General features: G+C 38.4%; 4 protein-coding genes across 5 annotated transcripts; all 4 read left to right on the forward strand.

Moving 5' to 3' along the window:
* The first annotated feature begins 16,659 nt into the window (after nt 1-16,659).
* LOC142167924 (uncharacterized) lies at nt 16,660-17,169 on the forward strand. The gene has a single exon (XM_075228448.1). The coding sequence runs from the start codon at nt 16,660-16,662 to the stop codon at nt 17,167-17,169; it is 510 nt and encodes a 169-aa protein (XP_075084549.1).
* A 12,063-nt stretch (nt 17,170-29,232) lies between these two features.
* Nucleotides 29,233-30,779, forward strand: LOC142167931 (uncharacterized). Its single transcript, XM_075228456.1, has 3 exons — nt 29,233-29,647; nt 29,726-29,915; nt 30,587-30,779. Exons 1-3 carry the CDS (start codon nt 29,233-29,235, stop codon nt 30,777-30,779), a joined length of 798 nt encoding a protein of 265 aa, XP_075084557.1.
* Nucleotides 30,780-33,256: 2,477 nt separating this feature from the next.
* Nucleotides 33,257-34,151, forward strand: LOC142167932 (zinc finger BED domain-containing protein DAYSLEEPER-like). Its single transcript, XM_075228463.1, has 3 exons — nt 33,257-33,806; nt 33,920-34,011; nt 34,107-34,151. The coding sequence occupies exons 1-3, from the start codon at nt 33,257-33,259 to the stop codon at nt 34,149-34,151; spliced, it is 687 nt and encodes a 228-aa protein (XP_075084564.1).
* A 2,207-nt stretch (nt 34,152-36,358) lies between these two features.
* On the forward strand, nt 36,359-48,791 carry LOC107803059 (protein NRT1/ PTR FAMILY 8.3-like). Of its 2 annotated transcripts, XM_075224347.1 has the most exons (6): nt 36,359-36,627; nt 37,484-37,589; nt 37,666-37,883; nt 39,718-40,274; nt 47,162-47,298; nt 47,786-48,791. In XM_075224347.1, the coding sequence occupies exons 1-6, from the start codon at nt 36,577-36,579 to the stop codon at nt 47,806-47,808; spliced, it is 1,092 nt and encodes a 363-aa protein (XP_075080448.1). In that variant the 5' UTR covers nt 36,359-36,576; the 3' UTR covers nt 47,809-48,791.
* The last annotated feature ends 23,298 nt before the right edge of the window (nt 48,792-72,089 follow it).

Raw genomic sequence — 72,089 nt, forward strand, 5'->3', positions numbered from 1 at the left:
ATAACCCACCGTTGTAGATACATGAACAGGCATATCTAAAGAATCATGAGGTATATCCAAATAATGAGCAAAGTATGATGACACGTATGAATAAGTGGAACCAGGGTCAAATAACACTGAAGAATCCCTGTGGCACACGAAAACAATACATATGATCACGGCGTCAGAAGCAACTGCCTCTAGACTCATGGTAAATGCGTAGAAATTGGCCTATCCACTACCTCACTGACCTCCCCCTCTAGGGAGGCCTCGTCCCATATGGAGTACGATAAGACCTCTGGGCGGATGCACTGAACAAAGACTGTACTGAAGCTCCTCGACTGGGAGGTGGCGAATGATAAATTGGTCAGCTAGACTAGCCCCTCACAAACCACCTCGACCTCCATATAAGGCACCACTGAATCCTCCAAAATGACGAGGCCTCTTGTCATAGGTCTTCTCCCTAACCCGATCTCTGATGTGCTCGATACTCCTGGTGATCTCTACAACCCGAGTAAAAGAAACATCATCCTTGATCTCTCTGGCCATCTGTAGCCTGATACCATATGTAAGGCCATCTATAAACTTATGCACCCTCTCCCTCTAAATAGGGATTAGGATAGCTACATGGCATGATAAATCCACAAATCTGGTCTCATACTGAGTAACAATCATGCTACCATGCTGAAGGTGCTCAAACTAACTATGAAAGTCCTCTCTTTGAGGGAAGGGAATGAACTTCTCTAGGAGCAACTGCGAGAATTGGGATCAGGTGAGAGGAGGTGAACTTGCTGGCCTGCCCTAAATATACATCTGCCACTACCTCTTGGCAGCACAATGCATTTGAAAATTTGTGAAATCAACTATGTTGGACTCCACTATACCTATATTGCACAATATCTCATGGAAATGGTCTAAGAAATCCCGGGGGTCCTTAGAAGGTGCACCACCAAAGCGAGGGGAAAACAATTTGGTTAACTTGTCCAACCTCTTCAGCCCCTCAATTGATATTGCAGATCGCTCTCCGGGCTATGTATCAATAACAGGCTGAACCTCCCCAAGAGGTAGAACTGCTGGGATCTGATACCCGTGAGCCATCTGCTCAGGAGTGTGAGTAGTGGGAGTCTGGGCTCCTCCCCTAGCCTGAGAAACGGTCGGTGCTATAGGAAATACACCGGCCCGGGCCACACTCTTCATAAGACCAACCAGGCGAACTAGGGCATCTTGGACCACTGGGTAACAATGAACCCCTTTGGGACCTAAGCGGGTCCTACTGGCTTAGTCGGAATAGGGATATCCTCTTCCTGATCTATTTGAGGCTCAGCATCAGGTGTAGTTGCGCGTGCTCTATGCTAAGATCTACCTATACCTCAGCTCTGGCCTCTCACGACCTGACTGGTTACGCTGGTGCCTACTCGCCCGGTGTAGATGAACGTGTCATCGCCATCTGTGAGAGAATACAAGAGTAAAGGTTCAAGGGAATCAAACCGATCTATGAGGAATCAAGAAGGGAAATGCTCCTAACAGCCCTGTAGCCTCTCGAAGATAAGTACAGACGTCTCCGTACCGATCCGCAAGACTCTACTAAACTTGCTCATGATCATGAGACCTAAGTGAACCTAGTGCTCTGATACCATGTTGTCACGACCCAAAATCTATTAAAGGTCGTGATGGCTCCGGACACCACTGTCAGGCAAGTCAATACCAAGAAGTTAATTAAATTCTCAATAATACAACTTAATAATCTCATCAACGAAATAATCATGAAATATCTGAAATATCAGCAATAACACAAATACAACCATCCCATGATCGGGTGTCAATGAGCACATGAGCACTATAGAATTTAAATACAGAGTCTAATCCTCAAATACAGAACTATTTAAATAATAGAAAAGTGATAACATAAACAAAGTAGAAGAGGACTCCAAGGTCTGCGAACGAAATCAGCAGCTACCTCAAAATCTCTAATGATCTAGTACAGGTGCCTCAGCTATCAATCACCTCTTTTAAAGTACTTGTATATGCACATAAAGTGCAGAGTATAGTATGAGTACAACCGGGCCCATGTACTCAATAAGTAACAAGTCTAATCTCGGGCAAAAAGAAGTGATGAGATAGGCAATTGCCCCACATCCAATGCTAATAACCAATAAAACAATATAGAATAATAATGGTAAAGAGAAGTAACTCAATCAATATTAATTTCAACCTTTGCACAATAACAGGAAAATAGACATGCTTTCCAAGAATAATTATAAAGGCATGAATTCTTTCACAGAGTTTTCTAAGCATGATGTTACAACCTAACAATGATTTCCAGTCGAAAATACCAAATAAGGGCATCTAGTACAATCAAACATAAGGGAGAATCACAGCCTGGCAACTGCATGATGAGTAAACATGTTAGGATCAATAATACCGTGATTAATTCATCAATTATAACATAACATAGCACATGCATAATACCTGGCACAATTTCCCCTGAACCGACACATACAACATCATCACTTAGCACTGTACGGGTGCCTGACATAAGTCCCTCACCCAAGCACATATATATGACCATGTGCCTACGCTCACTATGAATATCAGACTCTGGAGGGGCAAATCCTTTCCCAAGCGTTGATCGAATACAAGATAACAATCAATATCACACATCCCAATCATGGGTCCTTGTGCACGCGTCTCCCCCTAGTCAGTACCACTTAGCCCAATATGGGGCCTGGCGTACGCGTCACCTCAAAATCAATACAAAACCGGCTCTATGGCCCAAGCTCAGTCATCAACCACTCAAGTCTCAATAAACCACATCTCACAGTACTCAGTTCAATAGTGTTAAACATATGAGTCATCAATAACATGTGAAAAATCATAATAAGAATGCACTAAGATAGAGATATCATACACGAATATAGCATCATGACTGAGAGTATGTCTACAATTAAGGCAAGCAGCTCAAAATAGCAAGAATAGCCCTATTATGTCTCAAAAAAATATACACACACCCTAGACATGATTTCTAACATGAATCATAGCTTAAATAATCATATAAGTAGAGAAAATACGAATATAACGAGGCATGATAGCAATCAAGTCATATAGTAACCTAAGGTTTGCCCGATCCATGAATAACCTCGGTGCACGCGCATACTCTTGTCACCTAGCATGTGTGTCACCCCCAATAGATCTCATATACCATATCCAATGGAGAAAATTACCCTCAAACCTAGTTTAGACATGTTACTTACCTCAAAGCGCGTGAATCAATACTCCAAAGAGCCCTTCCCACGTGAATCGACCTTCGAACGACTCGAATCTAATCAAAACAATGTAATATCATCAATAAAAGCCATAGGAAACCACCCCAAACAATAAAGCTATGACCTTGAATCAATTATGCAAAGTCAACCCAAAAAGTCAAATATGGGCTCGCACCCCAAAACCCGTCAAAACTCACAAATCTCGAATACACATTCCAATACGAGTCCAAATATGTGTGTTTCATCCCAATCCAACCTCAAATCGACCCTCAGATCATCAATTTTCACTCTCCAAAACCATATTTAAAAAAAAACCAAATTCTACCTTTATTTCACATAAACTAGGTGTAATAGTCCATGGGTAATCAATATCTAACATCAAAATCAAGTAAAGTGCACTTACCCCTTCAATGGTAATGAAAAGTATCCCAAAAATCGCCCCTAGCCGAGCTCCATAACTTTAAATAATGAGAAATAATCAAAACCCTCGTGTGATATGTCCTGCCCAGCGATTCCGCATTTGAAGACCAATAAACACATATGCGGTGAAAATGCCACATCTACACATTCACTTGAAAGCCTACCAACCACATTTGCGGTCTACCTTCACACATGTGCATCCGCATCTACGCATTCACCTAAAGCCAACCATCGCATCTGCGGACTTCTCCCTACCAGGCCCAATCACGCATTGTTTGCATCCAAGGCTGCATCTGCGACTTCGTATGTGTGAACACATTTCCACAGATGCGAAAACATCAGAACTCAGCACACAACAGCATGGTCAGCACAATCCAACATGATCTAAAATCCATCCAAAACCTCACCCGAGGACCTTGGGACCCATCCAATCATACCAACAAGTCCTAAAATACAACACGAACCTACTCGAGGGTTCAAATCACACGAAATAATATCAAAACCATGAATCGCATCTTAATTCATGCCTATAGAATTAATGAACTTCCAACTTCCCAAACTTCATGCCGAACCACACCAAATCAACTCGGAATGTCCTCAAATTTTGCATAAAAGTCCCAAATAACACAACATACCTATTCCAACGCTCAGAACCACAATCTAAACCCGATATCATCAAAGTCAACTCCTGGTCAAACCTATGAACTTTCTAACTTTCGACAATTCAAGCCAAAACAACCTATGAATCTCCAAATCCAAATCCAGATATATGCCTAAGTCCAAAATCACCATACGAAACTATAGGAACTATTAAAACACCATTCAGGGGTCGTCTATACAAAAGTCAAACTCCGGTCAACTCTACCAACTTAAGCATCCAACCTTGAGACTAGGTAAGTTGCTTTTCTATGGAGGCAAAATAACTCTCATCAAATATGTGCTACAATCCATGCATATTCATTTAATCTCAGTTGTATCTCCTCCTAAGACAACTCTAAAGCAGATTGAAAGAATGGCAGCCAATTTTTTCTGGGAATGGAGAATGACATAAAGAAGTATCACGGGGCCTCATGGGCTAAAATGTCCTACCCTTTACATGAAGGAGGCATAGGAATTAGATCCATCCAAGATGTATGCAAAGCTATGGAGTACAAACAATGGTGGAATTTCAAAACCAAGCAGTCCCTATGGAGTAACTTTCTTATGGCTAAGTATTGCAAAAGGTCTCATCCAGTCTCCAAGAAATGGGACACTGGACAATCTCAAGCATGGATGAAGCTAAACACTAACAGGAAGGAGGTAGAACAACACATCTACTGGAGGTTACACTCAGGTAACACCAGTTTCTGGTGGGGTAATTGGCTGGGCACAGGCTCTCTTGCCGGTTGCATAACATAAGGGGATAGACCTACTAAAATTATGGTGTCTCATTTCTGAGACTCAGGTAAATGTGATCTCCAGAACCTCAATGACAATGTCCCACCTCACATGATCCCGCAGATCCTCCAAACTACCATTCATTACAACCACAAACCCCTGATAAAGCCATCTGATCAATAAACACATCTGATAATTTCACATGTGGCATAGTACGGGAAACAATTAAACACAAGAAGCAGATCACTTTAATCAATAGAAATACTTGGCAGAAAAATATCCCATTTAAATGGTCATTCTGTCTATGGAGAGCCCTGAGAAATAAACTCCCAACTGATGATAGGATTATTGCTTTTGGCAATCTTATTAACAATATATGTGTTTGCTGCAGACAATCCCAATGTGAATCTATAGACCATATCTTCAGTAGGGGTCCTCTAGCCAAAGTTATGTGTAGAAATTTCTCAGGCATCACATGGATAAATACTGATGACTTACCTCTCAATATGCTCCTTATGAAATGGTGGATCCACAAAAGCAACAATGAACTCCAACAGCTACTGCTGGATGTTGTTCCCATCATTGTCTGCTAGAATCTTTAGAAAAATAGATGCAGTGCTAAGTATGGTGGCAAAACCTCTTCTATGGTCCGAGTTACACTAGCAATTAACTCTGATATTCATATCCTTCTCATAGCCAAATATCCACACATAAAATGGCCCATAAGTAGATTGATTTGTACACTATGGTAGAAGGGCTGAAACATATTACCACAACTGGCCTGGTAAGGTGATGAATTACCCACAAATGGACACTTCCCTTGCCAGAACACCACGATCCTTAACCAAAACGCACACCACGAGATCCTAGCATAAAATCACACCGCCCTAAGGCCCATAAGTCATTGTATTCCCTCTTAAGCACCCCAAAAGTGCTACAACCGAGACACCTACTCTACAAATACCTTCTGTGAATTTTAAGTCGTTTCCTCCACCTTTCAGCTACCAAAATGTAAAATCCATAATGATATAGAAATATCACGAGTCTCGACACCATGCAATGTAAATCTCAAGTCCTAGCCATATACAAATCCAGAAAATTCACAATTACAATATGAAAGTCTTGAATCCATTAGAACTTTCTCAAGAGTCATCCATTATGCTCAAATCTCAATTGTGCCGCCCAAATGGGCCAAACGACCTATGCCTCATTAGCACAACAACACCCAAAGAAGTATTCCACACCTTTAAGGAACCGAGAAATTTCCTACTCCACGCGCACTACATCCTTCACGAATAACAACTCAATCATCCCATGATTGCCATATACCCATAAAGTGTAACATATCTCATATCCAGAAATTTCTTTACTCGAGTCATCCTCGATCTCAACCTCTGTAAATTTCTTTACACCTCCGTATATTACTACGCAGGAGATAACCCACCTGCTTAGCCTTAAATTGGCATCTTGCTATACCCTTTCGCAGCCACGATTACTACGCCATCACTTAATCTTCCTGAGTCTCAACTCACAACAAGACATGAAAATCTACTTCGTTCCACAATTAAACAGCATGAAAAATCTTTCAACACACTCATAACTCGAGACTATATGTCACATCAAGACAACAATCTAGCACCTAATAGTTTATTTTTTACATCTCAAGCAAACTATTCTCGTCACAACCATCTGGGCACATCTCGCAGTCACATCATACTCATCATATAGTCATCCAGCCACTCATCGAGTCATAAATTCCACTCATAGGGACACTACCAGACATATAAGTCCAAAAGCTTATGCTCACACAACCGAAATCCACGTGCTCAAGCTACAATCATAACCCGGCCTCAAGTCCTCCAGACTAGCCCATCATCAGCGCACATAAATCACATCTCGCACCTTATCCATGGAATCACAAGCTCGTGATGCACAGCTGATACCGCGCGCTCACATGCGCACACGAATGCATGGAAGGAATTCAAAGAGTTACACTTCAAGCTCAATCAATGTTGCACGATAAGGAAAGGAAGATAGGAAATTTATCCTAAATGCCATGTAGCCTCTAGAAGAAAGGTATGAACGTCATCATACCGATCTACAAGACTCTACTGGACACTTTCTCATGACTTGTAGAGCCTATGAACCTAGAGCTCTGATACCACCTTGTCACGACCCAAAATCCAATTAGCCGTGATGGCACCTAACCCAATCCGTTAGGTAATCCAATTAACAACAAACTAGTTCAAATTATATTTATTAAGAGAAGAAATAATAATACAACTGAACTGTTATACAAAAATTCCCAAGGACTGGTAGTACAAATCATGAGCTTCTAAGATTTAGAGTTTACAAAGCTAGTATGAAATAAATACATCATCTGTCTGAATGTACATAAACAGATTTTCATAAGTCTAGGGCTACCATGAACAAGAGGCAGCTGTAACTGGAACGCTAGTACGTCTTCAATGCTAGCTTCTGTCATACACAGCAACATCAGCGTCCAAAATCTGCACGCAAGGTGCAGAAGTGTAGTATGAGTACAACCGACCCCATGTACTCAATAAGTAACAAACCTAACCTTAGGTTGAAAGTAGTAAAGAGCTGGGATAAGGGTCAGAGTACAACTCCAATAACCAACAACAATTCATAACTATATAATAAAGATGGAACAAGAAATAACTCAGCTCGTTCACAGTTACGGAAAAATAGGCATGCTTTTCCAGTATAACAGTAGATCCCAAATCTTTCACCGAAAACCCCAAAAATATATGAGTAAGTTTGAAAACTGTGATTTTCCCCAAAAACCTTTCAACAATAAATAAGATGTTTCATTTTCAGATAGCATGAGAAAAATACATCTCTATGCCTACATATCAATATACAAGTGAAATCATGAATGTCACCAAAAATCGGGTAGAAGAAGGAAATGCATCTCTATGCATGTATGTCAAGTGTGCATGTCGAATGCAGTACAACATAGGGAATAACTACATGCATACTCTTAGACTATCAATCCACTCAGTCCTCCCATTAACTCGGTACTCACACTCGTACTCAATAAGTACATGCGCTCACTGTGGGTGTGCATACTCCAGAGGGGCTCCTTCAGCCCAAGCGCTATAATGAGCCAATCATGGCATGAATCCGCACGGACAACTCACGTGCTGCATGGATAACTCACGTACCATAGTTTCAATATCTGGATCCGCACGGATAACTCACGTATTGCACGGATAACTCACGTGCCATAATATCAATATCTGGATCCGCACGGACAACTCACGTCCTGCACGGACAACTCACATGTCGTAGTCAGGGGCGGCCCAATGGTAAAGCAAGTCAAGCAATTGTTTGAGGCCCCACATCTGTGGGGGGCCCAAAATTTCTAATATTAAATAGTTGTATGTGATAATTTTTCTTTTACAAATATTTAGTATATCAAAGAAAAAGCATATTTTTTCAGGAAAAAAATAATTTGGGACCGCTAGAGATATTGGGGTGAAAATAGCACGGGCTAGCCAGTTTTCAGACTGATAATTGAAAAATAGTCACTATTTTACTGCAACACGAAAAGTTCCAACATAAACTTTAAATCTGTATTCTTACCTCATTTATACACCATCATCATTATCACATGGCCTACATTAATTTTACCACTTTATTACTCTCTCTTCGAACCATATTTTACTTCAATCTTTTAGATTCCCTTTGGCCTCTCTATACTCACAAGTTCATTGTCTCGTAAATCATTCTCTCAAATAAGATAGCAGAAAGCAATTGCCAACACTCTTTTTTTTCAAGCTTTCTCCACGTTACATCTTTTGTTCTTAATTATATATTTTCTTTTTGTTTATATATATATATATATATCAACAAGAAATATGAATTCGCATATTTAAAACACCAAAAAAAGGGAAGAGTTAAAACTTTAATACTTTCCCAAAAAGGAGTTATTGATAAATTTTTAGCGAACTATAAAAATTTTGAATCAGAAAATATGGAAGAATTTATGGTAGATGAACAAATCACTAACAAAATTGAGCTAGACGATAATGAAATCCAAGAAGAAGAAGAAGTTGGTGAGAAATCTATCATAAATCTTTCAGAAAATCAGAAAATTTTAAGAGAATAGAATAATATCCTAGAACATATATGATCCTAGTAAAAAGATCGATTATAAGTAAAATATTAATAATTTTGTATCTCAAAAGCTAGAAAAATAAATTTTAAATAAAATTTTACTAAATTATTTTTTGTAATACCAAAAATTTAAGGCCCCTCGTTGAAATATGGCTTTAGGCCCTAAATATCATTGGGCCGCCCCTGGTCGTAGTATCAATAACCTCACCATAAGTCCTCGGCCTTACTCAGTCATCAATCTCTCCAGTCTCTCGGGCTCACAATATCATAAAACTAGCCCAAAATGATGATATGATGGATTAGTAAATAACACCAGAGACTGAGATATGATATGCAATGAATGTATATGACTAAGTACGAAATTACAATTTAAACGTATAATTCTACAATAGGAATGACCTCAGTGGGTCCCAATAATACCAGCATTTGCCGAAGCATGATTTCTAACATGAGTCACAACCCAGTTTCTCTAACACATAAAAATAGATAAAAAAAATACAAGTTAATTGACTATACAGCTCTACGGAATCGACTGAGTCTCAGTTTTTACGGTGCACGCCCACACGCCCGTCACCTAGCATGTGCGTCACCAGCAAACAAATCACATAACACGTATAATCAGGATTCATACCCTCAGCTCCAAATTTAGAAGTGTTACTTACCTCTAACAAGCTAAATCCAATACCGAGCAAGCCAAATGATGCTCCAAAAATGCCATCCCGCACGTACCGACCTCTGAACGGCTCGAAACTAGCCAAAAGCAACTCAAATACATCAAATAAAGTCTAAGGAAACAATTCCAATTGATAGAGGTCGAATATTTACTCAAAATCCCAAAATCAACCAAAATTCAAACCCGGTCCCGCATCAATATTCAACAATACTAGTTTCACTCAAATCCGACTCCGAATCGATATTCAAAACTCAAAAACTCACTCTATGAAACTTTAGGCTAAAACGCCTAATTTCTCTTTATAATTCATAATCCAATTACCAAAAACGAAGATAAAATCACAAAATATAATCAAAACTAAGTGTAGAACACTTACCCCAATCCATGTGATGAAAATCTCTTCAAAACTCGCCTCAATCCGAGCCCCCAAATCTCAAAATATGATAAAAGAACCAAAACCTCGATTTATAGGTTTTGCGCGGTGGTCATAGCATTTGCGAACCAACTTTTCGCTTTTGCGGACCCGCACATGCGGCCTAATCTTCGCTTCTGTGAACAAACCAAACTCAGCAGCCATGGCTTCTGCGGAACACTACTTCGCACCTGCACGCCCGCAGGAGCAACTCTGCCATCGCACCTGCGCCATACTTCGCCCTTGCAACCTAAGGCACCGCTTCCGCGCTTCCGAAGGTGCGACCCATTTATCGCATCTGCGGAGCCCTGCTCCCTGTTCCACTTCCGCACCTACGACTCCATTATCGCTTCTACAACCATCACACCTGTGCAAACCAGTTGCAGGTGCGATCATACCAGGTCCTGCAACTAGCAACTTTAGCCAAACATGATCCAAACAATCTGAACCTCGTCCGAAACTCACCCGAGCCCCTCGGGACCCCATCCGATTATACCAACAGGCTCCATAACATAAAATGTACCTACTCGAGGCCTCAAATCACACATAACAACATCGAAATGACGAATCACACCTCAAATCAAATTTAGATGAACTTTCAACTTCCAAAACACGCAACGAAACATAGCAAATAAACTTGGAATGAATTCAAATTTTGCACACAAGTCCCAAATGACATAACGAAATTATTCCAATTCCCGGAACCACAATCCGAACCCAACATCATCAAATTCAACTTCCGATCAAATTTATGAACTTTCCAAGCCTTCAAATTTCTAACTTTTGCCAATTAGTGACGAATCCTTCTAGAAATATCCAAATGCAAATCCGAACATACGCCCGAATCCAAAATCACCATCTAGACCTAACAGAACCATCAAAGCTCCATTTCGGGGTCAAATTCACAAAAGTCAAACTTAATCACCCCTTCCAACTTAAAGCTTCAATCATGTAATTCATTCTTCCAAATCGATTTCGAATAACCTGAAAACCAAAACCAACGATTCACACAAGTAATAATAAATCATACGAGCTACTCATGCTCTCAAACTACCGAGCGAAGTGCAAAAGCTCAAAATGACCGGTCAGGTCATTACACTTAGACTGTGATTAGTTACTCTACATCATTATTACATGACTGCTTCCTGTTGAATATTGTTGTTACTAGTGTATCATCGCAAGTATTGTCTTATATTCGTTATCCTGTTTAGCTTTATATTAAGATTGTTTCTCTGTTAGTTCATCTACACACTTGTTCAGGTTGCTTAGTTAAGTAGGTGTCTTGACTGTCCCTCGTCACTACTTCACCGAGGTTAGACTTGATACTTACTGGGTACCACTGTGGTGTACTCATACTGCACTTCTGCACATTTTTGTGCAGATCCAGGTGCCTCGGTTGTTGTTGATTATTAGTAGGCTGGTCGAGTTGTGAAAACTCAAGGTAAACCTGTCGTCGCATTCGCAAGCCTCGGAGTCACCTTCTAATATTTTCATTGTACTATTTAATTCTGTCACGACCCCAAATCCACTAGTCGTGATGGCACCTAACCCAACCCGCTAGGTAAGCCAACTAGTAACTATCCAATTCCAATGATATTAACAAGACAAATAAACGATAGTAATTTACTGAATTTTATACATTTTTCAAGGACTGGTAGTGCAAATCATGAGCTTCTAAGAATAGAGTTTACAAAGCTGAAATGAAATAAATACATAGTCTATTTGAAAAGTACATAAATAGGGTTTTATAGATCTAATCCTACCACGAACAAGTGACAGCTATAACCGGGACACAGGTACATCTTCAATCCAGCTCCCATCGAACATAGCAATATCAGCAACCAACATCTGCACATAAGGTGCAGAAGTGTAGTATGAGTACAACCGACCCCATGTACTCAATAAGTAACAAACCTAATCTTAGGTTGAAAGTGGTGACGAGCTAACACAAGGTCGGGTATAATACCAATATTCCACAATAGTTCATAACAGCATAATACAGGTAATAAAAGAGGTATCTCAGTGAAAACGCAAATCTTTTACCGAATATGCCAAAATATGAGTAAGTTTGAAAACTGTGATTTTTTCCAAAAATCATTTCAACAATAAGTAAGATGTTTCATTTTCAGATAGCATGAGGAAAGTACGTCTCTATGCCTACATGTCAAGATACTGGTAAAATCATAAAAGTCCCAAAACTGGGTAGCGGAAGGAAATGCATCTCTATGCATGTATCTCAAGTACGCATATCAAATGCAATGCATGTCGATGATGAGCTCGTATACTCACACTCTCATAGTACTCAATCTCATTGATTCGCATCCTCTCTTACTATGCTCAATGCTCAGCACACTCGATCACTCAACGTTGTACAATACCCGTTGCGGCGTGCAACTCGATCCACATATATATAGTCGACTGCGCTCACTGGGGGTGTGTAGACTTCGGAGGTGCTCCTTCAGCCCAAGCGCTATATCGCTACGGTGTGCAGCCCGATCCCATAAAATGTAATCAATATATCGTTGCGGCGTACAGCCCGATCCCATAAACAATATATCATTGCGGTGTGCAGCCCTATCCCATAGAATATAATCAATATAATATGCTATAGCATGCAGCCCGATCCCAAAATGTCACTCTCATTTAGGCCCTCGGTCTCACTCAGTCATCAATCTCTCTAGTCTCACTCACGGGCTCACAATGTCACGAAACTATCCCGACAACAATGATATGACGTATCAATAAATAATATCTGAGACTGAATTATGGTATGAATGCATGGATATGACTGAGTACGAAATATCAATTAAATGAGTGAAATGACAGTAAGAAACGGCCAATATGGGTCCAAACAGTATCAGCATAATGCCTAAACATGATATCTAGTATGATTGACAGCTTAACTACTTTATAACATGGTGGAAACACGGATATCAACAAAGTAGGACCACTATACAGTGCCATATAAGCAACAAAGTCCCAATTCACATGATGCACGCCCACACGCCCGTCACCTAGCATGTGCGTCACCAATACCGATCACGTAACATGTATTATGGGGTTTCATACCCTCGGCACTAAGTTTAGAAGAGTTACTTACCTCGAACAAGCAAATTCCAATACCGAGCAATCCAAGCGATGCTCCAAAAATGCCTTCACACGCGTATTGACCTCCGAACGGCTCAAAACTAGCCAAAAGCAACTCAAATACATCCAATAAGGCCCAAGGAAACAATTCCAAATGATAAAGATCGAATCCTTAATTCAAACCCAAAACCGACCAAAAATCACACCCAGGCCTATGCCTCGGAACCCGACAAAACTTACAAAATCCGAGAACCCATTCAATTACGAGATCAACCATACTAGTTTCACTAAATTCTGACTTCAAGTCGATGTTCAAAACTCAAAAATTCATACTATGAAATTTTAGGCCAAACTCCCCAATTTCCTCTTTAACATTCATCAACCAAATGCTAAATTCGAAGATAGATTCATGAAATATAACCAAAACCGAGTACATAACACTTACCCCAATTCATAAGGTGAAAATTTCTTCAAGAATCGCCTCAATCTGAGCTCCATAGCTCCCAAAATGCAAAAATGGTCGAAACCCTCGAAATAGAGTACTTTATAATCATTGAGCGAATCAATGAATCACGATCACGAAAATACCCTTGCGATATCGAAGAAGAAAATGCACTGCCCCTGAAAATACACTACACGATCGCGTAATAAGCTATGCGATTGCGAAGCACCAACTGCTCGGTCTCGAAAAGAACCTACGCGAACGCAGTCCTAGGCTCACGAACGCGATGAAGAAGCAATGAAGACCTACCCAGCTCAGTTCTACAATGCGAACGCGTGTACACCTACGCGAACGCGATGAAGAAACACTCAGCCTCAATTTTTTCCCTTACGCAATCGCATCCCTCAGTCCGCGATCGCGAAGAACACTGGGTGCACCAGACATCAGCAGAACCAGTAGCGTAGAATGAAGGAAACAAACAGTCTGAAACCCGTCCGAAACTCACCCAAGCCTCTCGGGACCACGTCCAAACATACCAACAAGTCCCATAACATAACACGGACCTACTCGAGTCCTCAAAACACACATAACAACATCGGAATGATGAATCACACCTCAATTCGAATTCAATGAACTTTGAAACTTCAAACTTCCATAACCGATGCCGAAACCTATCACATCACGTCCAATTGACCTCAAATTTTGTACACAAGTCACATTTGATATTACGGACCTACTCCCACTTTCGGAATCAAAATCCAACCCCGATATCAAAAAGTCCACTCCCAGACAAACTTTCCAAAATTCCAACTTTCGCCATTTCAAGCCAAATTCTACTACGGACCTCCAAATCACAATCTGGACGCGCTCCTAAGTCCAAAATAACCCAACGGAGGTAACATAACCATTAAAAATCCAATCTGAAAAATTGTTAGGTTTCACCGTCAGCAGGAAAGGGATAGAATTGGATCCTTCAAAGATTAAAGCCATTCAAGACCTACCACCGCTAAAGAACAAGGACATAATGTGCTTTCTTGGAAGACTAAACTACATCAACAGATTCATAGCCCAGTCTAAGGTAATCTATGAGCCTATTTTTAGGTTGTTAAAAAAGGATGCGGCTACAAAATTGACAGAAGAGTGTCAGAAATCATTCAACAAGATCAAGGAGTATTTATCAAATCCATCGGTGTTGGTTCCCCTCAAACCCGGGAAGCTATTGTTACTATACTTATCTGTTTTGGACAATGCATTTGGATGCGTGTTGAGACAACACAATGAGACTGGGAGTAAGGAGTAGGCCATCTATTACCTGAGCAAGAACTTAACATTATACGAGGCCAAATACACTCAAATAGAGTGGACCTACTGCGCTTTGATTTGGATCGCTCAGAAGTTAAGGCACTACATGTCGGCATACACCACACATCTGATATCCCGACTCGATCCGCTCAAGTACATCTTCCAGAAGCCAATGCCTACAGGAAAACTGGCTAAATGGCAAAATCTTCTCAACGAGTTCGATATTGTGTACGTAACGCAGAAGGATATCAAGGGACAAGTATTAGCCGACCACCTTGCAGAGAACCTAGTGGACAAGAACTACGAGCCACTCAATACATACCTTTCGGATGAAATATTCGCTGGGGCAGACATCACAGAGTCGTACCCATGATGGAGAATATATTTCGACGGATCAGAAAACATCAAAGGAGTAGGGATCGGGGAAGTCCTGATCTCTAAGTCAGGACAGCATTACCTTGCACCAATAATATGGCTGACTATGAAGCATGCATCCTCGGGATTAGGATGGTAGTTGACATGAATATCAAGGAGCTTTTGGTCATAGGAGATTCTGATATACTAATACATCAAGTCCAAGGTGAATGGACCACCAAGAATGTCAAGATCCTTTTATACCTACATTACGTGAAAGAGCGGTGCAAGAAGGTAACCAAGATCGAGTTCAAACACATACCCAAAATCCAAAATGAGTTTTCCAATGCTCTTGCAACCTTGTCATCCATGATCCAGCATCCAAATAAGGATTACATCGACCCTATTGAGATAGAAGTTCAGGATCAGCATGCGCACTATTTCTATGTAGATTAAGAGCCAGATGGTAAGCCGTGGTACTACGGCATCAAAAGGTTCCTTGAAACAAGAGAGTATCCATAAAAGGCCACCTATGGTCAAAAGCGAGCACTTGGAAGGCTAGCAAATCACTTTTTCCTTAACGGGGAAGTCTTGTACAGGAGAACCCCAGACTTGGGTTCGTTGAGGTGTAGATGCCGCCGAAGCAAGCAGATTACTAGAAAAAATACAGGCAGGAACATGCAGACCTCACATGAAGTGTTTCACTTTGGCCAAGATGATTTTGAGAGCCGAATTCTTTTGGATGACCATGGAAAGAGATAGTATCTGTTACGCGCAGAAATATCACGAGTGGCAGATTCACGGGGATTTCATCCGGGTTCCACCTAACGAGTTGAATGTAATGGGTTCTCCTCGGCTCTTCGCCGCCTGGCATAGACGTGATTGGACCTATAGAACCTGCCACATCAAACGGGCATCGTTTCATCCTATAGCCATTGACTACTTCACCAAATAGGTCGAATTTTCTACATACAAGGTCATTACGAACAAACTTGTAGCAGATTTCATCCATAACAACATAGTTTGTTGATTCGGAATACCAGAGTCAATCATCACTGACAATGCAATTAATCTCAATAGCGATATCATGAGAGATATTTGTGAGAAGTTTAGAATCGCCCATCGTAACTCCACAACCTATAGGCAGCAAATGAATGAAGTAGTTGAAGTAGCTAATAAAAACATCAAAAGGATCTTATGAAAGATAATGGACAATCACAGGCAATGGCACGAGAAATTATCCTTCACCTTGTTGGGTTATCGGACCACCATGAGAACACCCACCGGGGAAATGCTACAAATGTTGTTATATGGAACCGAAGTTATGATACCCGTAGAGGTCGAGATACCATCCTTGAGGGTCATTCAAGAAGCTAAGTTAGATGACGCAGAATGGATACGGGGCAGGCAGGAGAAACTCATGCTCATTGACGAAAAGAGAATGGATGCAGTATGCCATGACCAGCTATATCAAAATAGGATGTCCAATGCATTCAACAAGAAGGTGAAACCTTGGCAATTTACACCAGGGCAGTTGGTTTTGAAGAAAATATTCCCTCATCAAGAAGAAGCCAAGGGAAAGTATGCACCGAATTGGCAAGGTCCTTATGTGGTCTATCGGGTATTGTCGGGAGGAGCATTGATATTAGCAGAAATGGACAAAAGAGTCAGCACAAAGCCCATCAATTCAGATGCAATCAAGAGATACTACATTTGAAGACTGTAGAATTAGGGTTTGGCTGTAACAGAACTATGCCCGACCTGACTTCCCACGGTGGGATACGTAGGCAACCCATGTAGGGTCTGGTCTCCCTCCCCTTTTGTAATAGAAAATCCAAATGTCATCTTGTATGTACTCGGAACTATGCCACGACTTGATTTCCTTCAGCAGGAATACGTAGGCAATCCTTATCAGATTCAATCATCTATTGTAATTGAACTACGTTCTGGCCTGATTTCATTTGGATACATAGACAGTCTGAGTCAGACTCGGACAATTCATTTTCAAATTCTTATCACTTTGCATCTATTGTAATCGAACTAAGTTTTGACCTAATTCCATTTGGATACGTAGGTTGCCTGAGTCAGGCTCGGTTATCATCATAATTCATTTATAATTACCCTTGAACTGCATTCATACTTGATTCCGTTCGGGTACGTAGGCAACCTGAAAGGTTCGGTCATAACCCTAGGAAACCCTTTGTAATACATGCGTTTATATTAGGACGCAATCGACATCCATGGGACAAAGTCATCTAGAAACAATGTTCGCATCAGAAGGAACTTCAAAACATGTCATTATCCGGAACGACGACATGTGTCATAAAAAATAAACAATTTTCAAAAAGATTTTCTAGAAAACTATCATTCCACCTACCGAACATCATGGCATAATCACGCCAGACCTGGGGCAAGGCCAGGACTATGATCAACACAAACCAACACCCCCTACTAAGAATTTTTCATTGAATGCAGGACCGACAAGAGACAAAAATGTTGGGGCACACTCGGAGCAATGATGGACCCTGCTATTCTCTCATAAACCCTTATCTCTCTTTCATTATTTAGTTAATTTCCTCATATGACTAAGGACTAACTCCAAATTCTTTGTAGGTATTCTGGAACCAAGCGTTCAACACGATTAGAGCATATTGTAAATAGCAAACCATCTGCTCAACCAAGCAGAGCACCTTGTATATAGAAAGTCATGGGCTTTATCAATCAAAGTCATGTTTATAGTTACCGTCTACTCAACCAATCAGAGTGCCCTGTACAAATTGAGTAGTTACCTTTGCCAATCAAAGCCTTGTATATAGCAAACTGTTCTCTTCGCCAACTGGAGCACTTCACACGGATCACACTGTCACTCCGCCATATCAGAGAATTCAAGTAGATAGTTGCAAACTTTGTCGCTAACTTCGCCAATCAAAGAACGGACCATCTGATCCCGCCATACATTCCGCCGATCGATGGCCGCAAATTTAGTTTTGCATTCAAGAGTATCTCTTGGGAATGCTCCTTATTTCCTTATTTTATCTTGAATCTTTTGACGTTTTGTTCATGCAGCCTACATGCATGTTCATTTTATTTTCAAGTCAGAAACTCCCATCATGCAGAGATACTTTACATTTCAAGCCAACTACTCCCATCGCATGGAGATACTCCCATCATGAGGAGATATTTTACATTTGAAGCCAACTACTCCCATTGTGCGGAGATACTCCCATCGTGAGGAGACTTAAAGCTCCGATGGTTGTGGAACGGTAGACATCCCATCTAACAATCAAGTCAAATTTAAGAATCTCATTGCCCTGATCCCATATAACGGCTAGCCGGTAGCCAGGCATCATCATTCCTGCATCATCTACATCATATCTTAACATATCAGCATTACCATATATGAGTATGTGTGTATTTCATTTTTGCAAGATCAAACATCGCGACGTGGAACTTCTTATAAGCAGTAAACCAAGCTACAACTCTATGAGGGACAACAAACTCATAAGCAGGCCAAGGATCAAAACTCAAACACGGTCAATAGAACTCTAAATAATCAAATCTTTCAAGTCCCATAATCAAGCTATAATCCGAAGACATTCTGGGTACTAATATCTTCTCGTCTTGCAGTATCGTCATAATACGATACTGGGGCAAGTCCTGCAAGCATCGCCTTCTCCACAATCATCATTCCAAAACTATATGAGGCCTGATCCTCGTTAAGCCCGAGGTATGTAGGCGATTCAAAACCAGAATTTGGGCCCAATTTCCCAAACATTCCCCGAAACTTTCCTTAACTCTTTCCTTAATTCTACAAATCATAATTTTCCTCAAATCCATATGTCATTCCTACAATATATGCCTAAAGTCGAAAACAAATTGGTCTTGGGTAAATGTTTTTGCCCGAAAACTCTTTTATCATCTCTGGTCAAAGAGGAGCAGCTGTTGACGACCAATTTTGACCCTTCTTTTTAAAATTAATTTATTTATACTTAATGATTTGTAATAAACGTGTTGAAAATATTTTTTAATCAATAATGCCTATTTTTGTATAAATTAGTAATTTATAATGTTGAAATTAATAATTTAGTATTATATAATTATAAAATATATTACTCTTACTATTTTGAGACTATTAAAGTAACCGTTATATTCATTACATAGGTTCTACAGTTAATTTAACAAATTATTCCTAAATTTTAATTAATTAGCCTACTATTTCAAATAATTCAAAATTAATGTCATAATTGGAAAATAAGTTATTTTAATAAATAACTAATTAATTACATTAATTAGTAGTGTATTTGATGATTATAATTTCTATTACATTTTATTGAAATAAATTAAGTTTAATTAAATTAATTTTAAAGAGGTAAAGGCTAAATGGCTATAATTGCAATTGCAATTAAATACAAAAGTGGTTATGCACTAAATTGGAATTAGCCCAAAACGTTGCCCCAATTACCCCATCTGACCCAGTCCAAACGAACCTCCCCAGTCTATGTTGGAAATCCATGTCACCCTCCCTGAGCCAATCAAACTTCGCCACGTCACCCGTCTTCAACCCTCATATAAGAAACACACACATATCTGAGTCGTTAATCCCTTCTATCAATGGCCCACATTTTATCTCAATTTTTCTTTAATTTTAACGTAGGCAAGATCCAATCTCCATCGTTGTTACACAAAGATCTAACAGCTCACATAATACCTCGAAAAAATATTTTAAAACCCGAATTATGAGGGTCGTTGATCAAATGATCCAACGGCCCAGATCTTTCCCTTCCACTTTAACCTAGAGACTAGCCTGGTCTACCCCCAAAACCTTAAATCATTTCTCCTAAGACCAGCCATCCCTCCTTTCCATTTTCTCCCAAATCCACCAACCGTAATCAATCAAAAACCTTGCACTAATTCGTGCAAGGTCACAAATCACCCATGAAATCATCCTCTTTGCCTCCTGAATCCGCGGATCCCATCGGTTTCATCCCTATTTCATCACACAAATTCAAAAACCCCAAATCTGAATCCTAGCTTAAAAGATGAAACTTTGAATCTGTAGATTTCTCTTGTGCTCTATCAAATCGGAGCATGCATGAACATATCTCACAGCCTCATCATGATTATTCGAGGTCTAGAAGTCAAATGAAATGACCTCTGGATACTGAAGCTTTGTCCGATGGGTCGTTGCCTTCAACGGTTGACCTATCTCCTCTTAAGTAAAATCTTGACTGCTTTCACCTCTGTTCTTAACTAATTTCACCCGCTCTGCCATCGTCACCTAGACATTGAATGCCACTATATATTGGAGCCTTCAATGCTCTCACCTAACACACGACTTAACAACAGAAACAATCACCAACTACACCTAAATATTGTTTGATCTTTGGATCCTAAACGGCTAAACAAAGTCTTTGTTTGACTTGTTGCTCAAAGGAAGGTCAGTATACATCAACCCTTCCTACCTTTTAATTGTTTAAATTGAAATCGTATCTGCTATATGATCCTCTGTTGATTATCTCTCCTTATGATGTGTTGTTATTAGTTTATAATTTATTATCTCTACTTATGAGTTTTTGTTATTAGTTTATAATTGATTGTCTCTGCTTATAATGTTGTTATATTAGTTTATAATCGACCATTATGCTTTGGAATTGAATGTCTCCTAATAACCTGAAGTTAAATCAGTGATAATCAATTATCTTGTGAACCCAATTGTAACGACCCGACCAGTTATTTTGAGTATTACAACCTCATTTCCCCCTTTACTGCTCAAATTGTACTTTATAGCTGTTGTGTGAATTGCCGGGGTAATTGGTTCGGGTCCGGTGAGGTTTTGGAATGAATTAGAATACTTGGTTCCAAGGGTTAAAGCTTAAGTTAAAATAGTGATCGGATGTCGACTTATGTGTAAACGGCCTCGAAATTTAATTCTGATGATTTCAATAGCTCCGTATGGTAATTTTGGACTTAGGAGCGTGTCTGGAAAATTTTTTGGAGGTCCGTAGTGGAATTTGGCGTGAATTGCCGAAAGTTAAATTTTTGGAAAGTTTGACCGGGGAGTTGACTTTTTGATATCGAGGTCAGAATCCGATTCTGGAAATTGGAATATGCCCATAATGTGAAATGTGACTTGTGTACAAAATTTGAGGTCAATCGGACGTGATGTGATAGGTTTCGGCGTCGTTTGTAGAATTTGGAAATTTGAAAATTTATTAGCGTTGAATCCATGTGTAGTTCGTATTTTTGAGGTTGTTACGTAACATTTGAGGTCTCAAGTAGGTCTGTGTTATGTTATGGGACTTGTTGATACAATTGGTTGAGGTCCCGGGGTCCTCGGGTGAGTTTCGGACGGCTTTCAAATTTGGACTTAAGGAAATGCTGGAACTGTTGCCTACTGGTGTGATCGCACCTGCGAAGATTTTGATCACTTGTGCGAAGTCGCATGTGCGTGAAATAAGCCGCAGAAGCGGCCAAGAGTGGGACTGGGCAGTGCTCGCAGGTGCAAGGAATTTGCCGCATTTGCGAGGCCGCAGGTGCGAAGGGGAATGCGCATCTGCAAGACCGCAAATGCGAGAAAAGGGACGCAGATGCGAGGTTTTGGGAGGCTGGTTATTTTCCGCAGGCGCGCATTTTTGTCCGCAAATGCGGATGCACAGGTGCGAGCCCAGGCCCCGCAGGTGCAGAAATGCCTGGGCAATGTTTAAAAGCGAGGGTTCCGAGAAGTTTTCTCATTTTGGAGCTCGATTCGGGCGATTTTGGAGAGGAAATTTTCCATACAACTTGAGGTAAGTGTTCTTAACTCCCTTGTGATTATATTCCATGAATTCATCTTCATTTTTTGTGTAAGATTATTGAATCTTCAAGAGAAATAGAAGGAAATTTCTATAATGTCACAACGAATTTTTCAAGTTTGAATACCGATTTGGAGTCGGATTTGAGTGAAATTAGTATGGTTGAACTTATAATTGGATGGGTTGTCGTATTTTGTGAGTTTCGTCGGATTTCGAGATGTGGGCCCCATGGGTGATTTTTGGGGCGTAATTTCGGATTTTTGTGAAAATATTAGTATTTTGATATGGAATTAATTCCTATAAATTTTGTGGGCTGAATCAAATTAATTGTGACTAGATTCGAGCCGTTTGGAAGTTGATACGCACATAATGGGATTTTTGGAGCATTATTTAGCTTGCTCGACATTGGATTCAGCTTGTTCGAGATAAGTAACGATTGTAAATCTAGTCCTAAGGGTATGAAACCCCGAATTTTGTATCATTCTACTATTTTTAGTGATTCACATGCTAGGTGACGGGCATGTGGGAGTGCACTGTTGGGGATTTGTGACTTGGTCCGTCCCGTAGCATTTGTAAAGTTGCATACTTTGTTGAAACCATTGATACTTATATGTTTTAGAAAGATTTTCTGTAAATTGGGCTGAATGCCATGTTTGGGCCTTGCGCCAATGTTGTTTGGACCCTTAGGGGCTGTTTCTTACTATCCTCTCATTGTTTTCGATTGAAAATCTATACTCGGTCATGTTTATACTTGTTTACCGCATAACTCAGTTGTATGACTCTATTTTGATGCATATAAATGTTTTGGGCCGAATGCCCTATTTTACTGAAATACCCGAGTGGCTTGAGAAATTTATGACTGAGTGAGGTCGAGGGCCTGATTGGTGAGGATGAGTGTGGATCGGGGCTGCCCGCCTGCAGCATACTTATGACTGAGTGAGGTCGAGGGCCTGATTGGTGAGGATGAGTGTGGATCAGGGCTGCCCGCCTGCAACATACTTTATTATTATCGCACGTGAGTTGTCCGTGAAGATTATAGTGCTTGGGCTGAAGGAGCCCCTCCGGAGTCTGTACACACCCCCAGTGAGCGCAGGTACCTACTGAGTGCGAGTGCCGAGTGCTGAGTGACTGGGAGGCAAGAGTGATTGTGAGGTATGCCCGATTGGCAAGAGTGATTGTGAGGTATGCCCGAGTGGCACGAGTGACTGTGAGGTTTTGCCTGAGGGGCTGTATATGAGTGATGTTCTGCCCGGGAGGATGTTTATGATTTTATCATTGAGTTGCATTGCATTGGCATGGACACATGTCATACATGCATAGAGATGTATTTCCTCGTGTTGTACTGTATCACATCATTCATGATTTTTCATACATTGTTGACAGATGGGCATAGTGATGCATTTGTTTTTACACGGGTTATCCGAAAGGAAAATGAAACATCTTATTTATTATTGACAAGATTTTGGGAGAAATTTATTGTTTTTAAACTATTCATATTTTTGGTAACTCCAGCAAACAATTTGGGTTTTCACTGATGTATTTGAAAGAAAGAACTACTATTTTTGAAATCATGATTTGGCTGGGTATTTTATCCCTGAGTTACTTCTGGTATTATTTGCTTTATGTTGTAATGGATTGTTGTGGACTATTGGTTTTGGACCCGACCTTGGTGGAAGCTCGTCACTACTTTCAACCCACGGCTAGGTTTGTTACTTACTCAATACATGGGGTCGGTTGTACTGATACTACACTTCTGCACATTGCGTGCAGATGTTGGCTACTATTGTTGCTGTGCTCGATGGTTGCGGGACTTGATGATGTACCTGCGTTCCTGTTGTAGCTTCCTCTTGTTCAGGGTAGCCTTAGATTTATAAAAGCTCTGTTTATGTATTATTCAAACAGACTATGTATTTATTTCATTTTCGCTTTGTATACTCTATTCTTAGAAGCTCATGATTTGTACTACCAGTTCTTGGGGAATGTATAAGGTTAAGATAATTGTTCACTTAAATTTCTTTAATAATTGTTATTGGGATTGGATAGTTGAAAGTTGGCTTACCTAGCGGGTCGGGTTAGGTGCCATCACGACTAGTTGGATTTTGGGTCGTGACACCAATGAATGTTGCTCTAAGTTGAATAATCTATGTGTTGATTGAATTCCTATAACTAGCTAAAGAACCTTAATGACTCTTTACACTTGTTCAGACTTTAGATTTCATGACGTTTTGCTAAAACTCTCATGTCTGCTCTACTGAGCTTTGCCTTAGTGTTACTTGTTGATCAGATAAACTAAAAAACAAGAGCAGTCATGAACACATAAGGTTTCAGTACAAGGTTTTCATTGTAGTTAAAATATATCAACTTATGTTGTTTGAGCTGTTTTCTTTATTCACATGTATATCTGTGATTTTGACACCTCTTGAGAGATCAGTGTAAAGGTTTTCTGTCAACTTTCATGACTATGTTATCATGTCTGTGAGTTCCACCCAAATAAATATAATTTGAAGTGATAGAACTAAGTTCAAATGAATTTCTCCAGTTACTCTTATATGTACTCTTCTTGTTAGTGTTGACCTAGATCAAGTTATGTTTTTGATTTGTCCTCAAGAATCTGGTTAAGAATTAGAATTTGGTTAAGGGTTATAGTTATTACATTTGTGTATCATCTCTTGAATTGGTTATACTAATATAAACTCCATCATGCTTGGACTGATACATTCACCTGTTTAACTGGACTAATTGTCCAGCTGCTAAAACCATTCCTACTTTATGTGAGGCCTTTAGTGTCCTGGACTTCTGTAATAAACTTGGTGGTCTGATTTTATACTGTTTGATACTCTACCATGTTTTATAATCCTATAATCTTTAAGAATATCTCTTGTATATGTCTGATTCTCTTCTCTTTTGTTTTCTGCACTCCTCTTGCTCTTAAACAAAACTTCCAGTTTGTCCTTCATACTCTTGCCTATGTTCTCATGCTGCACTATCGCATAAGGGAGACTAAACGTTGCTAAGCTTATATAAGTTGAATGTAATTCACCTATAAGACTTAAGAGAAACATCTAATGTTTACCTTCCCTGTTAAAGAGATTGGTGTGAATAAAATATTATGAACTTTAAGAGAAAATGATCATATTATTAGTGGGATTAACTTGTCTGTCAACATAAATACTCTTGTTAATACTCTTGAGAGACTTTAAAGAAGTTGTTAAATTCATACACCTAGTAAGAAATGAGGTTTAATCTATGTGTGTGAACCTTTGCTAAGTTTGAACATAGTTAAGGTATTGTGACTGCAACTAAGGACTCCTGCAAGCTTGAATCTATCAGTAGGATCAGTAAGGCCGATATACATATATCCTCTCTACTCCTAGTATCTAGGCTTCTGAACTAGTTTATTGGTATTTGCCTTTCTTTGTTTGTATCTGTAATTGGTTTCTTTGGTATTATTGAGCATATTGGAAGTGTTGACAGTGTACCACACACTTGTGTTTGGATTGTGATCTCTATGGTGTAATCTGTTATCTCATATCCATGATAGTATTCCATATTGTTTCTATGAGAGGTATACATACTTGAATCTCTGTATTGTTGTTAGTGTTACATTGGAAGTTACAATGAATGCCTCATTGGCACTTAAACATATAGGGAAGAGTAAGTATGAGTGGTTAAATGTATTTAGGAGTAAGATTTAGTTTGTAGTTGAGATACCCTCCCTGACACAAACACTGCTCGAGGAGACACTTGTAAACTCTGAAGTGCCAGGGATCCAAAGGGTGTCTTGGCCATGAATTGGATTTTACCTTAAGCTCTTAATCATTGACATTCATTAATCTCTTTAGGATTATTGCTAAATGAAGGAAAGGCTTCACTATGAATACTATTTGTTTATTTATTGGACTTTACAATAATTCTATTGCATTCTTAATCGCAAGCATTTGTTACAATTTCATTTGGGCCTTACATTGGTCTTATTTGTATTTAAGTGTTATATTGGGTTTTATCACTAATGTCTTCCTTTATGTTTGGCACAAATGATCGAACTGGGCCTACTGAGTTCTCAAGAACTCAGGCCGAAGTGCTAGCCTAGAGCGTGAAGTCATTAAAGTTGTTGCTGCTGATCGTTACCTGTTGGGCCTAACATTCTTCTTGCCCAAAAAATGAGTCCAATTCCCCTTCCTTTATCACTTTACATAAATGCGTTATTGCTTTTATGTGTATATGACCATGACAATATTGAGTGAATGCTTTCTCTTTTATCATCGTTGAATTACTTTAGAAACCTAAGGAAGCTTTAAACCATAGGTAAAATTCAAAAAACTTACTGTCTCTTACATTAGTTAAATAACTTCTACATTTTTTTGCTATACAGTTTTCACTTTCATTCATACTAACCATTTTCATGAAATTTTTGAAGTTCAAAGCATATTCAAAAGTTGACTGTCACGCCCCGACCTTGTGGAGCGCGACTGGCGAACAACCGAGATATCCCAGTCAAGCAAGCTTATTTGATGCCTTCTATCCGACCTTACCCATGGATAAATTGAGGATGCATACCATTTGTAAGGCAATGAAAGGATTTCATGAACAACATCAATTTCATTACCATTAGTTACTTTATCTATAATTCCCAAAAATACGCCACACATTCATAGTTTAGAAGTGGAAACATGTGATACATATGCAACATTTCTAGTTTGACTTTCCAAGATCAAGATACAACCCACACTATGTCTATGGAGCCTCTAATGGATACAAAAGAGTAATGTGATGGTGCCAGCAATAAGGCTCCGACTATACCTCAAAACACTATACATATGGAACAAAAGGTACAAGACCCCGATAAGAAGTGGGGCTCACCAAGTCAGCTGAGAAGATGGTGTATTGCTATCACTGATCGATGCCTCCTGCTGTGGAACCACCTGCTTCCATTAAAGATGCAGCGCACCCGGCAAAAGAGACATTAGTACATATGGAATAGTACTAGTATGTAAGACTAACCACCCTCTCAATGAATCGGGTAAATGTACAAGGAGAAAGAAACATGAAATCAATGAGAGCTTCCAATAATATTAAAGCATCAAATTAAGAGAAAGATAATTGTTCAAGTAAATATCAATATTTTTAAATTGGGAGATCTTTAGTACCGATACACCACCGTGCTTTTAGCACGGAGTACGATCTAAGCCAGATCGGTTAAGCCGTCTCACCCCAAGATCATTGTGATGGTAAAATTCCTTATCATCAATTGATTTATTGTGATCTCATCAGTATAATCAATGTCATAGGTCTAGAACTCTGCACTGACATTAAGTTGAAACATCAGCTCAAAAAAGAGTTATCCTCCTCTAGACGAGAGTTAGGCAGTTTTTGCCAAGACTTTGGATTTACCGCCATTTCTGCCCCTTCTACCCATTCTTCCAAAAGGGACAAAATACAAATCCTATAAGAAAAGTCATCATAGCAAATCACGTAAAGATTCCAAGAGAACCCCCAAAAGAAAATCCAAGTTTTGCAGACCTTCTAAGAATTCTAACACTAATGTTTGTTGGAACTACGGAAAAACTGGTCACCGAGCCAATGAATGCAAATTAGGCAAGAAGAAGAAGAAAATCAATCTTCTAGAAATCAGCGAAGAAGCCAAGAAAGAGCTTTATTACATACTCGAAGAAGTCGATTCAGACTCCTCGGGAGATTCTGGTAGTGACATAGACATCACCTACGAAACAGACTCTAGTCAATCTAGTGGAGAATGCAATTGCAATAAAGCATTTTGTACCTGTGATGATCTTCCTCCCGAAATTCGAGTTTTGTCTGATAACTCTAAAGAAGCCCTCTTTGATGTCATTCAACACATCAACATTGAAGAATCTAGAAATCGCTATCTTTTAGAACTCAAAAATCCTATCCTTAGCCATCATGAGGATAAACCCAAATCTAGGCTGGTCATTGAACCCTTCAGCATGAAGCAAATTATGTCCAGAATCGAAAAAACTTATGAACCTTCCATTTTCGGTCTAAGACATGAAGTCACAGATCTTAAACGAGAAATCTGAGACATAAAAGCCAGACTTGGAAAAGTCGAACTTGATGTCCTTACTACTCAAGTCCTTAAAGGGGCTACTTCATCCGATCATATATCCGAAGAAGAACTTTTCGAAAAGGAAGAAGTCCTTCCCAATCATAATCATCTAGCAAAACCTACTGCTAAACACTGATGTCTCACCAATAAGGCAACTTCTACTTTGACAAATCCCGGGATAACCGTTATTACTTTTGTTAGACCTCAGAGTCATCATATTCCTATTAAAATTGTGGTCAATAAGAATTTCGTGATTAACAAAATTGCCTTACTTGACAGTGGTGCAGATCGAAATTGCATCATCAGGAGTATTGTTCCTACTCAGTATCTAGAAAAAAGTACTTCCAGACTTCACTCTGCTATAGGAGAACAATTACGCATTAATTTAAAGCTTTCAAAAGCCCATATTTGTAAGAATAGCATTTGTTTAACAAATGATTTTGTCATCACTGAAGACATCAATGAAGATATCATTTTAGGAATTCCTTTTATCACTCAGATAAAACCTTATTTTATTGATTTAAATGACATTACTACCACCATTTTGGGAAAAGACTTACATTTCCCTTTTAAAAAAACACTTTCACAAGATAAAAGTAATTTCACTAGAAACAACATTATTTTTAGAATTAATAAACTTTCTCAACATATCACATTTTTAAAGGATGAAATTAAAGTTAAACAAATTGAACAGATTTTAAAAACCCGGAGATGGTTACTAAGATGATAGGCTATCTTGGCTGTTTATAACCAAAATGTTGAGAAAACTGGGATTTTCAGAAAGATTCATTGGGTTGATATTTGATATTGTAGGGAATAACTAGTATTCTATTCTTGTGAATGGACAACCACATGATTTTTTCAAATCATCGAGGGGAGTTAAACAAGGTGATCCTCTTTTACCTACATGTTTATCTTAGCTGTTGAAGCACTATCACGAGGCTTGAATTCTCTGCATTTGAATCTTTATTTTTGTGGATATGGATTGCCAAAATGGAGCCCAAAAATAAACCATCTATCATATGCAGACGACACAATAATATTCTCTTCATCTGATGCAACATCATTAAGACTTGTGATGGAAGTGCTACATGCATATGAGATGGCATCGGGGCAGTTGGTGAACAAAGGCAAATCAGCCATCTACATGCATCATTTGGTAGACATAGAGGTGGTTAAAAAAGTCGAAAGGATCACTGGTATAGAGAGACAGGAATTTCCATTTACTTATCTAGGCTGGCCCATTTTTTATGCAAGGGGGAGAATGGACTACTACCAAGGTTTGATCACAAAGATTATGGACAAGTTGCAGTCATGGAAAGGTAAGTTACTTTCAATAGGAGGCAGGGCAGTGTTGATTGCTAATGATCTGTAGAGTATGCCTATATACTTGCTATCAGCTGTCAATCCACCAAATTACGTCATCAATAAGCTCCACAAAATATTTTCCAAGTTTTTCTGGAGCAGTAATGTGGGAGGAAACACCAGGCATTGGGCTTCATGGAACACCCTTTGTATGCCATATGATGAAAGAGGTATTGGATTCAGATCTTTACATGATGTTTCAAAGGCACTCTTTTGCAAATTATGGTAGAATTTCAGAACCAAGCCTAGCCTATGGAGTTCCTTTATGAGTCAAAAATACTACAAAAAACTAAATGCAGTAATTGTTCCATGGAGGGGGGATCTCACGTGTGGAGAAAGATGTTAGAATGCAGGGATATAATTGAGCATCAAATCACATGGAAACCAAAAATGGGCTCTGTACTGTTTTGGTTTGATAATTGGACTGGAGTAGGAGCATTATATTTCATAGTCCCTCCAGATTTTAGTGTTGATGAAGACATACATAATGTGAATGAGTTGGTGGAAAATGGTTCTTGGAATGTGGATAGACTATTTGAAGTTTTACCAAGAATTGGCACTGCACATTGTTGAGAAAATTAGACCTCCAGTTATGGAAAATGTCCTAGACACTCCATACTGGATGCTTGAAACTAGAGGTCACTTCACAGTAAAGTCAGCTTGGGAGTATATACGAAGGAGGGACAATCCTAGGCTAGCCTAAAAGATGATATGGGTGAAGGGGTTTTCATTCAAGATCTCCTTCTTTATGTGGAAAGTATGGAAATCTAAACTACCCCTCGATGACTTTATGAGAAGATTGGGATATTTCATGCTATCTAGGTGTTGGTGTTGTGTTGATCCTAAGGAGGAAACACTAGTACACTTATTCTTCACATCAAAGGTTGCTTTAACAGTGTGGAAATACTTCTTAACGAGGGCAGGAATTGCAATGGAGGGACTGTCTTTACACCAAGCCATAACCAAGTGTTGGACTGCTCAAGTGTTGCCCAGAATCAAACCAATAATGCAGGCTCTACCTTCATGTATTGTATGGGAACTGTGGAAGAGAAGGAACAGTCTGAAATATGGGGAGGCAGTCTCAGTTAGCAGAGTTATTTACCAAGTATCAACAACTCTCTAAGCATTAGTGCAAGTAAGAAAACCAGGTTTTTGTGTGCCTCACAAGTGGCAGGATCTATTGAATATGCTGCAGAATTATACTCCAAAATTGAAGCTTGAGAAAGTAATATGGGAATTTCCTTTAGAAGGATGGATCAAAGTCAATAATGATGGATCATGTAGAGGCAACCCAGGAAGAAGCTCGATTGGTTTTTGCTTAAGGGATGAGGCTGGTGATTTGAAATATGCAATAGGAAGAGAAATCATAGAGGGATCAAACAATGAAGCAGAGGCTATGGCAATTGTAGAGGTTTTGAGGCTGTGCAAAGCAATGAATTACACACAAATATGGCTGCAAATTGATTCGATGCTGTTAAAGAACATTATTGAGAAATCATGGAAACCACCCTGGGGTATTGTTGATCAAATAGATAAAATTTTGATAATGAAGGAGGAATGTAACATTAGAGTTTCACACATATTTAGAGAGGGAAATAAGTTGGCAGATCACCTAGCAAACTATACTCTTGATGTTGGAGATAATGAGTGTTATGATTTCTGGGATCTAGACTCACATGGCAGGAGGATAGTGAATGAAGACAAGATGCAATGCCCATACTTAAGAATAAGAGTTGCAAGGAATTAGGAGGTGAAGAGGAAAGGAAAGAAAGGGGTGAATCTGGTGCTAACATAGTATATTGCCATGCTCAAATCTGTATGGAGGAGAGCATCGTGATGCCTTTTTTCACTGACTTTGTTTTCTCTATTGCAGGAAAAGTTATTGTATCTATGCCCTATTCTTTAAGAAATTTTCAGCTGGTGGTATTAGTATCTAGTACTCATTCCACAATGAGAGAATTAAGGATAGGCACAGTCATAGAAACTTGGAGGAACCAACTGCTGAACACTCTGCTGCACAAAAAATACATGCTAGGCAGCTACTTTTGGGAGCCAAATATGAGAAGAATTGGGGTGTTATGGACTAAATCAAACTTCAAGTTAACACTCCAATAATACAAAAAGGGAGTTGTATAACAATCCACACGGATAGCATACTGAAAAAACACGCAAAAATAATTGATATATGCAGCACTCAACTTTGGTGCACAGTTGGAAGTCTTTGCGTGTGTATGGACATTGATGGCTTGATGATCAAAATGACAAATATTTCGAATGGACTAACTGAATATACAGGAAACCAGACAAAGTTCAAGAAGGAACACAATGCAAATACCCTATTTAGACTTGTCCAAAAGCTCAAAACACCCACGGGAATATCACAACAAAGAATTGAGGTTCAAATTGAATAGATTTTTTTAAGTTGTTAAATTTTTATTCTTTTCAAAAGAGTGTCCAGATCACATTTGACACTTCAGATTACCTTTAAACTTTGCACACAAGTTCACTTCAACTATATAGAGCTATACAACTTAAAGCTTCCAAAATGAGAATTAGTCTTTCAAAATACTCCCAAATCTTTTGAAAGTCAAACCAACCATGAACACAAGTCATAAAACCATCAAATGAACCTATTCAATATCTCGAATTACAAAACAAAATGCTAGAACTCAAAACGACTAGTTGTGTCATTACACTCTATGATGGGGATAGTTGTATTCGATGGACCCATACGTTTTCAAAATCTAAGTGCATGTCTCTGGGGCTATTTAGTCAAGGAATTCAAAATTTTATACAACAGGCACACAGTTCAGCAGATCATATTACTTCATTTATCCTGAAATGACTAGATTGCCCTTTAAATCCCAAGCAAGCATGTGATGTGACATGCTATCTACTTATTCTCCCTTATTAGATAGTAGAATATTTGATATTCTAGTGAAGTCATGTTACCCCGAGGAAATTACTAATGACCAACAAAAGAAATTGAAAAGTAAAAAAAAGAAAAAAGAGAAATAGGAGAAAAAGACAAATAAAGGGTGTGTTGTGTAAATAAGAAAAATTTGGAGTGGGATTGTAAACTACAAAGTTGCGCATTATTAGGGGTGGCATTTTGAGCCCAAGCCCAACTAACCGCCCAGCAAATAATGAGTTGGACATGAAAGAATTTTATCGACCGGTCATTCTAGGCTAAGCCCATTTCAACCAGTTAAAATAGTTAGCCCAACTCTAACCCGTTTAGGTGCCCAAACAGACCCGTAAAACTCCCAAAACCTAAACACAAGACTCTTTCTCTTCCACTCTCTGTGCACTCAAAAAAACGACCCGTTTCTCTCTGAACTTCAAATACGGTCTCCGGTCTCTGTCTTTTTTCCGGCGACTTCTATTTCTCCTGCGTCTTCCTTCTCTCCGACGAACTCTTTGCCGGAGATTTCTCTGGATCTCAAATTTTGGCCATCACATAAGATAAGTGTTTGATCCTGTCAAGGGTTTCTCATGTTATCTTTCCAAAAATTCATATGTTGATAAGGGAAGAGATATGTAGTGAGAATCCTAATATTAAGGCGATGGCTATGGAAATGGAGAAGAAGTTTACAAAATATTGGCAAGACGACTATAGTCCAATTGCTTCTATGGCGGTCATCCTTGATCCTCGATATAAGTTAAAATTGATAAAGTTTTGCTTCTTAAAACTTGATCTTTTGACTTGCAATGAAAAAGTTAAGATTGTTGAGGATAATTTGCATAGGTTGTTTAAAGAATGCATGACAATATCCGATGTTGGAATTGTTGGAAGTAGTAGTCATAGATGTTATGATGAAATAATGGATGAATTTGACATGTTTAAAAGTCCGTCTGAGTATAGTTCAGAAAAGACACAGTTGGATTTATACTTAGAAGAGCTTGTATTAGTTCGCAAAGGAAATGAAAATTTAGACGTGCTTACATTTTGGAAAGATAATAGGAGTAAGTATCCTGAACTCTCATTGATGGCTCGTGACCTGTTAAGTATACCTATCATCACAGTTGCATCCGAGTCAGCTTTTAGTGTTGGTGGTCGAGTTATTGGCAAATTCCAGAGTTCTATTCTACCGGAGAATGCAGAAGCTAAGTTGTGTTCTAGAGATTGAATTTATGGGCATCAAGGTACATTATAATTAGTATCATGTGAATTTTATTTTATGAACTTTCTTGTAGTTTGACAATTTTTTTAATTTTCTTATTTTTAGCTTGTGATGATTTTGAAGAGGAGGACATTGCAATAGATGTGGAGAAAATTGCAGCTACACTTTCAAAAAGTCTTAATTTTGGTATGATTCAGGTTTTTCACTCGATTGTATATTAAGTTCTCCATTTATGCACACCTTCCAAAATTGTGATTTCTCATTTTATTTCTGTCATGTGATGCTTTGTCAGGGTAACTGTGGTGCTAGAAAAAGGAAGAGGAAAAGTTTGTATTGAAGAAGATGTTGACTTGAGTCTTTACTTGGAACTACAATTAATTGTGTGCACTGCAATTAATTTGTTGATAGTAGTTCAGATAATCACTCATCTAGTATACACTAATTCGACGTAATGAAATTGATAACCACATGTAAATGGGTTTAGTGCATCCCAAATTGGAACTGAGTAATGGAATATCAAATCCTTGGGAAATATTCTGTTACATGATCTTTGGCAAGATATTTTTGCAGATGAGATAGATTTAAACCATTGATAGTTGATAAAACACACATGTATTTAAACAGGGAAATTCTCATAAATTTACTAAGCAAGATGAGTCAGGTATTTTGTACATAACGATTAGTTACCATGATTCTCTTGTACAAGTTGTCACGTAGAAACCCAGTAGGACTTAAAAAAATCAAAAATGAAAGAAAAAAGAGAGCATCTCAATCTAGCTAAGAAAGCAGAAATAACTTATCATATGTCAAACAACATATCACGAAACAGATTTGCAGGAGCCAGACAAATTTTCTATTTTATACAGGTATTTGAATGGGAAGAAACAAAATATTTGGGTCAAGTTAGGTTATGACCCCTTATTTAGGCCATCTTGACTCAAATAAAATTTAGATTAGGTTGGACATTGACCCAATTATTAGTGCAGTCCATCTTGAGCAACCCAAACTCAGCCCAAATATCCCATTTGCCACCCTAACTTTTATCCTGAGGGTACTTCTGAAATTATCTATTTTCTTTGGTGAGCTGTGTTGCATCGTCTTGTCCACCAGACTTAGACTTGCTGCTTTGTTTACTAAAATACCAGCAGTATTTCTTATAATTTCCGTTATGTCCTTGTACTGGTAATGGACAGAGTTACTATCCTTTTTTAAAGTCTCAGTTTACCCCTCCTTTTGCACTTTATTACAATCGATGTACTTGTACAGTTTCGTAAATCTAACAAATACATGAGCTTCAGCTTCTTTTTGGCACAAGTGCTGCAGCAAACATTTTGCTTCTCCAAAATAAATTTCATATCGTGGTCTAAAAAAAAACCTTATTTTTCTTGATTGTAGATTAAAATTAATTTAACTTTAACTTTTGGGCTTAAAAATAACTGGTGCTTCTGTATAAGTGGGTTAAGTTGGCATAATTAATGAATTACATGGTTAACTAGATAATCATAAAAAAGGTTTGATTAATTCTCTTGATTTGAAATTTGGATGGTAATAGATAAATAACTAATATATGCTTCGTCTCAATTTATGTGATCTTAAAAAGGAAAGAAAAACTTTTACAACTTGTGATATATAATAAGTCTTAGATATTTTTGTATCTATAAATCATGTCAATAAGGAAAAAAGAAAAAAAAATTTAAAGTTAAATTGGTTTTATATAAGAAATATGACCTTTTTTGGGACTATATTGGGCTACATAAGAAAATTTAAACTATTATAAAAGAATTGCATTTTGGATGAAAATATTTTTTTTTCAAGATTTAGTTCAAATACTTTTTGTAGAACCTAAACTTTCTATAAATCATGTCAATAAAGATAAAAAGAAATTTAAAGTTAGATTGGTTTTAAATAAAAAATATAGCCATTTTTGGGGGCTATATTGGACTACATAAGAAAATTTAAACTATTATAAAAGAATTACATTTTGAAAGAAAATATTTTTTTCAGGATTTAATTCAAACACTTTTTTAAAACCTAAATTTTCTTAGACGCTCTAAATTTGAGTTTTGGATATGTCACACAATCTATTTATAATTAGAATGGTAAAATGCACGGAATTATTTAGGACCAATAATGAATGAATTCGAGAGGCAGAGAATAATGAAAAAGAGTTGAACGAACTACAACATATTGTGTTTAACCTGATTCAATATGAAAAAGTCAATAAAATTTACTAAAGGAAGTTGCCTGCTTTAGAATTTAAAAAGAAAAACCAATGAATTCTTAAAAAAATCATCAAAGATATTACAATTTGTTTAATTAACGATGACTGCAAGGCTGATAACATTCTTTTGCATTGGATGCAAATGTAATAATTCAATTATGGCAATTTATAATCTATAACAAGAAAGGTGAACAAATATAGAAGCAAACAATGTTTAGTATAATGCTTGGTTAAAGTACATACTAATATTCAATAGGTGTTAGCACTAAGAATCGGCAATGAAACAATTAAATGAGAATACATTTAAACATAGCTATTGGGCCCGGGCTTAGCTCGATCAAAACCCCACTAGTCTTAATTTAGAGGAGACCCCTTCCAATAATTTCCCCATTACGGCTTTACCCAATTGGAATATCTATTTCCACCTCTACCGGATTACCCGTCTGTTTTCTTGCGCTGTGTTGAGATCTCTTCAAAGGAAAAATCTCAATTTTTAGTCGTAGATAATAAGTGTGAGATCCATCAACTTGAAGGTGTGTGCATGGGTACTCAAACAGAAGCAACACCTCTTCTTGAAGATGGGGTTCTAGAGGTTCTAATTTCTCCTTATTTACTTCTGTGTGGTTTTTTTTTTGCACACTTTATATTGAATAGTATATTATTTGGGAAGTCCATTCGGGGGGTTCGATGCTTTTTCTTTATTAGGAGTAGTGTTTTCTTTAAGAAGGCAAAATTTGTGTTTGGCTGATCTTCTTTTCGTTTTGTTTCCTCTTTGGTCAAACTTTAAGGAATTTTCATTTTGTATTAAGCTAACTCTGCTGGGAATTTGTTAATATAACAAAGACTCTGCCATATTTTGCTAGTAAATATCCTACTATTGGAAAAGTGAAAAGGTGGATTGAGTAGAAAATTAAACTAGAAATAGAGTTCATTACCTTAAATTGGAAACAAGTGGAAGTCCTAATAAATGGATTCCTAATCTAGGCAGTTGAAATGAAGTGTAGGAGCAATATGAACCAATAGAGACAAGGACGTAAGCAGAACTTTTTGTATGCGGTGTGGACATTTAGAAAAGTAAATAAAAGAATAATTACCTATATAATAAGTATTATATTAACCAAACATAATATATTAATAAAACACAAAATATGAAATAAAGAATTGACTGGAGAAGGAACGAGGTGAAATAAGTTCTTAATAAAAAAAAAACAGTGAAACTATTTGGCGAGGCCCCTTTAGTTTCATCGGTCTTCAAACTTAGCTGCTGTATATTTTTTTTATTATATAGATCTTTGTTTTACAAAATTGAGCTGGCCATGTATAAGTACTCTGGCTCTTCCACATGTCAAAGCATGGAGTCTATCATTCTTATTTAATATAGAAGATGATAAACAGATGTGAATGTGATTCTCTTCAAGTTTCTTTTCTTGATAATTTCCTATTTTCAGGATGAGAATAGTGGACTCTACACTGGAGATGGTTCTGTTGATATCAAGGGTAATCCTGTTTTGAAGAGTGAGACTGGGAACTGGAGAGCTTGCCCCTTCATTCTTGGTACGTCAGACTCAGATTTCGCTTTTCTCACTCTGTTTTATATTGTGAGTGATTTGCTTGCTGACCTTGGTGTCAGGTAATGAATGCTGTGAACGTTTGGCATACTATGGCATTGCTACTAATCTTGTTACCTATCTTACCACAAAGTTACATGAGGGAAATGTCTCAGCTGCTAGAAATGTTACCACTTGGGCAGGCACTTGTTACCTAACTCCCCTAATTGGAGCTGTGCTAGCAGATGCATACTGGGGAAGATATTGGACAATTGCTACCTTCTCTACGATCTACTTCATAGTAAATATCTCACTTTCATGTTACAGAAAATACAAAATTTATGGTGTGTGTAAGATGGTTTTAACATTATCTCCTTGTGACTTACATATTCATATTTTGTCATTTTCCCTTTCCTACCGGAGAGTTTCTCTGACATAACTAACTTCAATCTACTGATACTTGTTTAGTTCCCATTCCATGGGGAATGCCAAAACTTAATTTTGATGTTTTCCTAGAAATAGTTGAAACTGTATTGGTTAGGGAAAAGGTCTGAATTTGTTCCTATACTAATTGCTACCCCCCCCTCCGGGGTTAAATTTTTGGTTCACTCATACCCTTGCCATTAGCAAGTCGTGTCGTATTCTTGCCATTAACAGAGCTCTAAGGCTAAAAGGGTGGACTCGACGTATCCAAATTTTTCAAGGAAAAAGGTCTAAATTTAATCCTCAACCTTTGACAATATAGACAAGAGTGGGTTGCTCTAGTGGTGAGCACCCTCCACTTCCAACCAAGAGGTTGTGAGTTCGAGTCACCCCAAGAGCAAGGTGGGGAGTTCTTGGAGGGAGGGAGCCGAGGGTCTATCGGAAACAGCCTCTCTACCCCAGGGTAGGGGTAAGGTCTGCGTACACACTACCCTTCCCAGACCCCACTGGTGGGATTATACTGGATTGTTGTTGTTGTTGTTGTTGTTGTAACCTTTGACAATGGATTAAAATAATACTCAGGTTGGAGCTTTGTAACGGTCAAGGTCAGAAATGAGATTTTTTCCTAATGGCAGGAGTAATATTATACCAGAAGTCTAACGGAGTGCAAAGTTACTCAATTTTGGAATGTACAGTGGAAAATTTGACCTTTTTCCCTCGTTATATTAATTAGGAAGCTCAACGTAAGGTCTGGCTAATGGTTTTGTGGGCCTTCTCCTTTTCCTCGATCTTGGTGAATCTTATTCTTCTACAATTTGGTGAAACAGAAGACGTACTGGTGCAGGCCGGCCATTCAACTTTGCGGTTAATCTTATGCAGACATTTAGATGACAATCAAACTGAATTTACACCTTTGATAACCTGTTGTGTATCAGTTAGTTTGTCATTCCTATCTGGAACATTAGGATAGACAATGGAATGACATTCCTAGGGAACTTTAGATATGTGGAAATATTTTTCGTTCCTATCTGTAACACAATAAATTATGGATAAAAGAATAAAAGGAATATAGTGGAAATTACGGAGTCAAGTGATTCATATTTAACTTTTTTCATTTCTTTATAATTGGTGGGTGCAATTGTGGTACCAAATGATGTGACCTGGGTTCTAGGTTTGCATATTGTTATTGCAACTTTGAGGAAGGTAGAGACACTTTCTCGGCAAACTGCTTAAGTGCTAATTTCCTGTTATGACTGGTCCAAATAGATCTGCTTTACCCTCTAATACTGTTTTAACTTAGCTGTCAACATTGTGATATGGCACTTATCACAACTTTGTGAAGTGTGATATTTACAAAGTTTTAAACAAACTAAAGTTGGGAAACAGGGAAGAAAGTAATAGCTGTATATCTGCTCAGTGCTGCTCAGTGCCTTGCCTCTTTAGAACTGTTATATTTAGAGGTCTCATCTTTACAACTAATACAGTTAGTCCAAGTGAGACAGTGAATACATGTCTTGTCTTGTGAACGGGAACCTGATTGTCTACTGCCTTATCTCCCTTTTGCAACTGAGTTTTTACCTTTGCTCTAGCCTCTAGTGCAACATGAATTATGATGCATATCCTGTTCTTGCAGCCGTTCTTTCTCTTGCATCTGCTTGCTGGACTAACTCTTTCTACTTCATGTTTTTTTTTGGTGTTGATTGGCTGTATAGGGTATGTGCACATTGACACTATCAGCTTCAGTTCCTGCCTTTAAGCCCCCTGAGTGTATGGATTCTGTGTGCCCAGCAGCAACTCCAGCCCAATATGTCATACTCTTTTTGGGCCTCTATCTGATTGCTCTTGGAACTGGTGGAATTAAGCCATGTGTCTCGTCATTTGGTGCTGATCAATTTGATGACACAGATCCAAAAGAGAGGGTTAAAAAGGGTTCCTTCTTCAATTGGTTCTATTTTTCTATCAACATTGGAGCTTTGATATCAAGCAGTTTGATTGTGTGGATTCAAGAAAATGCCGGATGGGGCCTTGGGTTTGGCATCCCTGCACTTTTCATGGGCATTGCCATTGCAAGTTTCTTTTTCGGTACACCACTCTACAGATTTCAGAAGCCTGGAGGAAGTCCTCTCACTAGAATGTGCCAGGTTTTGGTTGCAGCATTCCACAAATGGAACTTGTCTGTCCCTGAGGATAGTACACTACTTTATGAAACTCCAGACAAGAGCTCTGCAATTGAAGGAAGCCGAAAGCTGTTGCACACTGATGAACTGAGGTACTAATATTTTTCTTATTGCCAAAGAGAATGTTTTTATATTCCACTCTCTTCTCCTGTGTTCTTTTCAATCTTCACTTCAGCATGTTTACTTCACTAGATAGTGATTACTTGGTGTTTATTTTCGAAAGAATCTCAGATTTCACTTAGCATATTTTCGAAAGAATCTCAAATTTCACTTAGCATATTTGTGCAGCCTTGCTTTTTGGAATGTGTAATCTTTTATTCCTCTCCTCTGTTGTTCTTTATTTCATATTCTTGATGGTTTAGGCTATCTTTTGGTTCTCTTGTTCATATTATCTAAACACACGGATTTGTCTTTTTCTCACTAACATGTAGTGATTCAAAGCTTAATGATATCTTCATATAAAGTGAACAAAATCAGTTTATGCTACATGGCCAAACTTCTTAGCCGCTTGGACAACCATTGCAAAAAATTTATGAAACTTTTCTTCTGAAAAAAGAAGATTGTGTAGAAAGAAATCGTGTTTGGATAGTTGGTTTATTTATTTTTTATTTTTTTAAATATCTGAGCATTTTCTGAGGCCTCCTTTCAACATGACTTTCTTAGCTTGTCAAACTCTCTCCTTCACCAAGAAAGTTATCCGACAAGCAAGATCTTTAATTGATGTGCTTGAATAAGGTTGACCAATTCTAACTACTTGGAGCTATTGAGAAGATAATTTTTGAACCTTGTAATCTTACATTATAAAGAAAATTTGTTCTCTCGCCTTTCTTTCTATTCTTCGATTTTAGATGATAAGAAAGGAATGGAATTTCTGTTCTTGGAGCCAAAGTTGATGAAGAAGAAGTTTTCTTGGACACCCTCAAACCACTTCTTTCAAAACCAGTTCTTCGGAAAAAAAAAACTCAAAGAAACACGTTTTGAAAAGCAGGCTTTCAAAAAAAATTCCATGGAAAAATGCCAACTTAATTTTGTGGTAAATTTTCTATGGATTACCCAATTTCTTTATCATAATGCTTCTTTCTCCTATTTACCAGTCATTCTACTTAGATTTTTTTAAATTTGGGGAGATGATCATCTGACTTCTTTTGACAAGGTTATGCATTTTCTCTAGTGTTTATTTGATTTGTGGTAAGAGGTGGTCATCTGGCTGCTTTTGACTAGGATATGCCTTTTTTTCTTTTTGGTGTTTATTTGTCATTTTGCAACAATGAAATGTCGGATCCCTAATGGCATCAATGCAGTTCATTACTCTGCTGATAGTGGTTTTGGGTCAAATATGACTTCAAAGAGAAGTCAACTTGATGCTGAAAAGGTAAACAATTTACAGTAAAAAATAGAGTTGATGTAGCGTTTCGCTGCACTACCTTTCTTAATTAGATCAACTAAGCATTGTTTACATCTAGTTGCCATCTTTTTCAGCATTCCTTTTTATCAGTTTATGTGTATAATTAAACACAAGAGTATTTATCTATACTAAATTCTAACACCAAATGTTGATCGGCATTTTTATCCTTCATAAGTGCATCCATGTTGGATAAAATTGTAATACAATTAATTTAAAATTTCATTATTTCCTCTCATTCATTGTTGATCTCTTAAATTAATTAAGGAATTTCATTATTTCCTTGTATAGTGACTTTTTAATGAACAAAAAGCTTCACTATTTCCTTGTGTGGTGGCTTAATGAAAGCAGTAAATCTCTTTTCAATATTCAAGTTCTTTTTTCCCCAACTTTCCAAGTTAGCATTAGAAGTGAGAAACATTTCAAAATACACAAATAATCTGTAAAATAGTATGTTTATGGTGTGGGTATTATTCTTTAGAAGATTATGTGGAATTAGTTCTTTGGGTGTGATTAATATGGCTCTTTGAGTGAGTTTACTCTGACATGCTAACTTTTTCAATAGTGCATAAATTGAAGTTACGTGAAGATTTTGTCATAAAAATGCATAATTACAAACATATGAATTATTTTTTATTTCTTTGATAATTATTTATATTTCTATTTCTTGGAAACTAAGGTTGCAAGGATTCTAAGGATCAAAACTTCCTGTTGTTGCGTGCTTGGTTAATTTTCACTTTGAGACTGGTTTTCCTCCTTTATTCTCTTAATAATTGGCTCCTTGGCATTTAGGTACTTGGCGTTGTTATATTTTACTGGGTCGTTGTTGTTGTTGTGTTGTTATATTTATGCACCTTGAACAATTAGTACTTATTTTTTCGGGCATATCATTTTGTCCCAAGATTATCTTGTGAGAAATAATACACGGGAAAACATTCTATTGATTTATTAACAATGATACAATGAGCCCTATATATATAATACATGTTCTACTCATACTACATATGTGACTAGGTTTATTTACATATAACTATTTAACATTCCCCCTCAAGCCGGTGCATACAAATCATATGTACCGAGCTTGTTACATATGTAACTAATACGAGGACCAGTGAGGGACTTGGTGAAAATATCTGCAAGCTGATCATTCGACTTCATAAACTTTGTACTGTTGTAGCAAATATCTCCTGAGAGTATTTTCTCTGACGAAGTGACAGTCAATCTCAATGTGTTTAGTTCTCTCATGGAATACCGGATTTGACACAATATGGAGGGCAATTTGATTATCACACACAAGTTCCATCTGATTGATTTAACTAAATTTCAATTCCTTGAGCAACTGTTTGATCCAAACTAGTTCACATGTTGCCATAGCCATTACTCGATATTTTGCTTCTGCACTAGATCGAGCAACCACATTTCGTTTCTTGCTCTTCCAAGACACCAAATTGCCTCCTACCAAAATACAATATCCAGACGTAGAACGTCCATCAGAAAGTGATCCTGCCCAATCAGCATCTGAGTACCCAACAATCTGCTCATGGCCTCGATCCTCAAATAATAACCCTTTGTCTGGAGCTGACTTTACATACCGAAGAATGCGGACAAATGCATCCCACTCAACACTCACAGGAAAGGAAATGTCTGGTCTAGTCACTGTGAGGTAATTTAATTTAATTTAATCTACAGCCTGTCATTCCTGTCTCCTCAAGAATGTCTAAGGCATACTTTCGTTGTGAGATCACATTACTTGAGCTAGACTGAGCGACCTCAATACCTAGAAAATACTTTAAAATTTGCCCAGATCCTTAGTTTGAAAGTGTTGGAAGAGATGTTGCTTCAACTTAGTAATACCATCCTGATCATTGCCGGTAATAACAATATCGTCAACATAAACCACCAGATAAATATAGATATTTGAAGTACAATGCCGATAAAACATAGAGTGATCAACATCACTACAAGTCATGCCAAATTCCTGGATAACTGTGTTGAACTTACTAAGAAAGATACATTTGAGAGCACGGGGAGCTAACTTATCTTTTTCGGGAGCTAAGTTATGAACGAAACATGTGCTCCCAAACACACGAGGAGGAAGAGAGTATAGGGGTGACTGAGGAAACAATACCGAATACGGAATCTGACTATAGAGGGAAGATGAAGGCATCTGATTAATCATATAACAAGCCGCGAGAACTGCATCGCCCCAAAAACACATCGGAACATGAGAATCAATTAGAAGTGTGCGAGCATTTTCAATGAGGTGTATATTCTTTCTCTCTGCTACTCCATTCCGCTGAGGGGTATAGGGACGAGATGTCTAATAAATAATTCCTTGAGAAGTCATAGACTGCTGAAATTGAGAGGATAAGTATTCTAAGGCATTATCACTACGAAAGATATGAATAGAAACGCCAAATTGGTTTTTTATTTCAGCACAAAACTCTGGAATATAGAAAACAACTCAGAACGATCTTTCATTAGGAAAATTCAAATACATCTTGAGTAATCATCAATGAAATTAACAAAATAACGTAATTTAAGGTTGAACTGACTCTACTAGGACCCCATATATCAGAATGAACTAAAGACAAAACAGACTCTGCACGACTCTCAACAGTACGTGAAAACGTGGCTCGGGTATGTTTCCCAAGTTGACACGACTCGCAATCTATTGTAGATAAACTGGATAAACTAAGCACCATATTTTGAAGCTTGGATAAACTTGGATGTCCTAAACGTCTGCGAATTAGGTCTGGAGAATCTATAACTGGACTTGTTGTGGAAGGATTGAGTGAGTGAAGGTAGTAAGGGCCTTGTGATTCACGCCCTGTGCCAATCATCTGTCCCGTACTGCGGTCCTGCAAAACAAAAAAGTCATCAATAAAGTATATACCACAATGGAGGGCACGAGTCAACCGACTAACCGATGCAAGATTACAAGGACAACCAGGGACATAAAGAACATAATCTAAAGACAAAGGATAAGGGATTAGCTTGTCCAACTCCTTTTTTCTTTTGTTTGGACTCCATTGGCTAAAGTAACACTAGGAAGAGACTATGGATAAATAATATTTGACAAAAGTGACTTATTATTAGAAATATGATCAGAGGCGCCTGAGTCCATGACCCACGGTCCAAGAGTAGTAGACTGGGAAACACAAGCAAAGGAATTATCAGCAATAGAAGTATCAGTATGAGCAACTGAGGCTAGTTGTGGAAGTGTCTGCTTACTTGCTCGACACTGAGGGAACTCATTATATTCCCCTGTAGATAAAGAAAACCTCTGGTTCCCTGCAGTCTCAGTTTGAGCAACATGAACATTTTTAGGTAGTCGACCATGCAAAGAGTAACACACCTCACGGGTGTGTCCAACCATTACAATAAGAACACTTAGGTCGAGACCTTCCAAAATGACCTCTATTCTCCATGGTCTGAGATACCCGATTTTCCACTGTTTTGGGATGCAACTTGCGAGAACGGAGGACTCAGCTATCTGTGATGAGATCACTATGTAACTGGGTGCTGCAACAAGGCGAAGTAATCGAGAGAATAGCTCATCAACTGTAGGGACAGTCGGGCTAGCCAAAATCTAGTGACACACTGAATCAAGGTCATTAGGAAGTCCAATGAGTGTTAGAACCAGAAACATTTTTTGTCGTTGCTTTTGTTGCTTTTCGACACTAGCAAAAATTGGCATCAACTTCTCAAATTGCCCCATGATTGCCTGTACTTGTCCCAAGTAAGTTGCCATATTCAATTCTTGTTTCTTCAAATTTGTCATCCGCGATACCACATCACAGAAACGAGATATGTTATTAGTGTATAAAGTACGAGCATTTTCCCAAACTAAATGACATGCCTGGAATGGACGAAAGAAAGGCATCAACTTGGAATCAATAGATCACCACAAGATACTACATAACTGAGCATCGATCTTTTCCTACTGTACTTTGGCCTTTTCATCTCCCTCATTAGCCTTTTGGTTAAGTGATCTTGAACACCTTAACCTTTACACCACAACTCCACAGACGAAGGCCGAGATAAATAATTTGAACTTCCAAGTAGGGGTTCAGAAGTAATCATAAAGGCTGAATTTCCAACTCCACTGTTTTTGGAACCAAAATCATCATGTCCGAGAGTCATGGTTGAATCAAATAAGTACGAAGTCACAAAATTTGGGGCAAAAGTGGTCCCAAATTGTGTTAGGTCACAAAAACAGTTAAGAAGCAACAGAAAAAATACATGGTAACCGCCGAAAACTGGAACAGTCGCCGGAAAATAAAAAAGTTGTCGGAATGTGATGAAACATGAATGGGTAGAGTTGGAAAAGCCTTGCGAACAAGCTGTCTCAAAGAGGTCAGCCAAAAAATGGCCGAAAGAGGTCCCACGCGCCGGCGCGTGGACCAGATCTCGCCAGAAAAATTCTGCTCCGATAGGCGCGTGAGAGCTCTGCTGCCGGAGATATTTGTTGGGGTTTGGTCGCCGGGGGTTGGGGGACCTTATGGTGGTGTTAGTTTTTGCACAACACAGATGGAAATTAGTTTGACGTAAATCTGCCCTAGAAAGTCGCCGGAAATTGATGCACGTCGACTGTATGGCTTTCTCGGATGTGTCTCACTCACGCTCTGATACCATGTGAGAAATAATACACGGAAAAACATTCTATTGATTTATTAGCAACGACAATGAGCCTTATATATATTATACATGTTCTACTCCTAGTACATATGGGACTAGGTTTGTTTACATATAACTATTTAACATATCCTTTATGTCTATACAAGTAGTGTAGCTGCCTAATTGTTGATTCTGATTCTTTAGAAAATATTTTATAATTTGAACAATTTATCAGTCATTAATACTCCCTCGGTTCTAGTTTATGTGAACCTATTTCCTTTTTGCTTCGTTCCAAAAAGAATGACCTTTTTCTAAATTTGGAAACAATTTAACTTAAACTTCCAATTCTACCCTTAATGAGAAGCTTTTATAACCACACAAATACTATTCAAATACTTTGAGGCTTTGTTTAGGATCACAAATTCAAAAAGTCATTCATTTTTTCTTAAACTACGTGCTCCGTCAAACAGGTTCACATAAATTGGAACGGAGGGAGTATGATTCTCAAAGGAATTTGTTTTTGATAAGATGATTCTTGAAGGAATTATATCTTATTTTTATTTGGTTGTATTTTTGTTAGTGATGTATTTTTAAAAGGTCATTATCTTGACATACAATTCTTTTTTAATGATTCACACAGGATAATAAGTGCAATGCAGTAACCAAAAACTAGTTCTCTGAAAAATGCTTTAAGTGCACTTATCACAAGACAGAACCAGTTATCTAGTGAAGCACCTAGTAATTTCGCCACAATCCTCAATGCATCTCATGCAACATAAAATTGAACTTGCTGCATCTTCTTGCAATTATACTTCTTTTGCTATCTCGAGAAAGTGCTACTAGTATTTTGTTAAGCAAAGTACTGGTTTGTTTTAGCTTTGGAAATTATCCACCTTCATTTTCCTGCAAGGGTTAGCGTTAGTGTGCTTTTTGATCTTCTAACATTATCTTCTTCAGATGCCTTGACAAAGCTGCTGTAGTTTCAGACGCCGAATTGAAAACTGGGGACTATTCAAATACTTTGAGGCTTTGTTTAGGATCACAAATTCAAAAAGTCATTCATTTTTTCTTAAACTACGTGCTCCGTCAAACAGGTTCACATAAATTGGAACGGAGGGAGTATGATTCTCAAAGGAATTTGTTTTTGATAAGATGATTCTTGAAGGAATTATATCTTATTTTTATTTGGTTGTATTTTTGTTAGTGATGTATTTTTAAAAGGTCATTATCTTGACATACAATTCTTTTTTAATGATTCACACAGGATAATAAGTGCAATGCAGTAACCAAAAACTAGTTCTCTGAAAAATGCTTTAAGTGCACTTATCACAAGACAGAACCAGTTATCTAGTGAAGCACCTAGTAATTTCGCCACAATCCTCAATGCATCTCATGCAACATAAAATTGAACTTGCTGCATCTTCTTGCAATTATACTTCTTTTGCTATCTCGAGAAAGTGCTACTAGTATTTTGTTAAGCAAAGTACTGGTTTGTTTTAGCTTTGGAAATTATCCACCTTCATTTTCCTGCAAGGGTTAGCGTTAGTGTGCTTTTTGATCTTCTAACATTATCTTCTTCAGATGCCTTGACAAAGCTGCTGTAGTTTCAGACGCCGAATTGAAAACTGGGGACTATTCAAATACTTGGAGGCTTTGTACTGTCACGCAAGTTGAGGAACTGAAAATTTTGATCCGCATGTTCCCAATATGGGCAACTGGAATAGTCTTTTCTGCTGTTTATGCACAAATGTCTACTATGTTTGTGGAGCAAGGGTCGGTGATGGACACTACCATTGGTTCCTTCAAAATTCCTGCAGCCTCTCTTTCAACTTTCGATACCATCAGTGTTATTGTGTGGGTACCAGTCTATGATAGAGTCATTGTTCCAATTGCAAGGAGGTTTACTGGAAAGGAGAGGGGATTCTCCGAATTACAGCGAATGGGAATTGGCCTTTTCCTTTCAGTGTTGTGCATGTCAGCTGCTGCTATTGTTGAGATCAAGCGTCTACAACTTGCAAGAGACCTTGATTTAGTGGATGAAGCCGTTGCAGTACCTCTCAGTATCTTTTGGCAGATTCCTCAATATTTTATATTGGGAGCAGCTGAGATATTTACATTCATTGGGCAGCTTGAGTTCTTTTATGATCAATCACCCGATGCCATGCGTAGCTTGTGTAGTGCGTTGTCGCTGATGACTACTTCTTTGGGGAATTACCTGAGCTCTTTCATACTGACTCTAGTAACATCCATAACAACTCAAGGTGGCAAACCTGGATGGATTCCAAACAACTTGAACAGTGGGCATCTCGATTATTTCTTCTGGCTCTTGGCTGCACTTAGCTTCTGCAACTTAGTAATCTATGTTTTCTGTGCCAAAATGTATAAATCCAAGAGGGCATCCTAAGTCCAAGTTGGTTTTACCACCGTCTATCCTTCAAAATGAAAACTTGACGTGATGATTGACTCTTATGTGAAAGAAAACATCTCTGTGCAAGTCACAAGCTAAACAAGTTAGAAATTCTGTACGCTAAACTTTCAAAATCTTTAATGTATATATGAAAGGTGTAAGTGCTCGGAGTTGAACTAACATCTTATTGTTCTTTCAAAGTTGCTTTGCTGCATCCCTCAACGCTTCCACTATTCAAATTATGGCAGCTGCGTTTGCAAATTTCCCTTGTTCCATGGCCTTGGTACTTTTTAATTTTCCTTTCGACTCTTGATAATGCCTTTTCTGAGAGAGATTAGCATACTAAAAACCAACACTAACAATAACGGAATTAACATCACCAACACTACACAATAAAGAAATTAACATATGGGAACGCTATGATGATGAAAACGTGACCCCAAGACCATAAGAACACACGTCAATAAAACCAAAATACATTCTTAAGAAAGAGCAAAAGGAAGACGATGCTTTACATGGGTGGCTCAGTTCATATATAATCCTTCATCGAGCCCACAAAGAACTCTGGCTAGATGAAAGAGAGGAGCAACTTAAGATACTGAGATTATTTAAATAATAATTAAAAAATGAGATTATTTAAATAATAATTAAAAAATGAACAAGGAGGGGTAAATTCATCTGTGAAAACCAAAACCAAGGCAAGCGTAGCTAAAAGAACCCCTTTGTTCGCATAAATTACAAATACAAAGGAAGAAAAAAGAAGGAAACCTAACCTTATCAAAAAAGGAGGAGGGTTTTGCCTACCCAGAGGACAAGAAATATATATACGAGAACGACATCATGTATACACAGAAAAAAAGACTGAAGCTATCAAATAATGCCCCATTCAACCTTTATTTTAGTTTAATAATCAAGTATAAGTATGCTATAAATAATCATTTATATTTTGATACTAGAAAAATTCAAGTTTCATTTTTGGATGAAGTTACATGATATAACTTTTATTAGTTTAATAGTTTACTCAAGAGTTACTCAATGAATCAGTTGATTGGAATTGCGGGAGGGGTGAATGTTACAGATGATGGATCATTTCTTTTATATGCCTGTCACTTTCTCTTTGTTAGTGTGATCTGCCAATAATAATAGATGAATCAAAAACTTTTCATTCAACTTTCTCTTTTAATTCAAATTGAGATTTTGCCAATCCTCCTATTTTATTTTGCAAAATTTGGAACTTAGGTAAGTGCTGTTTAAACTTATGTATAAAAAAATATATTTCATTTAATTCAGTCCCTTCATGCTTACTATAACTAGTTATTTTGATTTTCTATTAGTGGCTTTGACTATAACCTTACCTCTATTTATTGGTCTGAGTATGATACGACTTATTTAAACTGAATATTTAAAATGAACAATACCTAAAAAAAATCCTTATGTGGGATTACATGTATTTTATATTACTTTATCAATTATCAATTCATGTTCATTCTGATTGAGATTCTTATCAATTTGGATTAATATTTAGGTACCGATAAACATGACTGAATTTTTTCTATTTGGAATCGTGTTAGGTCGAATTCCCATTACTTTGGCTAGATTATTTATAACTGCATATTTACAATATAGGCTTGGTGATTAGATGGTCCTTTGATTAATTAAGATCTCTTTTTGATTGATCTCCTCTTTTCTTTAATTCACAGGCACCAGAGGTCTGAAAGTTATTGAATGAATCTGTTTTATTCTAATTCGATCTAAGAAGAAAAAATCATGTTGTGTAGGATTTAAACCTGTAACATCGGATTTTGGAGACCCATGTTCTACCGAACTAAACTAAGAACGCTTTCTTATCAGAATAGATAAGGCCGTAAACAAAAGGACTTCTTTCATATACCCCAATATATTTTGTATATACATATTATGATAACATGATAAAATCAAGCATTATGTCCAATTTAAAACGATCTCAATATCACATCCCAAAACCCCATCAAAGGCTGTGATGGCGCCTAACCCGCTCGCTAGGCAAGCCAACACTCAATATCAATAAAAGAATCCAATTATTAAACTATCTAACTGTTTCATGATATAAATAACAATGTGGAATAAATCTCAATTCAACATTATAATTACATAATCAATGATAAGGTCCAAACACGACCACAACCGTCTACAACGCTCAAAACACGGTGTCACTATATCACGAGAATCTAATAAGAGCAACTAGAATCAACTGAATAAACACATATGTCCTGAAAAGAAATATATAGACATAAATAGATAAGTAGGGAAAGGGGACTCCATGTGCTGCGAATTGGTCATGCCAAGCAGTTCATCACGAAGCCTCCAATAACACTCCTACTCGGCTCAAGGAAACCACGAATACCAGTCTCATAACCTACACAAAATATGTAGAAGTATAGTATGAGTACAAACCACGGTAATATCAAGTATCAAGTCTAGCCTCGAAGAAGTAGTGGCGAATGTTCCATTTCGACACCTACTAACAACTCAATAAGCATATGAAGTGTAACACTCCGTAAATTCGGATTACGGAGTGTGGGTGAAAATAGTTATTTTATATGTGAAGTACTATCGGGATGAGTATGAGTGGAAATAGTTATTTTAGAATCAAGACGGAGAGTGACGAGCATAAAATTTGATAGAATCGACTAAGTTTATGGGAGGCCCGTCTTACAGCCTTAGACAGTGCAAGGCACTGTCCAGGGCATTAACCTTAGCGCCCATAATAGTGCACGACACTGACCAGGGCATTAACCTTAGCGCCCCTGACAGTGCAAGACTGTGTAGTTTTGGTGCCTCTGATTGCGCCTCTGATGATGCCCTACACCGAAGATGTTTATCCGAGCTACTTTTATTTCCTCCTCAATTTTTGGGATGTGTACACTTATTTAAAAGCCCTACTTCGTCCCCCCACACCCCAAACCACGAAAAATACTCTAGAAAGGGAAGCTATCAAGAATCTAACTCCCCCAAGGTCCCTCCATCATCCAAGGTAAGTTCTAACGATGATTCTAAGTTAATTTCAATTCTCCATAATCTTATTAACATGGGTAAGTCCTTCAAATCATTAGATATTCGATCGAGACACCATTGTTGAGAAAAGAAACTCTAGAACTCGAATTCAAGAGGATTGAAATTCAAAAAGGTAATGCTTCTACTCCCTAATCATTTATAACTATGAATTGATGAGTTTTTGGGAGAATAGTAGATGAGTTTGATAAAGGGAATCAAATGAACTATGCTAGAGTTTTGTGTTGTTGACTTAAGATTGTTATAATCATTTGCGTGATGAGAAATGGTACTAGTTACATATATTTTGGATTGTAGAATCAACTAGAAGTAGTAGAATGAGAATTGGGTAAAGAAAATACCATTAACGAGGGCTATGAAAACACCATTTACACCCAAAGAGTGTTTGATAGAATTCCTATGCTACCAAAACATAAGCATTAGTGCTAACATTGGTTCCTCTTGATATATATTGCCATAGATTATCGTTGAAAGAGGCGACGAACATTGTGATACTCTTAAAATGGCGAGAGTCAAGGTATGTGAGGCTAACTCTCTATGTTTGGGAATGTTAATGATTCTCCCTACACTACGTTTCTTTTACCACGTTACTAATTGCCTTAGAAATATAGTTAAGCTTAGTTCCTTGAATAGTTGCAGAGCTTCTATTCTTTAGCTTCGTAATTCGTTCATGACTTTCATTCCAAACATTATGAGCTCAGTACGTAATCAATATAGACATGGGTTTGATGCCCATGAGTCTCAGTCTAGATTACTCAGCATGTCATAAACTGTCGAAGTTTCAATTTTCATAATCAGTTCATGAATACATGTCTCAGTCTGGTTATATTCAGCATTTCAGTGTCATGTAACTCAATATGATTCAATATTTTAGTATCATGTATTGCAGTATGATTCTTAATCCCTGATTTTAAATCCTTGAATGTTGAACACCTAAATTTGGGCCTGAGGCCGCAATTTATGCTTTATGCATCTTTGGGCCTGAGACCGTAGTTTATGCTTTATGCATCTTTGGGCTTGAGGTCGCAGTTTATGCAGGTGGTGAAGTACAGGTTAACGATTCACAGTGCTAGGATTCTCGTACCAGCTATTTGGTGAGCCCCAATTCTATCGGGGCATTATCATTACTTTACAGTCTTTCGGTATTTACAGATAGTTAGTGTTTTCAGTACTTCATTAGAGGCTTCATAGACTAGAGTAGCAGTTAGACGGAGTCACAGACTTTTCATGTTAAGCAATATTGGCTACAAATATGTTTCAGACACATATTAGTGTTTTCACACTTTGATTTATATTATTCAGACTTTTAGTATATCAGCTTGTGTTAGTTTATCTTCCGTATGTTATGATATCACATGTTGAATCAGCCAACCAGTTGGTTTGCTCGGTCACATATAGTCAGGCACCGGGTGCCGTGTTACGTCCAGGCCCAGGTTCGGGGCGTGACATGAAGTATGAATGTAGTATGAAATAAAGAAGGATATCATTTATCAGGTCTGTCAACAAATCATAGTAGACTGGAATTTAGACATACTTTTCAGGAATATTAGTCAAGGCATCAACTTTTTCACAGAAATAACTTAGGCAGAGATTTATAAAGGTAAACTATAATTTCAAGCTCTAAACATCAAGTAGAGAACCTATTACCAATTAGCATGAGGAAAATAAAACTCTATGCCTGCATGTCAAATATACATGCCAAATCAACAGTTTACATTCAGATCAACAAGTATACACAATCTCATCACATTCATAGTGCCAGACACAATTACCCCTCAATCATAATGTTAGCACTCTTGCGGTAATTGGCACAATATTCCTGAATCATACTCTCAGCACTCTCACGGTGCCTGGCAAAAATGCCCCTAAATCATCACACACACACACACACACACACACACACACACACACACAAAAAAACTTAGCACTGTACGAGTGCCTGACATAAGCCCCTCAATAAACACATATCGTGTGCCTGCACTCACAGGGCTCAAAGTAATATGGGTTATCACCTGACTCCGAAGGGACGGTACCAATCCATGTGATGTGGTAGCGTGCCACTCGGTCCACATATAGTAATGTTGTAGCGTACAACTCGATCTACAAATATTTTCATGGCGGCGTGTCACCCGATCCACACATGTACTCGTGGTGGCATGCCACCTGATCTACACACATACCCGTGGTGGCATGCCACCCAATCTACACATAAATCCATGACGGCGTGCCACCCGATCCACACATAAACCCGCGGCGGCATACCACCCGATCCACACAACATCACCAGTAATCAATATCCACTCATAATATATGTGGTACCAAAATTCTCATCTTTTCACAATATTCAACTCTCAAACTCATAGATATATGTATGAGGCAACATAATAAAAAGGCACCAAGTCATAATAATAGAAATGCGGATAAAAGGCACGTAAGGCTAAAAGATGGCTATAGCTAATCATGTAATTTAATTTATTTCAATAAGCAATTTCATCGTTCAAAAGTCATATCTTAATATTCATCTTGAATGAGATAAGCCATTTAACCACCAAATCATGAATCAATAAAATACGTATATGACTACGGCTAGACAAAGAAGCTCAATATGGCCATAATTTATTTATGCCCAATTTAACAAGTCATAACTTTAAGCATGCTTCTAAGCCACAATTTTAAGCCATCACATAGTAATAGAATCAACACAACATGAATAAGGAGCACACATAGTGCAAATAAGGAAAAATCATAAGCCAAACATTTATTGGATATGGTCATAACCTAGCTACGTACATACACTCATCACCCCACATATATGTGTCTCCTAAATCAAGAAACAAGTAGTAAATAAATATACCTATGGGGAGAATTTTCTCTTACAAGGATAAACAAGAGACTTACCTCTATCTGGCAAGCTTTAATCAACAACAAACCATGCTTCCTTTCAAATCCAACTCCAAACGACTTGACTCTAATACAACTCAATAACATCAAATAAAGCCATATGAATAAATTTCAAATAATAAAGCTTCAATCTTTAATCAAATCCCCAAAAGTCAACAAAATTTAACCCGGGTCCAAATGGTCAAAACCCGAGTGAAGGAGTAGATCTCGACTACCTATAATTCTACGAGTCCAAATATGTGATTAGATTTCAAAACCGGGTCCAAATCGCTCCCAAAATTTCAAATTACACCCTCTTAAGTTGTAGACAAAATTGCAAAATTTCACTTTAAAATTCCAAGTCTTAGATGTAGAAATCCATCGAAAATCAAGATACATAGCCAAATCCAAGTGAAAGTTACTTATCTCCAATGTAGTAGTGAAATTGCTCTTCAAAATCTCCCCCTCTCGAATTCTAGGGCTCACAATATGAAATAATGGGCAATATCCCAAAATTAGACAACTTAGATCACTTCCAAATAATTCCCTCCGTGATTGCGTCCTCACTCACACGCACGATGAACAAACAAGCATTGCTTCTTGAATCCTTTTACGTGAACGCGATGTAGACCACGCGAACACGAAGGCCAACTAGCCTCTACACTCCGCAAATGCGAGGGACCAAATGTGAACGCGGAAGACTGCTGCCCGACCTCCTGCAACGCTTTGCAAACGTGAAGACTCAAAATCGAATGCGAAGCATCAAGTGCCTAGCTTCGAAAAACACACTCCGCGACGACACCATTCTCGCGAACGTGAAGAACAAATTCCTGCCTTCCATATCCTTTTCCGCGATTGCAAAGCACTGCAATGCACCCGTCCCAAACTCAACCAAAATGGTCTGAATTCCATCTAGGATCACACCCAAGCCCCTCGGGAGCCCATCCAATCAAATCAAAAAGTCCAAATTCTTTATCCAAATATAACGATCCAACCGATCGTTTTGAGTATTTTAGCCCCATTTCCTCTATTTGATGCTTTGCATATGTATATTTGTTGTTATGTGATTTGTGGGGGTGGTTGATTTAGATTCAGGATAGTTTTGGATTGAATTGGGACACTTAGTATCAATTTTTTTTTAAAATTAATTCAATAGGCATTGTGCCTAGGGCTAGATTTTATAAATACAAAATCAAATAGTACAACAATGGAGAGGGACATGAACCTTACCTCCAATCCTATGGTGGATAACCAATTGATTGTCCAAAATTAACAATTATTTGGATCCTGTACAATTAGTGAAGTTAGACCTATAAGATGGCACCATATACCTGAGAAGACAATAGGGCACCAAAAAAGAGAGTAACCAAGGTCAACTATGCAAAAAGAGAGGAATGACGCCTTCCATATACATAAAGGACTATAAATAGACTTTGAACAAACTATCCCCAAGTAGAATAACAAAAAACAAATATATAACCAAGGATGGGGCTTAGTTCTATAACCTAAGGAGCTTATCGTCAATAAAAAGGTTGTCTGCATGTACTGATGATGATAGAAGAGATGAAGCACTGGAGTTGTCGCTGAGACAGTGTGTCCTATGTGTGATGTGCTCTCTAAGGTACCAATTAGTAATCCCCAATAGTGTGGCCTGTCCTTGAAGAAACAGATGTGCAGTGGTGATGTGAATCTGTAAAATGGATGCTTCTGTGTGTATATGGCTTGAGATTTTTGAGCAATCCAGTAGTAATCCTTAAAGGTATGTATGGTGATGAATCTGCAAAAGTGATGTGCAGTATTGATAATCTGATTGCATAATGGACATGTAGGTATGAAATCCAAGAAGGATTCTGAAGGATCCTGTCAGTTATGTTTGACTGTTTAGTGTGTCAAATAACAGAATCCTCATGACAGGCCTAAGAAAATTGATACACTTGAAAGAGATTGAGCATCTGAGATGCTAATACCACACTTCGCAAATGCAGCAATAGTCTGAACCTACCCCTGGTACATGCAAACAACAATAAACAAGTTAGTAGGAAAGGACCATCCATGGGTTGGTGGTCGATGTTCATCTTGGAGAGTGCTGTCATTGGCGTCAGCATGTGAGAGCTTCTTTCCTTGAACAAAGCTGTTAAGTGTCCACTGAAGGTGGATGAAGAAGTTTGCACCCAGGTTCTTGTGGGTTCTGGTGGCAGATTTGTAGTGAAGACAGCAGCTGTTAGGGAGGGTATCCTGTATATGGCATTGATGGTAGTGAGTATTGCTAGGCGGTTTGGATCCCTGAGGTTGGTATTGAAACTGCTCCTGTTTGGATTTGAAGATGCTACTTGCTTTGTGCAACTGATATACCCTCAATAGAATGAGCATTGTAAATGCTAATACCACATATTGAGGGTATGTCAATTGTTTTAGAAAGGCTGAGATACCTGCAAAAAAGGAAACATGGTTAGAGAAAAAACGGACATGTCTGTCCTCAACCTTGGTTTTTCCTGTCATAACAGAAAGATCAACACCCAGGTTCTTGGGTTCACTGGGTGCTGTTTGTATACTGGTTTGATGAAGATGTTTAGGTTTATGAGAAACCTGGAAGTGATTGGGTGGTTAGTGGTGACTGTTTTGTAGCAGTTATTTGAGGTGAGTTCAAGGCTGTTGGTAAATGAGCTGGGATGAGGGTGACGGTGATGAGGTCGTTTGTAGTGTTGAAGGTTGTGTTTTTCCTAGCATTCAACAAGTAGGAAAATGAGAGAGCAACACTAAAACAAAAGAGGGCAAGATGAGTTTTCTTTATGTTAGAAACATGGGAATTTGCTTCAGTCCACTGATAAACCTCCAGTAGGTTGAGCAATAAAAATGCTAATACCACACACTGAAGGATTAGTAGGGAACCGTGCAAGTCATCAAGAGGAACACCTGCAAAAATGATCATTCCTGATGTTCTCCAATGTGATTTGAGCATGTTCCTGTGCTTCCTTTGATTGATGTTATGAATCCAGTCAGGGGATGTAAGCATCACAAACAGACACTTTATGGTGACTGTAATTTGGACTATCGGGCCTGCTCCCCTTTGGAGATCAATTTTATCCATATCCATTGGACTAATTGGCTATGAATTGAGTAGGGAACTGAACCCTACTGGTCCTTTTGTGTTTAAAAGAGGGGGTTTCATTTTGATCCAAAAGGATTTGACCCCTAATGTGGGTGGGGAGCTCACACAGATTGTAGAAATGTGTTTGTGATGCAAGGGTATGACTGAGTTTGGACAGTGAGTCTGCAGGGTAATTGGCCTCTTGGTATACATGTGAAATTGAAGCTTCACATTGCTGACAGAGACCCCTGAGTTCCTTCATATGAATATCAAGCTTCCAGGGGGTGTGCTCTCACTATCTAGCCATTGCTTGAGAAGATTGGAGTCTGTTTCAATCTGAATCTTAGTGAATCCGTTGGGCATACACCATTTGACACCAATGATAGTTGCTTCTGTTTCTGCTAGGTTGTTGGTGCCCTCACCAAGTGGACTAGATATGGCATGAATGAATTGGCCTTGGTGATTTCTCACTATGACTCCTACTCCAATCTTACCAGGGTTGGTAAGTGCACTACCATCAGTGTTGACTTTCACAAAGTTGGTTTGTGGTCTTTGTGTTACACCCCATCTTTTTGTACGTGAGTGTACGTTGTAAGTCAATTGATGTAAGCTCAGAAATGAGATCATCTTTGAAAGTAAATAAAGTAAGTTAATCATGTTACCATGGAGGTTACAAATATTTAAGATCATGAATAACAAGTACCAAGAGGGTTGGAAGGCTTAGAAGCTAAACGAATTGAAGAAAATAAGTCTCGTTAAAAGTCGACCAGTTGGGAATGTTATAACATGTACTTTTGGGGTGAGACTAGGGTGATTAACTTGATAAGGAGGTTATGCTATGAGTTATTTTAGTCATATCATAGTAGTGTGTTATGTTTTGAAGTCAAGCGAGTTGTGGAACAAAAGTTTGCAAAGGTCATCACAAGTTACATTCATAAATATGCTGAAAATTAGGTTAAATGTAGCTGAGATTTTCTAACAATATACTTGTAATTACGGGATGATCCACATATCAAATTGACTATATACGAGTCTAGTTTCTAATGCATTAAATCGTTTGTCGATACGACATTGGAGTAGAGAGATATTTGCAGTTTTGCGAGACTGCGCAGAATGCATAGGAGACAAGTAGGTGTGTCACTGAAGTTTTTTGAGAAATACATTTCGTGTGTTATATGCGGTTTTTTGGGACACATTATACACAAAATTTAATGTCTTGGAATGTAGTTTCTAACACTATTAACCGTTCATTCATACGACATCCGGATAAAAAGATATAAGCGTCGGAAGAAGGGCCAATGCTAGGGTTCCAAGCTAGCACCTCTTTGACTTTTCAAAAATTGATATATATAGGGTTTTAAATCGTCTTTCTCTTCATTTTTCATAGAACACGACCATAAAATCCCCGTAAACGTACCCTTAATCTATCTATAAGGGTTCCAAAGAAGATTAGCATCACGGGTACGAAATCAAGAAGCGATAACATTAGAACGATCCCTACGACGTAAGTAGCAATATATTGCCTCTCTTTTTCTTTGTAGCTTGAGTTTTGGAAGGTACTTCATAGTTGATAAAAAGCCTACTTTCTGTATTTAAGCTTTTAAATATCAAGGAAGTTTGATAAATTTGTTTCCTAATAGTTAGTACTTACGGGACGGTGATCGGAAGCCGTGAGTTCGATTTATTTCACTTTTAGTGGGCTGTTTTGTAGTCCACTTGTGTTGGCCTATTGTGCTACTAATATATGGAGTTTGGAAGGATAAAGGGCGTGGCAAAATGCCACATGTGGTAGGGTAGTGGTCTGGTCGCTCGTCATTGCAATTTCAGGCTAATTAATAACTTGTTGATTGGGTGTGTTATGGTATGCTTGGGTTTTTGTTGTATTAAAGGTCCCAAATTATACTCAGGTTGTTTTTGAGTTTCTGGTTGTATTGTGTTGTTGTCTCGCCTAGAGTAGGCTTGAGGGAGCAGTAAAATTAGGGAATATTCTGCCAGTTTTATTTTAGAATCGAGTTATCGTTTGAGATACGTGATATACTAGCGCCATCTAAGTTGTACATGTATTTATTTGTTATAGGGTTGGCGCACTAGTTATTGCAAGCTTGTTGTTGAGTTGCATTGATGATTTTAGGTATGTTAAGGATTAACCTTTTCTTTATTTTGGCATGATCCCATAACTACATGTGTTTGATAACTAGACAGAAAGAGAAGTTCGTATTCCTGACTTATGTACATTATCCTAGTCTTATAAGTTACAGTATTCTCCCTTATCGGGACTTTATATTCACTTAAGTATTGTTTTCTTCCAGTTAAGAGAGCAGAGCAGTTATATATATATATATATATATATATATATATATATATATATATATATATAAGAGAGTAGAGAGTCTATATATATATACAGTATTACAGTATTTTCACCACCATCGAGCTATAATCGATGGGCAGGCCCCTATTGGGCAACCTCTGATCAGATGGTAAGTTATATACCGAGCCTATTATGGCCAAGTGCCTATGAGCGAGCCCAAAATGGCCGAGATACAGAGCCTAGTATGGCTGAGTGCCTATGAGTAAGCCTACTACGGCAGAGCAGTTACACATACCGAGCCTTATAGGACCGGACATCTATTTTACTTACTATATTGAGAGACAAATGAGTCAGTATCAGCAAGTATGCATATCTTCAAATTATATTTGACTCTCAGGTACTTTCAGTTATTATATTATCAGTTCAGTTTAAGCTTTCAGTTATTCTGTTGCCTTACATACTCGGTACACTATTTCGTACTGACATCTCTTTTGCTGGGGACACTGCATTTTATGCATGCAAGTCCTGATAGACAGCTGGATAGACCTTCCCAGTAGACAAAGTCAAACATCAGCTTGGTTGGTAAGATCCACTTCCTCGGAGTTACCAGGTCTAAAATGCTTAAATCATATCGAACTTTGTTAATAAATTTCTAAAAGGCTAGACATCGTTTTCTTGACTTTTAAAAGAGAAATTTCCTTTTCCTTGGATAATTGCCCCTTGATGAATCCTTGATTGACTATTTGAATGTGTTATCTTTTGTGGAACGGGCCGAACGCCTTAGTAGATTAAATAGATGCATCTATGGTTCGCGCCATTGTAAAAGAATTGCTTACTTACTTCAAAATAATGAGCTTACAGTCGTTCATCGAAATCCATACTTAATAATACCATTGGTATTTTATTTATAGCCCATAGTAAGTCTCTGAGTCGACCCCTCGTCACTACTGGTTCGGGGTTAGGGATACTTACTGGGTTTGCGTTGTTTTCGTACTCATACTACACGTGTTGTACATTTTGTTGTACATGCATATATGCATTTAGTGGTCTTGTGGACGCAGCGGCATGGTTGACACGGGGACTTAGGTGAGCTGCACCTTATGTACGATCCGCAGCCAGCAGAGTCTCCTTCAGAATATTGTATTTTCTTTCCTGTCCAAATTTGTATTCCGGACAGTTATTGTATTTTATTTTAAATTCCTAGAACTTGTGACACCGGGTTCTGGGATGATTATGGGATGTTCAGTATTGAAATTGGAAAAAATTGTTATCTATTCCGTAAATTCATCGTTTACTAGTTAAATTGAAGTAAATTTACGATTTCAAAAATATTAAAATACGAATTTAATTGACTATTTAGTGTTGGCTTGCCTGGCAGTGGTGTCCGGAACCATCGCGATCTTTAACGGATTTTGGGTCGTGACAACATGGTATCAGAGCACTAGGTTCACTTAGGTCTCACGAGTCATGAGCGAGCCTAGTAGAGTCTTGCGGATCGGTACGAAAACGTCTGTGCTTATCTTCGAGAGGCTACGAGACTGTTAGGAGCACTTCCCTTCTTGATTCCTTATCGTGCGATTTGATTCCTTTGAGGTTTATGCCTTCATTTCTTTCCCATTCAATCTTATGCAACGTGAACCGCTGGTTATAAATCGGGAATTGAGGAATTGTAATGGTACTACAGATGTGGTGCGGGCTGTTTCTCCCTGTGTAGTTGTTTGGGCTATTGTCGTCACCATGCGGAAGGATATTCCATCATTTCAGCTCAGTAGTTGTACTTCTGAGAGCTTTAAGGCTATACACAGGTTGCTATGATGCTCATGAGTTGTAATCGCACAGTATTGATGTGAGGGTAGGATGCTTGCCTATGTGTCGGGGCAGTGAATGACTTGGAAGGAGGTTTACTCAGTGCATGGTTCCGAGATTCAGTATCTTATTTCCAGCGGAGGAAAAGCAATTGGCCTATGAATGTCCATATTTGGGTTGATGGAGTAACGAGGCTTGGTATTTTTTAGCGTAGTAGAGTTCTCAAACTATGATATGGTGTCATCGTCCTTGTTGAACGTGTTAAGGTTCGCCAATGTTATGGCCTTCTTCAATTTACCTTTGGGGCAGGGTACTGTGAAATGGTGCTTGAGATGCAGTTGTCAGAGATAATGGAGTGTAGCGGTTTCGGAATCGAATTGGTACTTCTAGTATTGATGGCTCGGGAAAGAGGATCTTCTAAGAGGTTTAAAGTTAGTAACGATCTGTTGGTTCAAGTGCTACAGAGATAGATTTTTGATTTAAGGCAATAACTGGGCAGCGAAGGATGAGGAAGGACATGTGGGAGGTGTCTTACAGTGGTTAAAATTCTAGAAGGCCAAGTGTGAGAAACAGAAGTCAATTAGTTGCTTAAAGAAGATAGGGTTTGACCAAAGTGGGAGAGTGGCAGAGTAGCATGTGGGCTCTGTGATACGATAACTACACGCCTTGAGGAAAGTTTAGTGTGATTTGGGAATTATGGTGGACGGTGATTGGGTCTACGGACTTATTTTGAAATATTGGCTATTATACAGCGGGAGATTGGATACAACAGAAAGGAGTTGCATGATATGAATAAGGATACAACATGACTTTGGATTGGAATGTATTGTCGCACCTTTAGTTGACGTCCATGAGGAGTTAACGGACTGGCGCAACTGGTGAATGAGCTCGGACTCGGGATGGTCTACTGATTTCGTAGTAATTACATCTAGTACAACGACGTTGGAATATGTCGGCATAAAATTTTCACAGGTGGGTTATCTCCTATGAGCAAGTTAGCGGTCGCGTGGTGTTGACGAAGCTTCTACGAAGAATTCTACTGGCTACCCGGTAAGAGATTGAATATGTAAATGTGGCTAGTGGTCCGGAGTGTTCATTAAAGATTAATGGAAGGATTTCGAGGAATTTGGCGGGGTGATTGTGCTAGATCATGTCGATGAAGGAAGAATCTTGGTGAGTTCCAGGTTTATGCAATAGTAGCTTCAAGCTAAGTGGGAGAGTCCCACCACCTACAGTTGGATTGCATGGTTGTCAATTTGTAAGATTTCTGGTTATCGGCATATTGATGGGTTATTACGACTAAGGAAAGGGAACATCAGTGGTAATTGGAGCAAGCGATTTGAGGAATGTGTGTTATAGTTGGCCTTATCGGTTCATGCTCAGGTTTTGGAAAGACTCAGGATTTATGCTTCGTGTAGAGGCGAGTTACAAGGAGGATGATTCGGCCAGGTGCTTCTTTGAGAGGGTGCTCATGTGCTAGCAGAGCCTTGGAGTTGATTATATTCGGGACCAAGTCAGAGTGGGTGACTCTCAATAACGGTCCTAGTGGATTCAAAAGTTAAGGTGTGGTGCCTAAGGATTTGGAGTCTATATTATGGTTGAATATCGAGTTTTTGCAGCGGATTATGAAAGGGTCTTGGAGTGTTCTACGTTATCTTCGAGTTGCGGTGTAGCATTAGAAGAATGGAAGAAAATAACTTCGGATTCATAGAGGGATTTTTCGAGAATACGTGTACCGGTTGAAGATGCAAACATGCGCACAAGGAGGGTATGATATGGCTCGTGGGATTTGAGACAGCGTGGTCTCGTGAAATATGGTCACTCGGGATGAGTGTGGAATTAGGTTCGTGATGTAATGATTGGAGCTATTATTATTTCTAAGGCAAGTTAAGAATAAACTGGGAAAGGACGGGTCGGCTAACAATGGTTGAATTAGCATGATGGTGGCAATAATCCGTTGCTTCAGCGTATTGAGTTGTGCATGTGATTTGTGGCGGTACGTGCGGGGCTTGATGGCCGGCGTAATTGATTTTATTTAGAGGAATTTAAGTATTATGGCATGTTATGTGTAGATGGATCCCGGAAGAGTTATGGTGGTTTAGACCACTACTTGAGGTTGGTATTTTCTGCGGATATGAGAATTTAGTCACGTGTTGCAATGGTTCTCTTGAAATGAGTTAAGTAGAAGGTTTCTATATGATGAAGTGTTTACCCTATTAGTGATTCAGGAGTTATGATGAAATTCTTGTACTCTTGCGCATTGGCGTGATTTAGTGCATCAAGTAGCATGGGATTCGAAAGTTGAGAATTCGAGATTGCGTTTCGATGTTGACAAGGATGTCATGAGCTCGGATGAGCAGGAAAAAGTACTTAGATGTTTAAAGTAAGATGGTATTGTTTTCGGTGTCACCTAAGGTCGATGTCATGTGTAAGAGGCCTTGTGTATTGATTTGTGAATTCTTGATTTGCTTTACAGCTTTAGTGCGGTCGGTGGTATGGATGTGCAGACTTGTTACCTGGTGCGGAAGGTCGTTGTAGCGTATCCCACGGGAAGAAGGTATAAGTGTAACGTGTAGTCACTTGATTGAGTGAATATTGAACCCAAGTATGAAGATTGTGGCGATATCGCTAATTCGAGAATTTATGCCTGGAGGGCGCTCGGTTCATTTGGTTGTGGACTGTGAAAGTTTGTTCCAGTTATGATGATTGTTCTTGTGTGTCATGGGAAAAAGGTTTACCCTAGATCCTTGAAATGTTATTAGCCCAGTGCGGTACGGTCAGAATTGGCTTGAGGTCCGTGGATGGATCTAGATATGAATGTGGGCTCTATATCGGGCCGGATGTGTTCATTTCAGCTTAGCGCTCCTTGTGGAGGAGTATTCGGACGTTGGATGTTATTTCGCCGTCGGCTACTTCATGTAATATTATATTGTGCTGTGTGAGTTGTGAAACAGCTTGTTAATTTCATATGTGTTGAGGTTCCGCATAGCGATGATGTTATGTGAGCAGGATGGCTATCGAGATTCAGATCATATATCGCACTTTAGTTGTGCTTGACTTTTGTAGCGTATGGCACTATCTGTCTCCCCAAGGATGGTATTATGCATTTAGCGTGCTCGTGGCCGATATTCGGGTATTTTGTAATAATGAGCATTCTAGCTCGGTAAGTATCTCCTTATATAGATTTTATGTTCGGATCGGGTTGCGCGCCGCAATAGTGTGATGTTGAGTACAGTCCCCTATATCTATTTTTGTGTGTTTGTTTTCCATTTTCTGAGGAAGGTTCGTAACACTTTTTCGGTTGTCTAGTTAGTTACGTGGGTTGAGTAGTTCTTTCCAGAGTTCGTTTTCCTTATATATCACATTCAAGTTTGTATCTTATTGGCACATTGTGGCATCACATGAGACTTTTGGCAGCGTCTGAGGTGGCTTATTGTCTGAACAACTTATACTGGGAGAGACGGGATTATTGGACCTGGGGTCAGTGTGATCAGATCGGTATGAGGCATAGTTAAAGAGTAAGTATCGGTATTCAGTCCAGAATGAGGTAATGGTTCTTATCAAGGAGAGAAACTCAATGAATGGTTGACTCGGCATTTGGTTGTAAATTTCTATGCATCTTTTCCGTTGCGGCAGGATTACAACAGTTGGAACCAGACTTATTTATGTCATGAGGTGCATGGTGAGCATCAGGTTCACGGAATTTCGGCTATTGTTATCAGAGGATGTCATTATGGTCATGTGAACTATGCGGTGATTGGTGTGAATTCAGCAAAGGTATGTAGTCATGTTTTGGAACATTGTGTGGTGATTGATACGGTGATCGTACGTTGGAAACAGGCCTGCCAGAAGGTTCCAGATGTTGGAATTTCGCTCTAAGGCTAATTTGACTAAGCAAAAAGGGGAATCTTCAGATTTACTCGAGCCAGTGTGCTCAACTGAGTTGTGGTAGCACGGGTAGGTGCACGAGGTATTAAGCAGTGATTTTAGACAACTCCAGAGCACTTCTTAGCACGTTCAAGGACGAACGTATGTTTAAGTGGGAGAGAATGTAACGACCCGACCGGTTGTTTTGAGCTCTAGCACATCGTTCGGTGGGTTGAGGCCATGAGCAGCTTCACTTCAGGTATTATGACTTGTACGCATGGTCGGGATTGAATTTCAGGATGTTCGGAGTTGAATTGGAAAGCAAATTCTCATTTCGAAAGCTTTAAGTTGGAAGACTTGACTAATATTGGATTTTAGAGTAAACGGCATCGAAATCGGAATTTGAAGGTTCCAGCAGGTTCGTATGATGATTTTGGACTTGGACATATGTCTGAGTCGAATTTTGGATGACCCGGGAGCGTTTCGGCACCTATTGGGGAAGTTAACACTTTGGAAGAATTTCATTAATTTGGGGTGGAGGTGAATTTTATGTTATTGATGTCCGTTTGGGATTCCGAGTCTGAGAATGGATCCGTATGGTGGTTCTGGTGTTGGGAGCGCGTCCGGAAGTGGATTCAGAGGTCCGTAGGTCATTTTGGAGTCATTTGGCTAAAGTTAGAAATTTGAAGATTTTTGAGAAGTTTAACCGGAAGTGGACTTTTTGATATCGGGGTCGGAATCCGATTTTGGAAGTTGGAGTAGGTTCGTAATGTCAAACGTGACTTCTGTGCAAAATTTGAGGGCAATCGGGCGTGATTTGATAGGTTTCGGCATTAAATGAAGGAGTTTGAAATACTAAAGTTCATCAAGCTTGGAATGAGGTGTGATTCATGAATTCGATGTTGTTTGATGTGATTTGAAGGCTCGACTAAGTTTGTAATGTATTTTGGGACGTGTTGGTATAATTGGTTAAGGTCCCGAGGGCCCCGGGTGGATTCCGGGTAGTTAACAGATCGAATTTGAAATTTGAAGAAGGGCTGAAGCAGCTGAGCATTTGGTGTAACCGCACCTGCCTGAAGAGGGCCGCATGTGCGAGCCCGCAGGTGCGGGAAAATGGCTCGCAGAAGCGGAAGGGGCAGGCTGCTGAGAACCGCAGGAGCTGAAAGACTTCGCAGGTGCGAAGAGAGTAGCGCAGGTGCGAGAATGTTGGGTGGAGCTGGAGCCGCACCTGCGATGGGATTTCCGCAAATGCGGCCAAGGCACCGCAGGTGTGAACGTCGGGGCTGGGCAGTGTGTTCTTTAAAAACGAGGGCTTGGCTCATTTTCACCCCATTTTCTCCATGAGAGCCGGTCTTGGAGCGAGTTTGGAGCTCATTCTTCGTCATCAATGCCAAGGTAAGTGATTCCCACTTATTATAAGTTAAATACATGGTTTGTATAAGGATATAAACATAGAAATTAGTATAAATTGTGGGGGTTTTGGTAGAAGACCTAGAAGACCCACAATTTGGTATTTTTAGATTTTGACCATGAAATTGGGCATGGAATTGAGAATAAACTATATATTTGAGTTCGTGAGGTTATGTGTAAAGTTTATCTTCGAAAATATTCGGAATCCGGGCACGTGGGCCCGAGGGTTGCTTTATCTATTTTTCGAGTGGAGTTAGAAATTGTTATAAATTGATTAATTATGAGTATTAGAGCATGTTTTGATTGGTGTAACCGCACCTGCCTGAAGAGGGCCGCATGTGCGAGCCCGCAGGTGCGGGAAAATGGCTCGCAGAAGCGGAAGGGGCAGGCTGCTGAGAACCGCAGGAGCTGAAAGACTTCGCAGGTGCGAAGAGAGTAGCGCATGTGCGAGAATGTTGGGTGGAGCTGGAGCCGCACCTGCGATGGGATTTCCGCAAATGCGGCCAAGGCACCGCAGGTGTGAACGTCGGGGCTGGGCAGTGTGTTCTTTAAAAATGAGGGCTTGGCTCATTTTCACCCCATTTTCTCCATGAGAGCCGGTCTTGGAGCGAGTTTTGAGCTCATTCTTCGTCATCAATGCCAAAGTAAGTGATTCCCACTTATTATAAGTTAAATACATGATTTGTATAAGGATATAAACATAGAAATTAGTATAAATTGTGGGGGTTTTGGTAGAAGACCTAGAATTTGGTATTTTTAGATTTTGACCATGAAATTGGGCATGGAATTGAGAATAAACTATATATTTGAGTTCGTGAGGTTATGTGTAAAGTTTATCTTCGAAAATATTCGGAATCCGGGCACGTGGGCCCGGAGGGTTGCTTTATCTATTTTTCGAGTGGAGTTAGAAATTGTTATAAATTGATTAATTATGAGTATTAGAGCATGTTTTGATTGGTGTAACCGCACCTGCCTGAAGAGGGCCGCATGTGCGAGCCCGCAGGTGCGGGAAAATGGCTCACAGAAGCGGAAGGGGCAGGCTGCTGAGAACCGCAGGAGTTGAAAGACTTCGCAGGTGCGAAGAGAGTAGCGCAGGTGCGAGAATGTTGGGTGGAGCTGGAGCCGCACCTGCGATGGGATTTCCGCAAATGCGGCCAAGGCACCGCAGGTGTGAACGTCGGGGCTGGGCAGTGTGTTCTTTAAAAATGAGGGCTTGGCTCATTTTCACCCCATTTTCTCCATGAGAGCCGGTCTTGGAGCGAGTTTGGAGCTCATTCTTCGTCATCAATGCCAAAGTAAGTGATTCCCACTTATTATAAGTTAAATACATGGTTTGTATAAGGATATAAACATAGAAATTAGTATAAATTGTGGGGGTTTTGGTAGAAGACCTAGAATTTGGTATTTTTAGATTTTGACCATGAAATTGGGCATGGAATTGAGAATAAACTATATATTTGAGTTCGTGAGGTTATGTGTAAAGTTTATCTTCGAAAATATTCGGAATCCGGGCACGTGGGCCCGAGGGTTGCTTTATCTATTTTTCGAGTGGAGTTAGAAATTGTTATAAATTGATTAATTATGAGTATTAGAGCATGTTTTGATTGGTGTAACCGCACCTGCCTGAAGAGGGCCGCATGTGCGAGCCCGCAGGTGCGGGAGAATTGATTTTCTCAATCTAAGTAATCCTATGATCACAAATCATCTGATTCTGTTTAATAGATTTGATCTCTCATTTCAAGTTTTCAACTTCGACCTTCAAATCATCAAAAGAAGAATCTCTTGCTGGAGTTGCATTTTTATTTAACAGACGGTTATTAACCTCCAGTAAAGAATAAGGCGGGGAATATTCAAATTCTTTTTCAAAGGGTTTTGCAAAACTAGAACTTGAATTAGAACTTGAACTAGCAGCCAAATTAATAATTTTTTCACGAAGTTTTTCATCAGTAACTTCTTTTAAAAGTTTTATTACATTATCAGATGTAATAGTTTTCATATTTAAATTTTCAAATTGTGATTGCAATTTATAAAATTTATCATCACAAGCACATGTACCACCCTTGCAAGTTGTACAAGTATCATCAACATTTTTATTACTATCAGATAAATCAAGTAAATCTATTTCAGCTTCAGATTCTGACTCAGAATAATAATCCGATTCTGATCCAGAAGTGTATAACAAACCATAAACCTTATCACGCAACTCATCATCTAGTCCTAAGGTTTTCAGCTTTTGAAGCTTACAATTCGGAGCTATATGGCCAAATTTACCACACTTATAACACTTAATGTCAGCTAGGTCTCTCTTAGACCTATTTTTGGTAAATCTAGTAGCCTTACGATGGGCTTTCTTAGCTTCTCGTTCTTCTTTGGATCTATATCTAGATCTTTTTCTCCTATAAGGACTGTCTTGGTTGGGGTATCTATGATACTTATGTTTCTTCTTCTTATGAGTAGAAGTCTCGGGTAAATCGAATTGGGTGCAAAAGTCCCCTAATTGGTTTCTTTCCTTAAGCTTATCCATTTTAAGTTGTCTAGACAATCTTAATTCATTGCACAGGTTTAACCCTTCCTGTGTGCAAATTCCTATCAACTTACCATAGGTATAGTCTCTGTATGGAATTTCACCATAACTACCTCTTAAAATCTTTCTAACTCTTTCAGCAAATAAAGAGGGAAGGCCATCTATAAACTTAGCTTTCCAATGTTCCAGCTTATTTTTTGGTAGTTCCATCACTCTACTCATAAAAGTGTCTTTATACCATCTAAACTCACTTAAGGTCTTACATCTAAGGCTGTTAAGGAGAGTACGGACAGTCTCGTTCTGATTGGTAAATCTACCATTAAAGTGTTCTAAAATAGTAAGAATAAGGGTATAAACGATATCTTCTCTATTTGCCACTAGGGCCATGCCTAAGTTATCAACTCCTTCATCAGTGGCTTGAGCATTAATAACCATTGCTCTTTCTTCTATAGTCAAATAATTGTCCCACCAACCACGAAGTTGGCCAGTAAAACCTGCAACACTCATTCTGCAAATATTTCTATCTGTTTTTTTTATACTTTTACAGATAGTTGCATACATAAGCATTCTATGTACAAGAATAGTTAACTGCCTATCAGTCAAACCATCAAGATTCCATTCGTAGATTTCGGAACCACTGTAAGACGTATTAGTCTGATTCCAATCGCGTTCCTCTATTAGAACATCTTGAGGAGTAGGACGATTATAATAATAAGTTTGCATTCTGGGTTTATCAGCATATCTGCTATCTGCAAACTTACTATTCTTTTTGGGATAACTTCTGAGTTTATTAAACTCTAATAAAACATCATTTTTATAATCAAAAGTAGCCTCCATTTTATCAGCAAAATCTTTTGATAAATCAATAGGTTTGATATTCAAACCGGATAACTTTTTATCAAGAAGTTCTTCTAAGTCATCAGAAGATTTAAATTTAAAATCCTGAATATCAGGGGGTCTTTGAATATGAGTAACAACAATTTGAGGTTCTGATTTGCTTCCTGAAGTAGAGGCAATATCAGTTATCTTCTTGCTAGTACTCATTTCTTTTATCAAAACTGTTAAATTATCAAGTTTTTTATCAAGAAAACTAATCTGTTCTCCCAAAACTTTAACATATAAGCTCAAATAATTATTTTGAGAAATTAATAATACTGACTGCAGCAACATCTTCATCAATAAATTTTTAAAATTTGGATATTGGCAGATTCAAATATTTAAAGAGCATACTTATAGAACTGCTTTTAATGTTCCATTTGGGCAATATGAATGGAATGTTATGCCTTTTGGTCTGAAGAAAGCCCCTTCAGAATTTCAAAAAATTATGAATGATATTTTCAACCCCTATCTAGATTTCATCATTGTTTATATCGATGACATTTTGGTATTTTCCAAAATACTTGAAATGCATATTAAGCATTTAGACATTTTCAAAAGAATTGTTATACAAAATGGTTTGGTTATCTCAAAACAAAAAATGAGTTTATTCCAAACTAACATTCGATTCTTAGGACATTATATTTGTCAAGGAAAAATTACTCCTATTCAAAGATCGATAGATTTTGCTTCAAAATTTCCCGATGTTATTACTGATAGAACTCAGTTACAAAGATTTTTGGGAAGTTTAAATTATATTTTGCCTTTTTATAAAGATTTGTCACGTGATTGCTGACAGCATCAGTTATCTGACTGGGGGATATAACCGAATCCAAAGTCCATGTAGTTGAAAAATTAATTTCTTCCCACTTAATAGGTCTCCTCGTGGTGACCTTAGACTTTGCAAAATTTGTTTCCACTAAAATAGTCTGATCAGATGTATCATATAATTTACATCTAGGGTTTAACGTAGATAGCAATTTGAAATAAATCCTATACGATAAACATATAAGTTCAGAACCAGGCGCATAATTATAACCATGCGTTTTCACATCTAATGTCAATGCATCAAGTATATTAACATCAGATAAAGATAATTGCAGATTGGGTTGAGTATTAAAATATACGGGGCCGTAGGCAACAGTAGATTCAATAGAACCCATTAGAGACTGTCTGAAATTAAGATTTCTAGCATCTCTAAGAGCGGCTAAAAACGTCTCTGGTAACCCTTTAAGGGTTAATGGTTTAAAAGCAATTTGTACCATACCAATATGCAAATAATTATACTAGTGTTTATAAACATCTACATCATGCTTGTTTAACAAACGAATAGTCTGTTCAGACGAATTCAAAGCTAAAGATTGCTCAGTTGTTTTAACAAGTTGTTTAGAAGAGAGTTTATCAAACCATCCATAATCATAGAGCCTAGGTACTTTCATGGTATATATAAGATAGATATGAAATATTCGACATAGATATGTTTCTGAAATATGGATTTATGAGAAACTAGTATGAAAAATACTAGATTGGAAGAGGTAGATATACCTCAAAACCTTGATTTGTTAAACAAATGGACTATTCCTAAAGTCCCTATTAAAACAATCTATGATTATGGATGGTTTGATAAACTCTCTTCTAAACAACTTGTTAAAACAACTGAGCAAT

Source organism: Nicotiana tabacum, chromosome 2 (assembly GCF_000715075.1).
Source record: "Nicotiana tabacum cultivar K326 chromosome 2, ASM71507v2, whole genome shotgun sequence".
NCBI lineage: Eukaryota > Viridiplantae > Streptophyta > Magnoliopsida > Solanales > Solanaceae > Nicotiana > Nicotiana tabacum.

Coding starts and splice junctions, on each gene's coding strand:
- LOC142167924 (XM_075228448.1), top strand. CDS start 16,660: ATGGACAATCACAGGCAATGGCACGAGAAATTATCCTTCACCTTGTTG.
- LOC107803059 (XM_075224347.1), top strand. CDS start 36,577: ATGGGTACTCAAACAGAAGCAACACCTCTTCTTGAAGATGGGGTTCTA. Junction 37,884..39,717: donor TCTCTACGATCTACTTCATA/GTAAATATCTCA, acceptor TTGGCTGTATAG/GGTATGTGCACATTGACACT. Junction 47,299..47,785: donor CTACGTGCTCCGTCAAACAG/GTTCACATAAAT, acceptor TATCTTCTTCAG/ATGCCTTGACAAAGCTGCTG.
- LOC142167931 (XM_075228456.1), top strand. CDS start 29,233: ATGTTTATCTTAGCTGTTGAAGCACTATCACGAGGCTTGAATTCTCTG. Junction 29,648..29,725: donor CAAGTTGCAGTCATGGAAAG/GTAAGTTACTTT, acceptor ACTTGCTATCAG/CTGTCAATCCACCAAATTAC. Junction 29,916..30,586: donor GCACTCTTTTGCAAATTATG/GTAGAATTTCAG, acceptor TTGCTTTAACAG/TGTGGAAATACTTCTTAACG.
- LOC142167932 (XM_075228463.1), top strand. CDS start 33,257: ATGGCTATGGAAATGGAGAAGAAGTTTACAAAATATTGGCAAGACGAC. Junction 33,807..33,919: donor GAATGCAGAAGCTAAGTTGT/GTTCTAGAGATT, acceptor TCTTATTTTTAG/CTTGTGATGATTTTGAAGAG. Junction 34,012..34,106: donor TTAATTTTGGTATGATTCAG/GTTTTTCACTCG, acceptor ATGCTTTGTCAG/GGTAACTGTGGTGCTAGAAA.